Source organism: Pseudophryne corroboree, chromosome 7 (assembly GCF_028390025.1).
Source record: "Pseudophryne corroboree isolate aPseCor3 chromosome 7, aPseCor3.hap2, whole genome shotgun sequence".
Taxonomy (NCBI): domain Eukaryota; kingdom Metazoa; phylum Chordata; class Amphibia; order Anura; family Myobatrachidae; genus Pseudophryne; species Pseudophryne corroboree.
Genome location: NC_086450.1, coordinates 352,615,036 through 352,687,124, shown reverse-complemented (window position 1 = coordinate 352,687,124; position 72,089 = coordinate 352,615,036). Strand labels below are relative to the sequence as shown.

The 72,089-nt window shown below is 44.4% G+C and overlaps 1 long non-coding RNA gene across 1 annotated transcript; it reads right to left on the bottom strand.

The window, feature by feature from the left end:
- Window positions 1-42,999: 42,999 nt before the first annotated feature.
- Window positions 43,000-57,540, bottom strand: LOC134943686 (uncharacterized). Its single transcript, XR_010181677.1, has 3 exons — window positions 57,464-57,540; window positions 44,218-44,313; window positions 43,000-43,289 (listed from the first exon to the last, which is right to left on the bottom strand). It is a non-coding gene; the product is annotated as an uncharacterized LOC134943686 (long non-coding RNA).
- Window positions 57,541-72,089: the final 14,549 nt, after the last annotated feature.

Genomic DNA, 72,089 nt, shown 5'->3' with positions numbered 1-72,089 from the left:
TCTATCTCCGCTGGACATTTCCTTCCCATAGTAATGGAAAAGTGCCAAGAGAGGTTCGGGCAAAAGTACCACTCCCAGTATGTGGGAAATAAGTAGAAACACTTCCCTCCATAGCGCCCGAATTACTGGACACAACCAAAATATATGTAGGATATCCCCCACCATCCCACAGTTTCTCCAGCAACTAGCGGAGACATCGGGCCAAATTTTGTGCAGGCGATCTGGCGTTAGATATACCCTATGGACCAATTTGTAATACATTTCACAATGATTTACGCATTTAGAAATTCTAAAACAAGATTTAAAGATATCTCTCCAAATATCTTCAGTGAAGGCTGCAGGGAGATCTTTTTCCCATTTGGTCTGTGCAGGGAAAACTCCATGATGGGCCTCAGACACAAGATGCTGGTACCATCGGGATATGCCTCCCCTGTTGCCGCTGGGTGTAAGGAGTGACATCAGTAATTTAGGGAAATCAGTATGTGGGACTCGATTTGGCGAGCAGCTTTGAAGCCAATGTCGCAATTGTAGATATTTATGAAAGTCCTGCTTGGGAATCTGAAACTGTTCTTGGAGCAGGGAGAAGGAAACTAAGGTGCCGTCCCGGAGGACATCCTTTAAAGTAGTGAGACCTAAGTCCTGCCAATGGTATAATTGCATATCTGGTATCAGTAGGGCTATAGTGTGGAGGGACAACTGGGGGGAGGGGATAGCACCAGGAGGGAGAGATTTAATTACTTCTTTCCATGCCATCAGGGTTGTGTGTACTGCGGGGCATTCAGCAACTCTGGTTGGAACTGAGTTGGTGGGCAACCACAACAAATCCGATAATGTGAAGGGGGATATCGCGTCCCGCTCCAGGGATACCCATGGTTTAAAATTGCTCTGAGTGAACCAGTCTCTAGCCTGTGTAAGTAAACAAGCGATATGGTATCTCTCTAGATCTGGATACGCGACACCCCCGACCCATTTAGGTGCCGTCAATGTGGATTTCGCTATTCTCGGCTTCGAGCCCCCCCATATATATTTAGTCAAAAGACGATTGAATCTGTTACAAACATCTTTGGGGAAAGCCCTTGGGATGGTGCGAAACAGGTACATCAACTTTGGCAAAAGGACCATCTTCGCCGCCGCCACCCGTCCGACCCAGGAGACCTCTTGCATCATCCAATCTTTAATCATCAATTCAAATGTACGATAAAGAGGGTCATAGTTGCATCCTGTTAAGTCCCGCCCCCTAGATATATGAACACCCAGATATTTAAGTGATCTAAGTTGCCACGCATACTTATAATCATTCTTTAGACGACTAAGAGCGCTGTCGGAGATATTCAAAGGGAGGGCCTCGGTCTTAGTAGTGTTCAGTTTGTAGTAAGAAACCGCTGCATATGAGTCTAATAGAGAATGTAGATGGGGTAAAGACGCTTCAGGCTCTCTAAGACACACCAGAATATCATCCGCAAAAAGACAGATTTTATGCGGCATCCCCCCCACTTCCGGGCCTATAATTGAACCTGACATCCTAATTTGCTCCGCCAGAGGCTCCACCGCTAGTACAAAAATAAGGGGTGATAATGGGCAACCCTGCCGGGTCCCATTAGTAATATTAAATATGGAGGAGTTGTACCCATTGATGAAAACCGAAGCCGAGGGTGAGGAGTACAAAGCTAATATAGAATCGAGTATTCTACCCGCAAATCCAAAATGGCCCAGGGTAACCCTTAGGTAGTCCCAATGGATCCTATCGAATGCTTTTTCTGCATCCAGAGAGAGAAGCAAAAGAGGCTCGTTCCGGGCCTGGCAGCGGTCAATTAAGTTAATAACTCTACGTGTGTTATCCGACGCTTGCCTGCCCAGAACAAAACCTACCTGGTCCGGGTTAATCAAACTTGGCAGGAGAGGGGCGATCCTATTTGCAACCATCTTGGCGAACAATTTAAGGTCAGTGTTCAGCAATGCTATAGGGCGGTAGTTCTGAACCACTGTAGGGGATTTTCCTGGTTTAGGGATGGTGACTATTCGGGCCTCCAACATCTCTCTCGGGAAGCATGTGGAATCAGAGGCTTCATTGTATACTGACAATAAGAGTGGAGCAAGGGTTAGTTAAAATGTTTTGTAGAAGTTGGAGGGATACCCATCTGGGCCAGGGGCCTTATTTATTGGACAGGAATCTATAGCTGCTATGACTTCGTCAAGTAACCAGGGGGCGCTAAGGGATTCACGGGTCTGGGCATCTATAGTGGGGAGTGATAGCCCGTCTAAAAAACCATTGATGTCTGCTAAAGTGGGCTGAGGGGTGTCAGGGTCATCCTTGAGGTTATACAGCTGTGAGTAGTATTCAGCAAACGCATTCGCTATCTCGACCGGGTCAGTTACTTTGACTCCTGAAGATGTATGGACAGGTATGCGTTCCTTGGCTCTGCGTCCTCTTAATTTGCGCGCCAATAACCTTCCTGCTCTATTACCAAGCCTATAATAATTTTGATTTAGCCGCTTCAGGTTGCGATGTACTTCGGTTAAGGCAAAGGCGTTTATCTTGTCTCGGGCAGTAAGGAGTTGCTTAAAAAGAGATTTATTGTCGGGGCTTATTTTATGGGCCGCTTCCAACCGCGCAGCCTCTCTGTTGGCTGATTCGTGTCTCTTCCTGTATTCGCGCTTAAGTCTAGCTGCGATTTGAATTGCAGAGCCTCTAATCACGGCCTTCAGGGAACACCAATGGGTAAAAACAAATGTGTCTCCGGGGCAATTAGTGGTCAAATATAAGTCCAGAGATTGCTGAATGGCCTGGTGAGCCTCAGGATGAGCCAACAGGTGTTGGCCCATTCTCCAGGGGCCGTGGGGAACCACCCTCTTACTAATATCCCAAACAACAATAATCGGAGAGTGATCAGACCAAGACATAGGTAATATGTCTATCTTGCTAATAGTCGCTAATGTCCATCTATCCGCTAATGCTAAGTCTATACGAGAGTACGAACTATGGACATGGGAATAAAAAGTGTAATCTCGTTCTCGTGGGTGTTTAGCCCTCCAGACATCATACAGCGCGTACTCAGCCAGCAGTTGGCTAAATTTGCCTGAGGGGTCCTGAGGCGGGCTGCTACGGAGGGCCCGGGTCGGACGGGAGCGGTCAACAACGGGGTCCAGTACCATATTGAAGTCCCCTAAGATCAAAAGGGCTCCCTTCATACGATCCTTGAGAGTTCTACAGAAGGTTCTAAGGAATGGGATTTGTTTGGCGTTGGGAGCATAACAGGAGACCAAGATAGTCTCTACATTATCCAATTTACCCACTAAGATTAGATATCTCCCGTCTGGGTCTTCATATTTATCAGACAGAACAAACGAGCAATGTTGTGCTATAAGGAGAGCCACACCAGCTTTCTTGGCGGGCCCATTTGCCATGTAACAGAGGGGGTAACGTGTGTTAGTAAATGAGGGGGGATTTTGGCTCTGGAAGTGTGTCTCCTGCACTGCCACCACATGTGCTTTAAGTTTATAAAAAAAATTTAAGGCAATTCTTCGTTTGTGAGGGGAATTGAGCCCTTTGGCAATGATAGAAACTATGTTAACCATAATCCTTTGCAAAAAGAGCTAATAGTTCCGATGACCGATTTCCGTGCTTAAGCTGATATACCTGATAGGGGAAGGGAAACATTTCCGGGGGTGGGAAGGCAGACAGAAAAAAAACTAAAAAAACAAAACTGAATTGATCTCCCTTGAGATCATAACCAGTCGCCATGATAAGGCGGCTGTGTAGGCTAAGTGGGGGGTTAGTGGCGTAGCGCCTACCCGTTGCCATACTTTATACTACCTTCTATACTAAACACATAAACATAAACATCCTGGTAATATTAAGGCATATAGAGATGAGCGCCTGAAATTTTTCGGGTTTTGTGTTTTGGTTTTGGGTTCGGTTCCGCGGCCGTGTTTTGGGTTCGAACGCGTTTTGGCAAAACCTCACCGAATTATTTTTGTCGGATTCGGGTGTGTTTTGGATTCGGGTGTTTTTTTCAAAAAACACTAAAAAACAGCTTAAATCATAGAATTTGGGGGTCATTTTGATCCCAAAGTATTATTAACCTCAAAAACCATAAATTACACTCATTTTCAGTCTATTCTGAATACCTCACACCTCACAATATTATTTTTAGTCCTAAAATTTGCACCGAGGTCGCTGTGTGAGTAAGATAAGCGACCCTAGTGGCCGACACAAACACCGGGCCCATCTAGGAGTGGCACTGCAGTGTCACGCAGGATGTCCCTTCCAAAAAACCCTCCCCAAACAGCACATGACGCAAAGAAAAAAAGAGGCGCAATGAGGTAGCTGTGTGAGTAAGATTAGCGACCCTAGTGGCCGACACAAACACCGGGCCCATCTAGGAGTGGCACTGCAGTGTCACGCAGGATGGCCCTTCCAAAAAACCCTCCCCAAACAGCACATGACGCAAAGAAAAAAAGAGGCGCAATGAGGTAGCTGTGTGAGTAAGATTAGCGACCCTAGTGGCCGACACAAACACCGGGCCCATCTAGGAGTGGCACTGCAGTGTCACGCAGGATGGCCCTTCCAAAAAACCCTCCCCAAACAGCACATGACGCAAAGAAAAAAAGAGGCGCAATGAGGTAGCTGACTGTGTGAGTAAGATTAGTGACCCTAGTGGCCGACACAAACACCGGGCCCATCTAGGAGTGGCACTGCAGTGTCACGCAGGATGTCCCTTCCAAAAAACCCTCCCCAAACAGCACATGACGCAAAGAAAAAAAGAGGCGCAATGAGGTAGCTGTGTGAGTAAGATTAGCGACCCTAGTGGCCGACACAAACACCGGGCCCATCTAGGAGTGGCACTGCAGTGTCACGCAGGATGTCCCTTCCAAAAAACCCTCCCCAAACAGCACATGACGCAAAGAAAAAAAGAGGCGCAATGAGGTAGCTGTGTGAGTAAGATTAGCGACCCTAGTGGCCGACACAAACACCGGGCCCATCTAGGAGTGGCACTGCAGTGTCACGCAGGATGTCCCTTCCAAAAAACCCTCCCCAAACAGCACATGACGCAAAGAAAAAAAGAGGCGCAATGAGGTAGCTGTGTGAGTAAGATTAGCGACCCTAGTGGCCGACACAAACACCGGGCACATCTAGGAGTGGCACTGCAGTGTCACGCAGGATGTCCCTTCCAAAAAAACCTCCCCAAACAGCACATGACGCAAAGAAAAAAAGAGGCGCAATGAGGTAGCTGTGTGAGTAAGATTAGCGACCCTAGTGGCCGACACAAACACCGGGCCCATCTAGGAGTGGCACTGCAGTGTCACGCAGGATGTCCCTTCCAAAAAACCCTCCCCAATCAGCACATGATGCAAAGAAAAAGAAAAGAAAAAAGAGGTGCAAGATGGAATTGTCCTTGGGCCCTCCCACCCACCCTTATGTTGTATAAACAAAACAGGACATGCACACTTTAACCAACCCATCATTTCAGTGACAGGGTCTGCCACACGACTGTGACTGATATGACGGGTTGGTTTGGACCCCCCCCAAAAAAAGAAGCAATTAATCTCTCCTTGCACAAACTGGCTCTACAGAGGCAAGATGTCCACCTCATCTTCACCCTCCGATATATCACCGTGTACATCCCCCTCCTCACAGATTATCAATTCGTCCCCACTGGAATCCACCATCTCAGCTCCCTGTGTACTTTGTGGAGGCAATTGCTGCTGGTCAATGTCTCCGCGGAGGAATTGATTATAATTCATTTTAATGAACATCATCTTCTCCACATTTTCTGGATGTAACCTCGTACGCCGATTGCTGACAAGGTGAGCGGCGGCACTAAACACTCTTTCGGAGTACACACTTGTGGGAGGGCAACTTAGGTAGAATAAAGCCAGTTTGTGCAAGGGCCTCCAAATTGCCTCTTTTTCCTGCCAGTATAAGTACGGACTGTGTGACGTGCCTACTTGGATGCGGTCACTCATATAATCCTCCACCATTCTATCAATGTTGAGAGAATCATATGCAGTGACAGTAGACGACATGTCCGTAATCGTTGTCAGGTCCTTCAGTCCGGACCAGATGTCAGCATCAGCAGTCGCTCCAGACTGCCCTGCATCACCGCCAGCGGGTGGGCTCGGAATTCTGAGCCTTTTCCTCGCACCCCCAGTTGCGGGAGAATGTGAAGGAGGAGATGTTGACAGGTCGCGTTCCGCTTGACTTGACAATTTTGTCACCAGCAGGTCTTTCAACCCCAGCAGACCTGTGTCTGCCGGAAAGAGAGATCCAAGGTAGGCTTTAAATCTAGGATCGAGCACGGTGGCCAAAATGTAGTGCTCTGATTTCAACAGATTGACCACCCGTGAATCCTTGTTAAGCGAATTAAGGGCTGCATCCACAAGTCCCACATGCCTAGCGGAATCGCTCCCTTTTAGCTCCTTCTTCAATGCCTCCAGCTTCTTCTGCAAAAGCCTGATGAGGGGAATGACCTGACTCAGGCTGGCAGTGTCTGAACTGACTTCACGTGTGGCAAGTTCAAAGGGCATCAGAACCTTGCACAACGTTGAAATCATTCTCCACTGCACTTGAGACAGGTGCATTCCATCTCCTATATCGTGCTCAATTGTATAGGCTTGAATGGCCTTTTGCTGCTCCTCCAACCTCTGAAGCATATAGAGGGTTGAATTCCACCTCGTTACCACTTCTTGCTTCAGATGATGGCAGGGCAGGTTCAGTAGTTTTTGGTGGTGCTCCAGTCTTCTGTACGTGGTGCCTGTACGCCGAAAGTGTCCCGCAATTTTTCTGGCCACCGACAGCATCTCTTGCACGCCCCTGTCGTTTTTAAAAAAATTCTGCACCACCAAATTCAAGGTTTGTGCAAAACATGGGACGTGCTGGAATTTGCCCATATTTAATGCACACACAATATTGCTGGCGTTGTCCGATGCCACAAATCCACAGGAGAGTCCAATTGGGGTAAGCCATTCCGCGATGATCTTCCTCAGTTGCCGTAAGAGGTTTTCAGCTGTGTGCGTATTCTGGAAAGCGGTGATACAAAGCGTAGCCTGCCTAGGAAAGAGTTGGCGTTTGCGAGATGCTGCTACTGGTGCCGCCGCTGCTGTTCTTGCGGCGGGAGTCCATACATCTACCCAGTGGGCTGTCACAGTCATATAGTCCTGACCCTGCCCTGCTCCACTTGTCCACATGTCCGTGGTTAAGTGGACATTGGGTACAACTGCATTTTTTAGGAGACTTTGTGAGTCTTTTTCTGACGTCCGTGTACATTCTCGGTATCGCCTGCCTAGAGAAGTGGAACCTAGATGGTATTTGGTAACGGGGGCACACTGCCTCAATAAATTGTCTAGTTCCCTGTGAACTAACGGCGGATACCGGACGCACGTCTAACACCAACATAGTTGTCAAGGACTCAGTTATCCGCTTTGCAGTAGGATGACTGCTGTGATATTTCATCTTCCTCGCAAAGGACTGTTGAACAGTCAATTGCTTACTGGAAGTAGTACAAGTGGGCTTACGACTTCCCCTCTGGGATGACCATCGACTCCCAGCGGCAACAACAGCAGCGCCAGCAGCAGTAGGCGTTACACGCAAGGATGCATCGGAGGAATCCCAGGCAGGAGAGGACTCGTCAGACTTGCCAGTGACATGGCCTGCAGGACTATTGGCATTCCTGGGGAAGGAGGAAATTGACACTGAGGGAGTTGGTGGGGTGGTTTGCGTGAGCTTGGTTACAAGAGGAAGGGATTTACTGGTCAGTGGACTGCTTCCGCTGTCACCCAAAGTTTTTGAACTTGTCACTGACTTATTATGAATGCGCTGCAGGTGACGTATAAGGGAGGATGTTCCGAGGTGGTTAACGTCCTTACCCCTACTTATTACAGCTTGACAAAGGGAACACACGGCTTGACACCTGTTGTCCGCATTTCTGGTGAAATACCTCCACACCGAAGAGCTGATTTTTTTGGTATTTTCACCTGGCATGTCAACGGCCATATTCCTCCCACGGACAACAGGTGTCTCCCCGGGTGCCTGACTTAAACAAACCACCTCACCATCAGAATCCTCCTGGTCAATTTCCTCCCCAGCGCCAGCAACACCCATATCCTCCTCATCCTGGTGTACTTCAACACTGACATCTTCAATCTGACTATCAGGAACTGGACTGCGGGTGCTCCTTCCAGCACTTGCAGGGGGCGTGCAAATGGTGGAAGGCGCATGCTCTTCACGTCCAGTGTTGGGAAGGTCAGGCATCGCAACCGACACAATTGGACTCTCCTTGTGGATTTGGGATTTCAAAGAACGCACAGTTCTTTGCGGTGCTTTTGCCAGCTTGAGTCTTTTCAGTTTTCTAGCGAGAGGCTGAGTGCTTCCATCCTCATGTGAAGCTGAACCACTAGCCATGAACATAGGCCAGGGCCTCAGCCGTTCCTTGCCACTCCGTGTGGTAAATGGCATATTGGCAAGTTTACGCTTCTCCTCCGACAATTTTATTTTAGGTTTTGGAGTCCTTTTTTTACTGATATTTGGTGTTTTGGTTTTGACATGCTCTGTACTATGCCATTGGGCATCGGCCTTGGCAGACGACGTTGCTGGCATTTCATCGTCTCGGCCATGACTAGTGGCAGCAGCTTCAGCACGAGGTGGAAGTGGATCTTGATCTTTCCCTAATTTTGGAACCTCAACATTTTTGTTCTCCATATTTTAATAGGCACAACTAAAAGGCACCTCAGGTAAACAATGGAGATGGATGGATTGGATACTAGTATACAATTATGGACGGGCTGCCGAGTGCCGACAGAGGTAGCCACAGCCGTGAACTACCGCACTGTACTGTGTCTGCTGCTAATATATAGACTGGTTGATAAAGAGATAGTATACTCGTAACTAGTATGTATGTATAAAGAAAGAAAAAAAAACCACGGTTAGGTGGTATATACAATTATGGACGGGCTGCCGAGTGCCGACACAGAGGTAGCCACAGCCGTGAACTACCGCACTGTACTGTGTCTGCTGCTAATATATAGACTGGTTGATAAAGAGATAGTATACTCGTAACTAGTATGTATGTATAAAGAAAGAAAAAAAAACCACGGTTAGGTCACTGGTATATACAATTATGGACGGGCTGCCGAGTGCCGACACAGAGGTAGCCACAGCCGTGAACTACCGCACTGTACTGTGTCTGCTGCTAATATATAGACTGGTTGATAAAGAGATAGTATACTCGTAACTAGTATGTATGTATAAAGAAAGAAAAAAAAACCACGGTTAGGTGGTATATACAATTATGGACGGGCTGCCGAGTGCCGACACAGAGGTAGCCACAGCCGTGAACTACCGCACTGTACTGTGTCTGCTGCTAATATATAGACTGGTTGATAAAGAGATAGTATACTCGTAACTAGTATGTATGTATAAAGAAAGAAAAAAAAACCACGGTTAGGTGGTATATACAATTATGGACGGGCTGCCGAGTGCCGACACAGAGGTAGCCACAGCCGTGAACTACCGCACTGTACTGTGTCTGCTGCTAATATATAGACTGGTTGATAAAGAGATAGTATACTCGTAACTAGTATGTATGTATAAAGAAAGAAAAAAAAACCACGGTTAGGTGGTATATACAATTATGGACGGGCTGCCGAGTGCCGACACAGAGGTAGCCACAGCCGTGAACTACCGCACTGTACTGTGTCTGCTGCTAATATATAGACTGGTTGATAAAGAGATAGTATACTCGTAACTAGTATGTATGTATAAAGAAAGGAAAAAAAAACCACGGTTAGGTGGTATATACAATTATGGACGGGCTGCCGAGTGCCGACACAGAGGTAGCCACAGCCGTGAACTACCGCACTGTACTGTGTCTGCTGCTAATATATAGACTGGTTGATAAAGAGATAGTATACTCGTAACTAGTATGTATGTATAAAGAAAGAAAAAAAAACCACGGTTAGGTGGTATATACAATTATGGACGGGCTGCCGAGTGCCGACACAGAGGTAGCCACAGCCGTGAACTACCGCACTGTACTGTGTCTGCTGCTAATATATAGACTGGTTGATAAAGAGATAGTATACTCGTAACTAGTATGTATGTATAAAGAAAGAAAAAAAAACCACGGTTAGGTGGTATATACAATTATGGACGGGCTGCCGAGTGCCGACACAGAGGTAGCCACAGCCGTGAACTACCGCACTGTACTGTGTCTGCTGCTAATATATAGACTGGTTGATAAAGAGATAGTATACTCGTAACTAGTATGTATGTATAAAGAAAGAAAAAAAAACCACGGTTAGGTGGTATATACAATTATGGACGGGCTGCCGAGTGCCGACACAGAGGTAGCCACAGCCGTGAACTACCGCACTGTACTGTGTCTGCTGCTAATATATAGACTGGTTGATAAAGAGATAGTATACTCGTAACTAGTATGTATGTATAAAGAAAGAAAAAAAAAACCACGGTTAGGTCACTGGTATATACAATTATGGACGGGCTGCCGAGTGCCGACACAGAGGTAGCCACAGCCGTGAACTACCGCACTGTACTGTGTCTGCTGCTAATATATAGACTGGTTGATAAAGAGATAGTATACTCGTAACTAGTATGTATGTATAAAGAAAGAAAAAAAAAACACGGTTAGGTCACTGGTATATACAATTATGGACGGGCTGCCGAGTGCCGACACAGAGGTAGCCACAGCCGTGAACTACCGCACTGTACTGTGTCTGCTGCTAATATAGACTGGTTGATAAAGAGATAGTATACTACTAATATTATATACTGGTGGTCAGGTCACTGGTCACTAGTCACACTGGCAGTGGCACTCCTGCAGCAAAAGTGTGCACTGTTTAATTTTAATATAATATTATGTACTCCTGGCTCCTGCTATAACCTATAACTGGCACTGCAGTAGTGCTCCCCAGTCTCCCCCACAATTATAAGCTGTGTGAGCTGAGCAGTCAGACAGATATATAATATATATAGATGATGCAGCACACTGGCCTGAGCCTGAGCAGTGCACACAGATATGGTATGTATGTGACTGAGTCACTGTGTGCTGTGTATCGCTTTTTTCAGGCAGAGAACGGATTATAAATAAAAGTGGTGGTCACTGGTCACTATCAGCAAAACTCTGCACTGTACACTACTGAGTACTCCTAATGCTCCCCAAAATTAGTAAATCAAGTGTCTAAACGGAGAGGACGCCAGCCACGTCCTCTCCCTATCAATCTCAATGCACGTGTGAAAATGGCGGCGACGCGCGGCTCCTTATATAGAATCCGAGTCTCGCGATAGAATCCGAGCCTCGCGAGAATCCGACAGCGTCATGATGACGTTCGGGCGCGCTCGGGTTAACCGAGCAAGGCGGGAAGATCCGAGTCGCTCGGACCCGTGAAAAAAAACATGAAGTTCTGGCGGGTTCGGATTCAGAGAAACCGAACCCGCTCATCTCTAGCATATAGGGGCATATGCATGTAAATAGAACATGAGGAACAAACATTACTTAACAAAAACTGTCCAGTCTGGACACAAGGCATAGAGACAGACACTGACGTCAGAAGCGTCGTTAGGATCTCTCCAGCGACTCATCTTATACCTCAAACTCCGATAACCATAACTGGAGAGTCACTAGAGTCATTACGTTACCGAGATAGCTTCTGCGGACGGTATCCGATCCCGAGCATGCCACCTCACTTCACCGCGGACCAGTCCTGCTGAAGTCGACGGGGTGAGGAGTCCGCTGAGGGTTCCGCAATGTTCCAGGATTTGAGCAACTTTGCCCCTTCATCTGCTGTAGAAATAGAGACAGTGGAGCCATCTCGATGGATCAGTAGCTTAGTGGGGAAGCCCCAGCGGTAAGGGATATCCGCCTTCCTGAGAGCTGCCGTAATGGGGTGAAAGGAACGCCGTTTGTAAAGAGTAGCTGCAGACAAGTCCCCGAAAAGCTGAAGTCCCTTAAGGGCTGAAGAGTTGTCCGACGTCGGTCTTGATGCTTTCAGTAATGCCTCCTTAACGTGAAAGTAGTGCATTTTCATCAGGACGTCTCTAGGCGCGTCTCCTGGGGCCGCTCTCGCCTTTGGCAATCGGTGTATTCGGTCAATAATGAAATCTGCCGAAGGGGACTGGGGTAATAGAGCTTTGAATAGGGCCACAGCATAATCGTGTAAACTGCTATGTGACACTGATTCGGGGACTCCCCGCAATTTAAGGTTGCCGCGTCGTGATCTGTCCTCCAGCTCTGTGACTTTGTCCCGCAGAAGCTTCACCTCTGCCTCCAAAGCGTCATGGGAGTCTAGTAGGCAGTTATGGGACCCCACGACCTCTTCCATATTATTTTCCAAATGGTCAGTACGTCCCCCTAGGTCATCTATGGATTGTTGACACGCTGTTAATGTGGTACGGAACTCCGCTGCCACGTCGTCTTTAAAGCGAGACAGAAGGAGTTTCATAGTGCCCACGGTCAGAGCATCTCCATCTCCAACTTTATCCAGGCTTGTAGCAGCTGTGGAAGCGAGCGGAGGTATCTCCAGAGAGGGGGGAGTTTGCGGTACTGTCTCTGTAACAGAGGACCCAGTGGGTTTAGGGCCCGGCAACTTAGGGGATGACTTGAAAAATTAAAGCTGCTGCGCGGGCTTAGACGGCTTGCTGCGTCTGGAAGGTATGCTAAGGCCAGGGTAAGAGAGCTCGGCAGTTCTGATCACGTAAGATATGGAAAGTTAAAGGCTCTGCTGTCTCTGGTATTACCAGGATGTCATGTAGATATTGGCAAGGGTAGGGGATACTGCTCGCTTTACATTGGCATGAGCAAGGCTTGCAAGGCTATGTAACTAGCCATCCTCTTCTTTGTGCCTATGTATCGTTGAGGGGAACTTCTGTCCCGCACCCCAGGCCGCCCAGGTACACTAAGGGTCGGGCCGCAATTTGCAGAGGGTCGGGATAAAGCCCAAGGCCACCCGGAAGGATAATACTACCTTGCCGAGGGAAGGTTCTTGGTGGCACCAGGTGTAGGGCCAGGAGTGTGGCACTGCTGCAAAAGAGAGGTCCAGTCAGATGGAGGATTCGTCTGCTACTACTGAGTGATGCGTCCCGAGGTCAACAGGGTCAGTCAAAAGGGTCAGTGGTGGGCTTCTGCTAAATACTGCGGTCTGCTCCGCTCTTCTGTTCCGTCTCACGGGCCACCCACATCCGCGGGCGGACCCGCAGAGGGCCGAGGCACACCGGGTCCACCACCAAGTGCAGGTTTTCAGCAGGTCAGAACGTGACCGCAGGGGGGCATCCACCTCCACTCCAGGGGAATCTGACCCTCCGGGTGTACACCTGCTATCTCCGGTACAGCAGTAACTGAGGGGGGTACTCCTTTTAATTGGCCAAGTACTATCAGCCTAATAGGCAGGGGGGGAGCTCCGGCCGGGCCTGTGGTCTTTCTGGGTGGTGTCACTGCCTGGGGGGGATATGTTCTGCCACCTCCGTATAGCAGCCGCAGTAAGACTCTCACCTCTGAGGGCCGCCGGGCTCTTCCTCCGGTCCACCGCTGCTTTGTCTCCCCTCTCCTCTCTTTTCAAGATGGCCGCCGTTCGCGCTCCGAGGTGCGCTGTCCCGCAGCCGTCCGGACCCCCGTCTCCCCTAACCAGCCGGTCAGGGTCCTGGTGCAGCGAGCAGTGATGTCCCCGCGGGTATCAGGGTCACGGCGGGTCTGTCTAGCGCCCCGAGCAGGCCGTCCACCCGGCCGGGGGACAGCGTGTAATTTAGGTCCCGGCTTCTGGGCGACGAGTAGGCCGCAATCCGCGGGAGCCAGGAAACCGGCTCCCCGATTCCGCAGCTCGTCCTCGCCACCTGCTCCAACACTCCAGGAGGGTATACCAGATGTTTTGGGCCGATATCTCTCGTATATTCTGTGTTTTTATGGCACAAACTCTCAGATCCCTGAGAGCTCTCACAAAACACAGCCTGCTCCACCAGCCTCCAGGCCACGCCCCCTGTTTAACGTTTTTTAAAGTTTTGTATTTATCCTGCTTCTATGTTGTTTTCGTCCCTTCCTGGTGCAGACTTAAGTTGGGTACACACTAGACAATATGTCACCCTTTCCAGCGGATCAGGCCGACATATCGGGCACACTGTCTAGTGTGTACCTGCTATGTTACTGGCGATGTATGCTCCCGTGTGTCATCAGCAAATCCTCTGTTGGGGTCATACATGCAGGACCGGTGGAAGACATCACTAGCAAGGGTCATCGTTAAGTGTGTACCCAGCTTTACAGTAGTCTAGATGGTATAAAATTAGCAACAGCTAGTTTATCACGTCATTGTTCTCTTCGCTCCATTGTTTATGCATATTAGGCCCAGCCCTCACTGGTATACACTGCAGAGATGGTCACAATATACCTTTTATTTGTAGCATATGGGTGTATATGTGTTTACTTAATGTTATAAGTGAGGTGCATCTGAAATTATATTAACTTTGCACCTATGTCTAAAGTCTGATATGACTTTTCCATTACAATTGGATCATTGTGTCACGCTTCAATAAAAACAGTTTTGAAAAACAAATATTGAATGTTTATTTTACACAAAATTTCACACACACTCATGGTGAAAATCCCATGTGGATTTACTTTCAGATCACAGTATATTTAATATTATCTGTATGGAGGCTCTTAATATTATTAATTATCACATTAGTGGTGTGATTCAAGTATTGCCCATGTTTTTCTGTTATTTCAGATTCTTGGATATCATTGGTGGGACAGAAAAGAGCAGAGGGATGGAGCGGGCTGATCCCATATCCATAATGTGAGGTGACAACTGGAAGAAGGGAGCTGTCTTCCAGCTTACATTAGGTGGTTGCACGTTATAGTTAGTGAGGTTGAAAAGAGGCAAAATGCCCATCGTGTTCAACCTGTATTCTGTTTAAGCTGTTCATATTATAATGCACCTGCTGAAGTAATGGTTTAGTACCAATTGACAACTATGATTCTTTCCACTCCCAGATACATTACATTAAATGCTATAACCCTGGATACTTTTTCCAGTTAAAAATGTGTCCAATCCATTTTTAAATGCATTTATAGAGTCTGTCGTTATTACCTTTTCCGGCAGGGAGTTCCAAATCTTTATTGCCCTTACCGTGAAAAACCCTTTCCTACGTTGTGTACAGAATTTTCTCTCCTCTAGCCTCAGCGAGTGCCCACGTGTCCTATACAGAGTTCTTTTATTAAACAAATCCCCTGCTAACTCCTTGTAATGTCCCCTTTACATATTTGAAGATATTAATAATGTCTCCTATTAGACGCCTCTTTTCTAGTGTATACATATTTAACCTGTAAAGCCTTTCCTCGTACTCCAGTGTCTCTAACCCTTTAATTAATTTAGTAGCTCGTCTTCGAACTCTTTCTAGTTCCCCAATATCTTTTTTTATAATATGGTGCCCAAAATTGAACACAATATTCAAGAAGTGGACGTACCAATGATTTGTACAATGGCAGGATTACAGCCTCGTCCCTTGTCTCAAAGCCCCGTTTTATGCACGCAAACACTTTACTTGCCTTTTTTAATGCATTTTGACATTATTTACTGTTATTAAGCCTATTATCTATGAGAACCCCCAAATCTTTTTCCACCACAGTTACCCCTATATTTTCCCCATTTAGAGTATAGGATGCATGTGTGTATTTGTCCCAAAATGCATAACTTTGCATTTTTCTATATTGAACCTCATTCTCCATTTAGACGCCCAGGTTTCAAGTTTAAATAAGTCATTCTGTAGAGACTCCACATTGCTATCTGACTTAATTACCTTACACAGTTTAGTATCATCTGCAAAGATTGACACTGTGCTTTCCAGGCCTATTCCTAGATCATTGAGAAATATATTGAACAGTAGTAGGCCAAGTATGTACCCTTTTGGTATTCCGCTGACTACTGGTGCCCAGCTGTAGAACATCCCGTTGACCACTACTCATTGTACTCTGTACATGGATAGGTAATTGGCTGGATAACAAATAGTATATCCTAGGCTAAGTTCCCTTAATTTGATGATCAGTCTCCTGTGAGGCACTGTACCGAAGGCTTTTGCAAAATCTAAATACACCACATTCACTGCTTTTCCCTGGTCCATATTCTCACTCACTTCCTCGTAGAAGCTAATTAAGTTAGTTTGACATGATCTACCCCTTACAAACCCATGCTGACTTTTGGTAATAATCTTATTAACCTGGAGATAATTCTTTATGCTATCCCTCAAAATACCTTCCAATATTTTACCCACTATAGAGGTTAAACTGACTGGTCTATAGTTACTAGCGTTATTTTTAGTTACCTTTTTAAATAAAGGCACTACCTCAGCTATGCGCCAATCCTTTGGTACCATGCCTGATGTAATTGAACTATGGAAAATCAAGTATAGGGGTTTTGATAGCTGCGACCTAAGCTCCATAAAAATCCTCGGATGAAAACCATCTGGGCCTGGTGATTTATTAATCTTTATGTTGCTTAGTCTCTCCAGGACTACTTCCTCACATAAATAAGCAAGCCAAGAGTCACTACCTTCACTATTGTTATGCACTACTCTCACTGTTTGATCCTCCCTGGTGAATACTGAGGGAAAAAATTGTTCAGTATCTCAGCTTTTATTTTATAATCATTTATCAAAGCTCCCAATTCATCTTTTAATGGGCCTACATTCTCCTTCTTTAACTTTTTACTGTTTATGTATTTATAAAACTTTTTAGGATGGGTTTTACTCTTTATAGCGATTTGCTTTCCGTTTACAATATTAGCTGCCCTTATTACTTTTTTGCATTTTTTATTGCATTCCTTATAATGCTGGAATGACTCCTTCCCTTCATTAGATTTAAATGTTTTGAAAGCATGCCTATTTTTAGCCATTGCTTCTTTGACCTTCTTATTAAGTCACATTGGCTTATGTTTAGTACTCCTGCGTTTACTGCTCATGGGAATGAATTTGTGAATATTGCTATCAAGCAACCTTTTTAAAGCTACCCACATTTCCGTTGTGTCCTTCCATGAAACAAAACTTCCCAGTCAATGTCGTTTAGTGCCTGTCTCAGCATATTAAAGTTAGCTTTTCTAAATTTAATTGTTTTATTTGATCCCTTATAACTATGCTTCTTGAAACTGATGTTGAATGTGATCATATAGTGATCACTGTTTTCCAAGGTCTCCCCAACTTTAGTGTTTGATATAATGATCACATTATTGGTAACAACTAGGTCCAGAATAGTTTTACCTCTAGTTGGGTCCTCGACTAATTGAGTCAAGTATTGATCCTTTAATGCATTTAAGAACCTGCTGCTCCTTGTTTTTACACATGAATCGTTACTCCAATTTATATCTGGATAGTTAAAATCCCCTAACACTAGGATGTCCCCCATTCCCGCAGCTTTTTCAATTTGCAGTAAGAGTTGTTCCTTGTCATGTACGCTAATATCTGGTTGCTTGTAGCACGTGCCAATGATTAGTTTCTTTGCTTCTGTGCCCCCAGTGATCTCAACCCATAGTGATTCCACGTTATCTCCAGTCCCGTTGTAAATACCATCATTAAGTTTGGTTTTAGAGATGGTTTAACAAATAGACATACCCCTCCTCCCATTTTGGTAGCCCTATCCCTCCAAAAAAGAGACTAACCCTTCAAATTCGCAACCCAGTCGCAAGAGTCATCCCACCATGTTTCCGTAATACCTATGATATCATACTGAGATTCTGATACAAGCCATTCCAATTCCCCCATTTTACCTGATAGGCTTCTGGCGTTCACATACATTTTAGCTTAGCATCTCCTTTGCCCGTTTATTTTAATGGTATCGTATCTATATTTACAAGTGCCTTACTAGATTTACCCTTACCATCTGTTATTCTCTTCCCTCCCTTTCCACCCCAACATACTTAATACAGCCTTCCCCACTACTATCTCTGTTTGACCCATTAAGACTTTCTAACTCCCCCCAGATGTTAGTATCTTCCCTCATACTATGGACATCATTTGCTATAAACCGTATTGTTGCGCCGTATTCGTCATTAGGTGATAAATTGGGAATATCTTGGGCAATACCTGTGTCAGTATTTCTAGTGTCAATACCCATGCAAATACCCTTGCCCTTTCTGGCTGATCTTTCGCTCCCCCTTCTCCACCCCCAAATTGATCACTACCCCCATTCTTACTGTTCTCACTGTTTGACCCGTAGCTTCTAGCTAAACCCTCCCCGCAGACTTCTAGTTTAAAAGCTCCTCCAACCCTATAACCATCCTGCCCCCCAGCACCACAGCCTCCTCCTCATTTAGGTGCAATCCATCGCAACAAAAAAGATGGTGCCTGACTGAGAAATCTGCCCAGTGTTCCAAGAACACAAACCCTTCCTTCCTACACCAGTCTCTAAGCCACACATTTACCTCCCTAATCTCCCTCTGCCTCCCTGGGCTAGCGCATGGCACTGGTAATATTTCGGAGAATATTACCCTAGATGTCCTTGCGTTAAGTTTCTTGCATAATTCCCTATAGTCTTTCTTAAGGACATCCCACCTACCACTAACTTTGTCATTGGTGCCAACATGCACCAAGACCGCCGGGTCTTTACCAGCACCTCCCAACAATCTATCTATCTGGTCCGCGATGTGCCTTCCCCGAGAATCCAGAAGACAACAGACTGTACGGCGATCACGGTCCTGGTAGCAGATTGCCCTGTCTGTCCTCCTGATAATAGAATCCCCTACCACCACAATCTGACTAGGTACCACACTAACTTTTTTCCCATCTGTACTGGGGGGACGTCTTTACTTAATGTTTTGTTTTAGACTTTCTTTGGGGAAATGATTTTTTGAGCCATTTGATAATTTACTCTAGATAAGCGGTATTTATTTTTATATTTGGTATGGTACGATTCCACTACTTACTTTAATTTTTATCACTTTTGTTGTACTGACTGTAGTATTGCACTAGGAAGCACCATTGTTCTCCTGGTTTTTTTGAGCAATTTCAGATATCAGTGTGGTCTATACAAGATAAAGAGAAAAAGTGAACTCTGGCGCAACGGGACCAGTCAGCCCAATCACACCCCTAAACCTGCCCACAACACAGGTAGAGATACAATGAGAAAAGGAGTGAGGGAGTGTGATCAAAGGCGCCTAATAATTTAGGAGGAAAGTTTAGAAGTGATATACATAATAAAATATTAAATGAATAAAAAGTTGCAATTATACTTGGGGTTCTTTTAGATGCTCTCAATCAGTTATCCGTCTGTGGTATAAATCCTCAGAGAGTCCTCAATTGATATGTAGAAACAAAAAAATTTGAGAAAAAACAATGTGTAGTACAATTAATGAGTAAATGTCTTATAAAAATGGTGTCCAGAAAATGAGGCCCTGGTGAATGAGGGACTTGATAGTAGGAAGGATAGAATCTCGCCACCAAATTTTCCTAGAGTTCAAGACGTACCGAAACTCACATAGTATATAGTAGGAGCAAACATATAACGGTATCTTTATGCGATCACGTAATTTTAGGTACAGCGTACCTCACTCACATGTCCAGTAGATGTTCTCCACATATAAAGGTATCTTTCAAGGTCTTTAGAAAAAGTGGTCTAACGATGTAGATTTAAAATAAAAAGTTTTTATTTGACATGAGTCAAAATTAAAATTACAATTGATTACACTTGGACCTTATTCATCAGGTAAGAAATAGGGGTATAGGGAGATGTGATTGAAAACACTCCAATACAAGAGGGTAGTCCGGAATCCCCTCTGTAAAGCCAATACCTCCAGAAAATACCTTTAGATGGTCAAAAACTAATTTAAAAGTGTAAAATCCACTCTCAGCATGCACCAACGCCGTTTCAACCGTGTCGGTCTTTTTCACACCTTGAGACTCGGATTCTATATAAGGAGCCGCGCGTCGCCGCCATTTTTCACACGTGCATTGAGATTCATAGGGAGAGGACGTGGCTGGCGTCCTCTCCGTTTATAGAGATTCGAGAAGAGAGTGAGACAGAGAGAGACACAGTAGTAATTTTGGGGAGCATTAGGAGGAGTACTACTACTACTAGTACTTGCTGAAGTGATAGAGAGAGATAGTGTGACTGTATTATCTGACTTGTGGGGGAGACACTGACAGTGGGGAGCAGTTAGAGTCTGAGAGCAGGACTCAGGACTCAGGAGTACATATAACGTACAGTGCACACTTTTGCTGCCAGAGTGCCAGCCACACTGCCATTGTTTGTGACCACACTGACCACCAGTATAATATATATTGTGATTGTCTGCTTAGGACTCAGGAGTACTACTTGCAAGTTGCTGATAGTGTGACCAGTGACCTGACCACCAGTTTAATAATCACCACCAGTTTATGAGTTTAATATATATATATATATAATTGTATATAATATATATATAATATTGTATACCACCTAGCACCTACCCGTGTTTTTTTTTTTCTTTCTTCTTTATACATACTACTATAGTAGCTTACTGTAGCAGTCTGCGGTGCTGCTGAGCTGACAGTGTCCAGCAGGTCCGTCATCAGTCATTACATAATAAATATATAATATATACCTGTCCGGCTGCAGTACTAGTGATATTATATATACATATATATTGATTTCATCTCATTATCATCCAGTCTATATTATCAGCAGACACAGTACGTTAGTCCACGGCTGTAGCTACCTCTGTGTCGGCACTCGGCAGTCCATCCATAATTGTATACCACCTACCTGTGGTTGTTTTTTTTTTTTTTCTTCTTTATACATACTACTATAGTAGCTTACTGTAGCAGTCTGCGGTGCTGCTGAGCTGACAGTGTCCAGCAGGTCCGTCATCAGTCATTACATAATAAATATATAAAATATACCTGTCCGGCTGCAGTACTAGTGATATTATATATACATATATATTGATTTCATCTCATTATCATCCAGTCTATATTATCAGCAGACACAGTACGTTAGTCCACGGCTGTAGCTACCTCTGTGTCGGCACTCGGCAGTCCATCCATAATTGTATACCACCTACCCGTGGTTTTTTTTTTTTCTTTCTTCTTTATACATACTACTATAGTAGCTTACTGTAGCAGTCTGCGGTGCTGCTGAGCTGACAGTGTCCAGCAGGTCCGTAATCAGTCATTACATAATAAATATATAATATATACCTGTCCGGCTGCAGTACTAGTGATATTATATATACATATATATTGATTTCATCTCATTATCATCCAGTCTATATTATCAGCAGACACAGTACGTTAGTCCACGGCTGTAGCTACCTCTGTGTCGGCACTCGGCAGTCCATCCATAATTGTATACCACCTACCCGTGGTTGTTTTTTTTTCTTTCTTCTTTATACATACTACTATAGTAGCTTACTGTAGCAGTCTGCGGTGCTGCTGAGCTGACAGTGTCCAGCAGGTCCGTCATCAGTCATTACATAATAAATATATAATATATACCTGTCCGGCTGCAGTACTAGTGATATTATATATACATATATATTGATTTCATCTCATTATCATACAGTCTATATTAGCAGCAGACACAGTACGGTAGTCCACGGCTGTAGCTACCTCTGTGTCGGCACTCGGCAGTCCATCCATAAGTATACTAGTATCCATCCATCTCCATTGTTTACCTGAGGTGCCTTTTAGTTGTGCCTATTAAAATATGGAGAACAAAAATGTTGAGGTTCCAAAATTAGGGAAAGATCAAGATCCACTTCCACCTCGTGCTGAAGCTGCTGCCACTAGTCATGGCCGAGACGATGAAATGCCAGCAACGTCGTCTGCCAAGGCCGATGCCCAATGTCATAGTACAGAGCATGTAAAATCCAAAACACCAAATATCAGTAAAAAAAGGACTCCAAAACCTAAAATAAAATTGTCGGAGGAGAAGCGTAAACTTGTCAATATGCCATTTACCACACGGAGTGGCAAGGAACGGCTGAGGCCCTGGCCTATGTTCATGGCTAGTGGTTCAGCTTCACATGAGGATGGAAGCACTCAGCCTCTCGCTAGAAAAATGAAAAGACTCAAGCTGGCAAAAGCACCGCAAAGAACTGTGCGTTCTTCGAAATCCCAAATCCACAAGGAGAGTCCAATTGTGTCGGTTGCGATACCTGACCTTCCCAACACTGGACGTGAAGAGCATGCGCCTTCCACCATTTGCACGCCCCCTGCAAGTGCTGGAAGGAGCACCCGCAGTCCAGTTCCTGATAGTCAGATTGAAGATGTCAGTGTTGAAGTACACCAGGATGAGGAGGATATGGGTGTTGCTGGCGCTGGGGAGGAAATTGACCAGGAGGATTCTGATGGTGAGGTGGTTTGTTTAAGTCAGGCACCCGGGGAGACACCTGTTGTCCGTGGGAGGAATATGGCCATTGACATGCCTGGTGAAAATACCAAAAAAATCAGCTCTTCGGTGTGGAAGTATTTCAACTGAAATGCGGACAACAGGTGTCAAGCCGTGTGTTGCCTTTGTCAAGCTGTAATAAGTAGTGGTAAGGACGTTAACCACCTCGGAACATCCTCCCTTATACATCACCTGCAGCGCATTCATAATAAGTCAGTGACAAGTTCAAAAACTTTGGGTGACAGCAGAAGCAGTCCACTGACCAGTAAATCTCTTCTTCTTGTAACCAAGCTCACGCAAACCAACCCACCAACTCCCTCAGTGTCAATTTCCTCCTTACCCAGGAATGCCAATAGTCCTGCAGGCCATGTCACTGGCAATTCTGACGAGTCCTCTCCTGCCTGGGATTCCTCCGATGCATCCTTGAGTGTAATGCCTACTGCTGCTGGCGCTGCTGTTGTTGCTGCTGGGAGTCGATCGTCATCCCAGAGGGGAAGTCGTAAGCCCACTTGTACTACTTCCAGTAAGCAATTGACTGTCCAACAGTCCTTTGCGAGGAAGATGAAATATCACAGCAGTCATCCTGCTGCAAAGCGGATAACTGAGGCCTTGACAACTATGTTGGTGTTAGACGTGCATCCGGTATCTGCCGTTAGTTCACAGGGAACTAGACAATTTCTTGAGGTAGTGTGCCCCCGTTACCAAATACCATCTAGGTTCCACTTCTCTAGGCAGGCGATACCGAGAATGTACACGGACGTCAGAAAAAGACTCACCAGTGTCCTAAAAAATGCAGTTGTACCCAATGTCCACTTAACCACGGACATGTGGACAAGTGGAGCAGGGCAGGGTCAGGACTATATGACTGTGACAGCCCACTGGGTAGATGTATGGACTCCCGCCGCAAGAACAGAAGCGGCGGCACCAGTAGCAGCATCTCGCAAACGCCAACTCTTTCCTAGGCAGGCTACGCTTTGTATCACCGCTTTCCAGAATACGCACACAGCTGAAAACCTCTTACGGCAACTGAGGAAGATCATCGCGGAATGGCTTACCCCAATTGGACTCTCCTGTGGATTTGTGGCATCGGACAACGCCAGCAATATTGTGTGTGCATTAAATATGGGCAAATTCCAGCACGTCCCATGTTTTGCACATACCTTGAATTTGGTGGTGCAGAATTTTTTAAAAAACGACAGGGGTGTGCAAGAGATGCTGTCGGTGGCCAGAAGAATTGCGGGACACTTTCGGCGTACAGGCACCACGTACAGAAGACTGGAGCACCACCAAAAACAACTGAACCTGCCCTGCCATCATCTGAAGCAAGAAGTGGTAACGAGGTGGAATTCAACCCTCTATATGCTTCAGAGGTTGGAGGAGCAGCAAAAGGCCATTCAAGCCTATACAATTCAGCACGATATAGCAGGTGGAATGCACCTGTCTCAAGCGCAGTGGAGAATGATTTCAACATTGTGCAAGGTTCTGATGCCCTTTGAACTTGCCACACGTGAAGTCAGTTCAGACACTGCCAGCCTGAGTCAGGTCATTCCCCTCATCAGGCTTTTGCAGAAGAAGCTGGAGACATTGAAGGAGGAGCTAACACAGAGCGATTCCGCTAGGCATGTGGGACTTGTGGATGGAGCCCTTAATTCGCTTAACAAGGATTCACGGGTGGTCAATCTGTTGAAATCAGAGCAATACATTTTGGCCACCATGCTCGATCCTAGATTTAAAGCCTACCTTGGATCTCTCTTTCCGGCAGACACAAGTCTGCTGGGGTTCAAAGACCTGCTGGTGAGAAAATTGTCAAGTCAAGCGGAACGCGACCTGTCAACATCTCCACCTTCACATTCTCCCGCAACTGGGGGTGCGAGGAAAAGGCTCAGAATTCCGAGCCCACCCGCTGGCGGTGATGCAGGGCAGTCTGGAGCGACTGCTGATGCTGACATCTGGTCCGGACTGAAGGACCTGACAACGATTACGGACATGTCGTCTACTGTCACTGCATATGATTCTCTCACCATTGAAAGAATGGTGGAGGATTATATGAGTGACCGCATCCAAGTAGGCACGTCACACAGTCCGTACTTATACTGGCAGGAAAAAGAGGCAATTTGGAGGCCCTTGCACAAACTGGCTTTATTCTACCTAAGTTGCCCTCCCACAAGTGTGTACTCCGAAAGAGTGTTTAGTGCCGCCGCTCACCTTGTCAGCAATCGGCGTACGAGGTTACATCCAGAAAATGTGGAGAAGATGATGTTCATTAAAATGAATTATAATCAATTCCTCCGTGGAGACATTGACCAGCAGCAATTGCCTCCACAAAGTACACAGGGAGCTGAGATGGTGGATTCCAGTGGGGACGAATTGATAATCTGTGAGGAGGGGGATGTACACGGTGATATATCGGAGGATGATGATGAGGTGGACATCTTGCCTCTGTAGAGCCAGTTTGTGCAAGGAGAGATTAATTGCTTCTTTTTTGGTGGGGGTCCAAACCAACCCGTCATTTCAGTCACAGTCGTGTGGCAGACCCTGTCACTGAAATGATGGGTTGGTTAAAGTGTGCATGTCCTGTTTATACAACATAAGGGTGGGTGGGAGGGCCCAAGGACAATTCCATCTTGCACCTCTTTTTTCTTTAATTTTTCTTTGCGTCATGTGCTGTTTGGGGAGGGTTTTTTGGAAGGGCCATCCTGCGTGACACTGCAGTGCCACTCCTAGATGGGCCCGGTGTTTGTGTCGGCCACTAGGGTCGCTTATCTTACTCACACAGCTACCTCATTGCGCCTCTTTTTTTCTTTGCGTCATGTGCTGTTTGGGGAGGGTTTTTTGGAAGGGACATCCTGCGTGACTCTGCAGTGCCACTCCTAGATGGGCCCGGTGTTTGTGTCGGCCACTAGGGTCGCTTATCTTACTCACACAGCTACCTCATTGCGCCTCTTTTTTTCTTTGCGTCATGTGCTGTTTGGGGAGGGTTTTTTGGAAGGGACATCCTGCGTGACACTGCAGTGCCACTCCTAGATGGGCCCGGTGTTTGTGTCGGCCACTAGGGTCGCTTATCTTACTCACACAGCTACCTCATTGCGCCTCTTTTTTTCTTTGCGTCATGTGCTGTTTGGGGAGGGTTTTTTGGAAGGGACATCCTGCGTGACACTGCAGTGCCACTCCTAGATGGGCCCGGTGTTTGTGTCGGCCACTAGGGTCGCTTATCTTACTCACACAGCTACCTCATTGCGCCTCTTTTTTTCTTTGCGTCATGTGCTGTTTGGGGAGGGTTTTTTGGAAGGGACATCCTGCGTGACACTGCAGTGCCACTCCTAGATGGGCCCGGTGTTTGTGTCGGCCACTAGGGTCGCTTATCTTACTCACACAGCTACCTCATTGCGCCTCTTTTTTTCTTTGCGTCATGTGCTGTTTGGGGAGGGTTTTTTGGAAGGGCCATCCTGCGTGACACTGCAGTGCCACTCCTAGATGGGCCAGGTGTTTGTGTCGGCCACTAGGGTCGCTTATCTTACTCACACAGCTACCTCATTGCGCCTCTTTTTTTCTCTGCGTCATGTGCTGTTTGGGGAGGGTTTTTTGGAAGGGCCATCCTGCGTGACACTGCAGTGCCACTCCTAGATGGGCCAGGTGTTTGTGTCGGCCACTAGGGTCGCTTAGCTTAGTCATCCAGCGACCTCGGTGCAAATTTTAGGACTAAAAATAATATTGTGAGGTGTGAGGTATTCAGAATAGACTGAAAATGAGTGGAAATTATGGTTTTTGAGGTTAATAATACTTTGGGATCAAAATGACCCCCAAATTCTATGATTTAAGCTGTTTTTTAGGGTTTTTTGAAAAAAACACCCGAATCCAAAACACACCCGAATCCGACAAAAAAAATTCGGTGAGGTTTTGCCAAAACGCGGTCGAACCCAAAACACGGCCGCGGAACCGAACCCAAAACCAAAACACAAAACCCGAAAAATTTCAAGTGCACATCTCTAGGCAAAACGTCATAATCCCATTGTCGGAATCTCAAAGGGTTTGGAAACCATATAAGGAGCCGCACGTCCCTGCCATTTTCACTCCAGCATTGGAGAGTGTAGAGAGAGGACATGTCTCCGTCTTCTCAGTGTCCTCAGTGTCCATGTCATATGCTGCATCTGTGCAGTCACAGTGGTTGTGTCCTCTGCTGCCATATGTCCAGTGCTGCTGTATAAGTCTCTTACAGTGTTGCTGTGTTGTGCTGCATCAGTTCAGTGGTGGTGTATGGTGCTGCATCAGTCCAGTAACAGTGGTGGTGTCCTCTGCTGCCATATGTCCAGTGCTGCTCTTTAAGTCCAGTCCAGTGGTGCTGTGTTGTGCTGCATTAGTCCAGTGGGGAGGGGGGGGGGGGGGGTTGTGCTGCATCAGTCCAGTCACAGTGGTGGTGTCCTCTGCTGCCATATGTCCAGTGCTGCTGTATAAGTCCAGTCCATTGCAGAGGTGCTGTGTTGTCCTGCATCAGTCCAGTATTGGTGTCCCTGTGCTGCCGCATATGTCCAGTGATCCTGCGTATATGTCCAGTGATCCTGCCGTATATGTCCATTGATACTGCCGTATATGTCCAGCGGTACTGCCGTATAAGTCCAGTGATCCTGCCGTATATGTCCAGTGGTACTGCCATATATGTCCAGCGGTACTGCCGTATAAATCCAGTGATCCTGCCGTATAATTCCAGTGGTACTGGTGTATAAGTCCAGTCCAGTGATGCTGCCGTATCTGTCCAGGCATACTGCCGTATAGGTCCATTGATACTGCTGTATATGTCCAGAGGTACTGCCGTATATGTACAGCGGTACTGCCATATAAATCCAGTGATCCTGTCGTATAATTGCAGTGATTCTGCCGTATAAATACAGTGATCCTGCCGTATAATTCCAGTGATCCTGCCGTATAATTACAGTGGTACTGGCGTATAAGTCCAATAACCCGGCCATATAATTACAGTGGTACTGGCGTATAAGTCCAGCCCAGTGATACTGCCGTATATGTCCAGTGATACTGCCGTATATGTCCAGCGGTACTGCCGTATAAATCCAGTGATCCTGCCATATCATTCCAGTGTTACTGGTGTATAAGTCCAGTGATCCTGCCGTATATGTCCATCGGTACTGCCGAATAGTTATCCTGCCGTATAATTCCAGTGATCCTGCTGTATAATTGCAGTGATCCTGCCGTAAAATTCTGTGGTACTGGCGTATAATCCAGTGATCCTGCCGTATAATTACAGTGGTACTGGAGTTTAAGTCCAGTCCAGTGATACTGCCGTATATGTCCAGTGACCCTGCTGTATATGTCCATTGATACTGCCGTATATGTCCATCGGTACTGCCGTATAAATCCAGTGATTCTGCCGTATAAGTCCAGTGATCCTGCCGTATAAGTCCAGTGATCCTGCCGTATAAGTCCAGTGATCCTGCCGTATAAATCCAGTGATCCTGCCATATAATTGCAGTGATCCTGCTGTATACAGTAAGTCCAGTGATCCTGCCGTATAATTCCAGTGATCTTGCCGTATAATTCCAGTGGTACTGGCATATAAATCCAGCGATCCTGCCGTATAATTACAGTGGTACTGGCATATAAGTCCAGTCCAGTAATACTGCCGTATATGTCCAGTGATACTGCCTTATATGTCCATTGCTACTGCTGTATATGTCCGGCGGTACTGCCGCATATGTCCAGCGATACTGCCGTAACATTTCAATGATCCTGCCGTATAATTCCAGTGATCCTGCCATATAATTCCAGTGATCCTGCTGTATAAATACATTTAATTCCATATAAATCCAGTCCAGTGGTGCTGTCCTGTGCTGTATATTATTTACTCCAAATAAAGGGGTTATTAATATTTAATCCAAATAATTTTCACAGGGTTTGCCCTGTGTGGTGTAGAGGTACACTCTCCTGTACCGCATATTGGCCCTCATTCCGAGTTGTACGCTCGCTAGCTGCTTTTATCAGCATTGCACATGCTAGGCCGCTGCCCTCTGGGAGTGTATCTTAGCTTAGCAGAATAGCGAATGAAAGATTTGCAGAACTGCTAATAAATAATTCTTTGCAGTTTCTGAGTAGCTCCAGAACTACTCACAGATTGCGATCAGCTCAGTCCGTTTAGTTCCTGGTTTGACGTCACAAACATGCCCTGCGTTTGGCCAGCCACTCCCCCGTTTCTCCAGACACTCCCGCATTTTTCCCTGACACATCTGCATTTTTTAGGCCACTCCTGGAAAATGCTCAGTTATCACCCAGAAACGCCCCTTTCCTGTCAATCATTCACCGATCAGCAGTGCGACTGAAAAGCGCTGCAGAATCCACAGCAAATCTACTAAGTTTTTAGTTAAATAACTAAGCGCATGCGCCCTGCGTGCCTTGCGCATGCGCATTTTGCAACAAATCGCAGCATAGCAAAAATCGTCAACGAGCTAACAACTCGGAATGACCCCCCTTGTTATATAATGGAGAACAAAAATTTGGAGTATGCAATAGGGAAAGATCAAGAACCACTTCCTCCTAGTGCTGAAGCTGCTGCCACTAGTCATGACATAGACAATTAAATCCCATCAACGTCGTCTGCCAAGACCAATGCCCAATGTGATAGTAGAGGGCGTGTAAAATCCAAAGAGCCAAAGTTTAGTAAAAAGACCCCAAAAAATGTTTTTAATGGTCTGAGGAGAAACGTAAACTTGCCAATATGCCATTTACGACACGGAGTGGCAAGGAACGGCTAAGGCCCTGGCCTATGTTCATGACTAGTGGTTCAGCCTCATCCTCCCGCAAGACAAATGATAAGAGTTAAGCTGGGAAAAGCACAGAAAAGAACTGTGCGTTCTTAGATGGTATCCCAAATCCCCAAGGAGAGTCCAAGTGTGTCGGTGGTTGCGATGCCTGAACTTCCCAACACTGGATGGGAAGAGGTGGCTCCTTCCACCATTTGCACGCCCCCTGCAAGTGCTGGAAGGAGCACCCGCAGTCCTGTTTCTGATATTCAAATTGAAGATGCCACTGTTGAAGTACACCAGGATGAGGATATGGGTGTTGCTGGCGCTGAGGAGGAAGTTGACGATGAGGATTCTGATGGTGATGTGGTTTAAATCAGGCACCAGGGGAGACAGCTGTTGTCCATGGGATGAAGAAGCCCATTGTGACAACAGGTGTCAAGCCGTGTGTGGCCTCTATCAATCTGTAATAAGTAGGGATAACAATGTTGGAATAACAATGTTAACCACCTAGGAACATCCTCCCTTAAACATCACCTGCAGCGCATTCATCAGAAGTCAGTGTTAAGTTGTGAAACTCTGGGTAAGAGCGTAAGCAGTCCACTGACACCTAAATCCCTTCTTCCTCTTGTACCCAAGCTCCTGCAAGCCACACCACCAACTCCATCAATGTCAACTTCCTCCTCAGTCAGGAACATCAGTAGTCCTGCAGGCCATGTCACTGTCAAGACTGAGGAGTCCTCTCCTAACCAGGAATCCTCTGGAGGACCCTTGAGTGGTACACCTGCTGTTGCTGCCGCTGCTGTTGTTGCTGCTGGGAGTCGATCGTCATCCCAGAGGGGAAGTCGGAAGACCACTTGTACTACTTCCAGTAAGCAATTGACTGTCCAACAGTCCTTTGTGAGGAAGATGAAATATGACAGCAATCATCCTTTTACAAGCGGATAACTGACACCTTGACAGCTATGTTGGTGTTAGACGTGCGTCCGGTATCCGCCATTAGTTCAGTGGGACATAGAGAATTGTTTGAGGTACTGTGTCCCCGGTATCAAATCCCATCTAGGTTCCACTTCACTAGACAGGCGATACCGAGAATGTACAGAGACGTCAGAAAAAGTGTCCTCAGTGCAGAGGCGTACACGGAGCCATGGATCCCAGAGCAAGCTCACATCACGGAGCCCCCCTCTCTGGGCAAAAATAGGTGGGGCAGATGCTGAGAAGAGGGGAGGCAGATGCTGGGCAGAGAGAGAGAGGAGGGGAGGCAGATACTGGGCAGAGAGAGGGGGAAACAGATGATGGGCAAAGAGAGGGGGACAGATGCTGGGGTGAGAGGGGAGACAGATGCTGGGGGGGGGAGAGAGAGCAGATGTTGGGCAGAGAGAGGATGGGGCAGATGCTGGGCAGAGAGAGTATTGGGGACAGATGCTGGGGAGAGAAGAGCGCAGATGCTGGAGAGAGAGAGGGGGAGCAGATGCTGGGGAAAGAGGTGGCAGATGCAGGGCAGAGAGAGGAGGGAGGGTGATTCTAAGCAGAGAGGAAGGGGGTAGATGCTGTGGAGAGAGAATAGGCAGGCAGATTCTTGGCAGAGAGGGGGGCAGATGCTGGGGAGAGAGGGGCAGATGATGCGCAGAGAGATGCCGGGGAGAAGGCAGATGCTGGGTAGAGAGAGTGGGAACAGATGCTGGCCAGAGAGAGTAAGGAGAGGGGGGGGGTAGATGCTGGCCAGAGAGAGGAGGGGCATCAGATTCTGGGGAAAGAGAGCAAGGGGGGGCAGATGTTGGGGAGAGAGGGGGCAGATGATTGGCAGTGAGGGGGGCCAGATACTGTGCACAGACTTTACATAGAATGAAACATGTACAGTAACAGTGAGAGAGAGAGAGGCTGCTTAGAGAGGTGGCAGAGTTAGGCAGGTGCTATGGAGACAGGAGCAGTTACTGTGGAGACAGAGGAGGCTGGCTTAATACTCACAGACAGGGGCCATGCTGTGAGATACTCCGTGTTCCAGCAGGGGTCTGAGGCGCATGTGGCAGCTCCTCCAATCAGGGGCTCTTCTAATCAGCATGTGCCGAGCTCCTCCAATCACAGCTCGGCACATGATCTTCTGACCCCATTGCTGAGATCAGGGAGGATGAGTCTTAGGCTTGGCACCGCTGTGAATTGCAGGGACTTCCCCTGCTGCTGCTCTCTCACAGTGAGTCATATACACTCTAATTCCCCCTCCCATCCTTGTGCTGCAGACTAAGGACTATATGACTGTGACAGCCTACTGGGTAGATTTATTGCCTCCCGCAGCAACAACAGCAGCGGCACCAGTAGCAGCATCTCGCAAATGCCAACTCGTTTCTAGGCAGGCTACGCTATGTATCACCGATTTCCTCAAGAGGCACATCGCTGACAACCTCTTATGGAAACTGAGGGACATCATTGCACAATGGCTTACCTCAATTAGACTCTCCTGGAGATTTGTGATATCGGACAACGCCACCAATATTGTGCGTGCATTACATCTGGGCAAATTCCAACACATCCCATGTTTTGCACATACAGTTAATTTGATGGTGCAGAATTTTTTGAAAAATGACAGGGGCGTGCAGGAGATTCTGTCAGTGGACTGAAAAATTGCGAGCCACTTTCAGCATTCAGCCACCGCGTGCCGAAGACTGGAGCGCAATCAAACACTCCTGAACCTGCCCTGCCATCACCAGAAGCAAGAGATGGTAACGAGGTGGAATTCAACAGTCTATATGCTTCAGAGGATGGAGGAGCAGCAAAAAGCCATTCAAGCCTATACATCCCAGTGGCGCATGCAGGGGGGGTTTCTGAGCACCCAGAAACCCCCCCTGATGGACCAAATTATTTTTTTCAGAGACGGAGACATCATAGTCTCCGTTTCTGGAACAACCGCAGTCAGAGCTGCCTGGCCACTGCCCACCTGTTCAGCTGTCAGCGCTTCCGCATCAATCCACAGAAGCGCTGACAGCTGTATTACCAGTTTGCCGGGCAGTGCGCCGCAATCACAGGCAGCTCTCCCAGAGGAAAAGGAGACAGAGAGAACTGCACTACCCAGTGGCCCAGCACCTAGTGTCATGGAGGATGACCACAGCTTCACATATTAAAGAACAAGCTGCGATGTATACAGTATGTAAGTATGTGGGAGGGGGGAGATGTATGCTCACTGTATATTTGCAAGGAGGATATCGGCTGGCAAAAACTGATTAATATTGCCTGGGTGCATTTCACTGAACCTCCTCACGGCAGTAAATCAAGGCAGCACTTATATATATATATATATATATATATACTTTTATATATATATATATATATATATATATATATATAAACCTTCAAAAATCCTGCGTTTGCCCCTGCATCCACCTACGATATAGGTAAAGGAGGGGGAATGCACCTGACTCAAGCACAGTGGAGAATGATTTCCATCTTGTGCAAGGTTCTCCGACCCTTCGAACTCGCCACACGTGAAGTCCGTTCAGACACTGCCAGCTTGAGTCAGGTCATTTCCCTCATCAGGCTTTTGCAGAAGCAGCTGGAGAAATTGAAGGAGGAGCTAAGATGGAGCAATTCCGCAAAGTATATCAGAGCACTACATTTTGGTCACCGTGCTCGATCCTAGGTTTAAAGCCTGTGTTGTAACTCTCTTTCTGGCAGACACAAGTCTGCAGAGGTTCAAAGACCTGCTGGTGAGAAAATGGTCAACTGAAGCGGAACGTGACCCATCAACAGCTCCTCCTTCATTTTCTCCCAAAACTGGGGCTGCAAGGAAAAGGATAAGATTTCCTAGCCCACCCACTGGTGGTGATACAGGGCAGTCTGAAACGAGTACTGACATCTGGTCCGGACTGAAGGACCTGCCAACGATTACTGACATGTCTTTTGTCACTGCATATGATTCTGTCACCATTGAAAGAATGGTGGACGAGTACATGAGTGACAGCATCCAAGTAGGCATGTCAGACAGTCCGTACGTATACTGGCAGGAAAAAGAGGCAATTTGGATGCCCTTGCACAAACTGGCTTTATTTTTCCTAAGTTGCCCCCCCCCCCCCCCCGCCTCCAGTGTGTGCTCCGAAAGAGTGTTTAGTGCAGCCGGTAACCTTGTCAGCGATCAGCGTAGGAGGTTACTTCCACAAAATGTGGAGAAGGTGATGTTCATCAAAATTAATGATAAATTCCTCCGGGAAGACCTTGACCGCCAATTACCTCCATAAAGTACACAGGGACCTATGATGGTGGATTCCAGTGGGGATGAATTGTTACACAGTGAAAGGGGTGAGGAATCAGAGGATGAGGATGAGGTTGACATATTGCCTCTGTAGAGCCAGTTTGTGCAAGGAGAGATAGATTGCTTATTTTTTGGTGGGGGCCCCAACAAACCAGTCATTTCAGCCACAGTCGTGCGGCAGACTCTGTCACTGAAATGATTGGTTTGTTTAAGTGTGCATGTCTTGTTTATTCAACATAAGGGTGGGTGGGAGGGCCCAAGGACAATTCCATCTTGCACCTCTTTTTCTTCTTTGCATCATGTGCTGTTTGGGGACTAGTTTTTTTAAGTGCCATCCTGTCTGCCACTGCAGTGCCACTCCTAGATGGGCTAGGTGTTTGTGCCGCCCACTTGTGTAATTTAGTTTAGTCATCCAGCTACCTCGGTGCAACCTTTTGGCCTAAAATCAATATTGTGAGGTGTGAGGTGTTCAGAATAGACTGGAAATGAGTGGTAATGAATATTATTGAGGTGAATAATACCGTAGGATCAAAATGACCCCCAAATTCTGTGATTTTTGCTGTTATTTTTTTTCCAAAAATCATCCAGATCCAAAACCAAAACCCGAAAGGGTGGTTTTGGCAAAACCAACCCAAAACCAAAACACAAGCGGGGAATTAGAATCAAGACCAAAACACAAAAAGTGCCTGCCGCACATCTCTAGTATATATATATATATATATATATATATATATATATGCGTCCAGCCCCGGATACAGTAATAAGGATTACTTATCAGTGCAATTCAATGCAATAAGAAGTCCTTATTCACCTAAATATAGGCTCTGATATGAGTCCATCCCTACAATAATTACACGTAAGGTTATTGCAACCGCGATCACTTCACTTTCTATTTTGTCCATCTGTGCATGTGCTGAGGCAGGTAGGCGCATGTGCAAGTGAGCAGCAGAGGGGAGGGATCTTACAGATCCTTTTTCCAAAAACATCTGCAGCATGTAGGCTACAACGGACTAACACCATCTAAAGATGGTAGTAAAAACCTATGGGGACTGCAGCTGCTGTCAGAAATGAAGGGACTGCGGCAGATACGGAGTTATCTGCTGCAGTCTTCCATGGTACATTGGGCAAATACTGAATATTGCGGTTACCCATCCCCTTAATATGAGTGTTTTGGGAGGATATCACACATATATTATTGGATAAATAGATCCCTAAGAAGACTATCACAATTTTTTTATGACATTGGACACTGTTTTTGAATGTTTAATCAGTGGATAACTAACAATAATTTGACATTTTTTACAGTATATACATATGTTGAGAAAAGTGAATATTATGGGGGGGCTGTTTATAACACAATGTCATTGATTTTGGGGTGCTGTGAATAAGAGTGAGTGAGTGTTATTGGGACTTTTTATCATTCTCATATACTGTATACATGCATTCTAAAATATATGCATTTAAAAAAATAAAAACAAGAGGAATTGATCAGTGTCATTTGTCAGGAAAGCATTGTGTCTAAATTTGTATAAATTTTATAGTCACATCATGTCCAAGTCTATAATCTTTTTATCGCTGTAAGGAAAGAAATTGAGCATTATTGTTGAACCTTTCTGCTTTGTTCTGGCTCATCAGAAAGTCATCTTCTTATTGCTATGTTTTATTCAATGATATGAGGGTTTGTTTGGCTTTTACCAAAGATCCAGGTGTAGTCAGGGACAGAATGGGGCGGTAAAATAGCCATGGCAATGTAGATGCCCCTCGCGCTGCAGACCCTTGGTGTAGGTCTTGCCTGGGTGGTGTCCCCTTTTTGTCTTTCTGGTGTAGTATGGGAAACTTGTGGTATTCAAAAGACTAGAAAGGTCAATTAGACATTTCTCAATGTTCATCTGGCCTTCATTTCTACTGCAGTAATGTGGAGACTTGTCACTATGGCCAAAGAATTTGCAGATGACTGTTGATCAATTGTGTAGATCATTCGTAATACAGTAGGTGTGCATTCATCAACTCTTGGTTTGTGATCATTTTGTGATTCTGTGATAGCCTTGCATGCCAGCCTTTGTTAAATGATCAACTGCATCTGAAATGTCTGGTTAATCTACTCCAATGGGTCGCAAGTATTCAATCCGTAGCTCTGATTGACTGAATATTGATAGGATTGTCCTGTTGATTATTTAGAAGTGACATAATTATTGGTGGAGAACTATATCTGCAAAGTTAGACCATACTATTAAATTTCAAAAGTATTGCATTAAAAAATTTAATTTGTATATTCTCCATAAGGCAAAGATAATTATTATACATTAGTTTACTGATGAACAAAAAACTAAGAAAACCCATTAGATATGCTCGAATGTTAAATAAAAAGTAAATAAAACTTTATTGCCAATATTACTAATTAAAACTATCAATTTCTTTATAAATAAAATTAAATATATTTATAAAAACTTTATTGGTTCTTCTTTATTGGTTTTTGTGCAGACCCTGAATTACACACTATTGGGGGGTATCCAATCTATCTGTGCAAAACGTGTTTTTCTTGATTTTTATTTTATTTACATTACTGCTGGGGAAAAAAATGTTCTCCCTATCCAATTATACCCAAAAAGGTCATGGACCTATGTATTTTTGCGTCCATTATTGGGGAAAAATGCATGCTTACCAGGGATTCGAACTAAATCCTCGATATACGTAGTAAGTTCCGACATAAGGGCTAGTTGGGTAGCCCTGTGTGTGGTAATTAGCAGCAGTAAATTTCCAAAGCTAATGGGATACCGGCCAATATGTGATAATCTTCATTTCAGATATAGATTGGGATAAACCAAATTACACTTAAATTGTGATCATTGTCCTTCTAAAACATGTAATTTTGTTGCATTATGTTTTTGTAATATTATTGATCACTCTGATACCAAAACAGGTTGCACACTTCCCAGAATTGAACACAGATGTCATTTTTAAAGTTCTATCTACTTCTATTTAATTGCTATCATCAGCCATATATTTATTTACAGAGCGCATATATATACACTGAGTAACAGGCCCGGAATATAGGCTGGGCAGTTGTCCAGGGGCCCCCACACTGCGCCACATATTCCCCCAGTCCAGCCCACTCTACCCTACCTGGCCAGCTCCTGGCAGCAGGGCACTGCAGTGCGACATTCACAGATGAGGAGGGGGTGGGGCCTAATGCAGTGAAATGCCTGCCTCCATCAGAGACCTGTGCTGAAGCCTAGCCAGGCTGTAAAAGTAGTGTCTCTGCCACTTGCTCCCCCTCCCTCTCTCCGTCTCTCTCTCTCTATTGCACCCCTCTCTCTCCCCTCTCTTTGTCTCACCCTTTTTCTCTCCCTGACACGCTCTCTCTTTCACTCTCTCCCCGACGCGCTCTCTCTACCTGATGTACTTTTTCTCTTCTACTGACTCCCTCCCTCTCTCTCCTTGACACTGTCTATCTCTCTCTTTTGCTCCCCTCTCTCTCTCGCCCTCTTTGTCTCCCCCTTGTTTTCTCCCTGACACCCTCACTCTCTCTCCCTTTCTCTCACCCTCTCTCTCACTCATCTCTCTCTTCCCTCTTTCCTTCTCTCTCTCCATGACACCCTCTCTCTTGCTCCCCCCATTCTATCCGACACCCCCTCTCTCTCTCGTTCTAGTCTCTTTCTCTCATTCCCTCTCTTTCCCTGACACCCTCTCTCTCTTCAACATCCTTTCTTCCTGACCCCAGCGCTCTTATTTTTGCTCCTCTCTATCGCCCTTACACCCTTTCTCTCTCTCTGACATACACTAATTTTGCCCGGGAGTCAACTCCCTACAAAACAAAGAGGGGCGCTGTCTGCACCAATCAAAAGAAACAACTTAAAATAATTGTTAAGATTCCATATAGTTTATTTTATCAAATTCTAATATATATATGCTGCAGCATAAAAATGTTTAATCAATAAAAACCATGATTAAATTAACACTATATCAATTCATGTATTATATATTCCTCTAATTCATAATACATAATTAGCATATGCCATAAAAGGTCAATGAGGACTTATATATATATATATATATATATATAGGTAGTGGAGAAAATAAGCGCTAATGAGTGTAGTGACAATTAAAACGGAAATACTCAGGTGGGTTAAAAAATTAATATGGCCTTGGGCACTTATCTGGTAAACAAGAACTTCCAGCCGATGTTCATCATTTTAGGATTAACATGTAAAAAGAAGAAACAGCAAACATAGTGTGTATCGTTCATGGATTAAAGTAATGCCTTTTGCAATATAGGGCACGAACTTAGGGAACTAGCTTATTCCCAATAAAATGTAATCTGTAACTTCACAACATAAAATACAGATTTAATGAACAATCATATAAAAAAACGGCTAGACAATACACGTACAAGATTTAAAATCATAAAAGCTTATCTGTCCATTATGGGGATAGGGAGGTCAGCAACAAACTGTCCCAGGGACACAAGATAGCCAAAGGTTATGCGTACAGGATAAAAAAGTTCAAACGCTTATCTGTCCATCAAGGGGAGTTTCAGCAGCAAACAGTCCCAACGCGTTTCGTCCGTCAAGGTGTGGACTTCTTCAAGGGGATCAAGAAAGTGAGCTCAAACAGCTCTATTTATACCGTCCAGCAGGAAGCTGCACATGTCAGTTCTTAGTGACATCACTTCCTGTATTGTTTCTGATGTCAATTTTAAAACAAAGAAAAGACTACTAGAATACCTAATTAGTTTAGAGAAATGAAGTGGGATGACTGGCCTATAGTGATAAGGACGTGAAAGTGACTATAAATGATGTTAAGTGATGTGGACGGCGGTGGAACACTGTGTGGAACGCACCGCCGTCTAATGGAACGCACCGCCATCTTGCGGACGTCACTTCCGCCTATCAAGTGATTGGGTGATGTGGAGTGATAAGAGGTGTAGATGGCGGCGGAGCGCTGCGTGGAACGCACCGCCGTCTAGATTAGGAGTGGGACGCACCGCCATCTTGCGGACGTCTCTTATGCTGATGTAGATCCAAGAGCGAGAAAATGGAAAACTACTCCATATTATCAAAAGAGGAACACTGGCCAGAATCAATTTCAACAACAGAGACAACAAACTAGAGAAAAGATCAACTCTCCATATCCCATCTATGTGCATACTAATAACAGATTCTCTGCACTTCAAAGATGCGATTCAAATAGCAACTCCGATTTTTTATCTCCAGACCCTACCGCAGAAAATCAATTCTCCACAAGGAAAACCTTTTTCAGAGAGAGGTTCAAGGGAAAAAGAGGCCTACAAGAAGAAGAGGTACTCGGGGCGGACGCAGAAAGACTGAACAAAAGACGCCACCTTTAACGAAAGATCCAGTCAAGCAAGGCATCTTCAATTTATCCAGTCATGTACTAAAGAATGATGAAATTGCTATTCTAAGTAAGGGACTAAAATTTGCCCCATCCAAAAAGATGAATAAATTTGACACTTACATTGACATCAATAAATTTGCGAGATCACTGACCCTCAAAAGACATTTTGCCAAGAAAGAGCAGGATGCGGTACATACAGAACCATCTAAATCAGGCCTCAAACGAAAATCAAAATTTTATCCCTTGGAGTCTAAAGGTAATTACATCAACGCCTTTCAGGAACTGGTGAAAAAGGATATATGTGACATGGATTTGACATCGCATCCCTATTCAAATTTAAAAAACAAGGAAAAATAAGCACTTAAAGCTCTACAGGATAATAAAAATATTGTGATAAAGCAGGCAGATAAGGGAGGTGGTATAGTCCTCTTGGACAGAGAAGCGTATGAACAAGAAGCGTATCGACTACTGAATGATACTACATCATACAAAAAACTTTTACAAGACCCCACAAATCTCTTTATTGAAGAATTGCGACCAATACTACTCCATTATTTCCACAACAACACATTGGATAAGAATGAATTCCAGTTCCTAATGATGACAACCCCGGTGATACCTACATTTTACTATTTACCTAAGATACATAAGTCATTAACAAATCCACCAGGGAGACCTATAATCTCTGGCATCGACTCTCTGACAAGTCATCTATCAGAATATATCGATATCTTTTTACAAAAATACGTTACGTCCCTACCATCTTATCTGAAAGATACAGGCAATGTGATTAATTTTCTATCTGAAATCGAATGGAAAGAAAATTACATCTGGATTACCATTGATGTACAAAGTCTATACACTTGCATCAAACACGAAAAAGGTATAGAATCCTGTAGAAAATTCATGGATAGAGACCTGGAGATCACAACAACTCACAAAAACGCAATCTGTGATTTTATGAGATTCACTCTTAGCCACAACTATTTAATATTCCAGAAAACATTTTTTCTACAAACCTGCGGAACTGCAATGGGCACTACCTTCGCGCCCAGTTTTGCCAATCTGCTGATGGGAGCATGGGAGGAAGAATGCATCTATAACAACAATCCATACCTTGATAATTTGATTATCTACAAGAGATACATAGATGATATCTTGATCATTTGGAAAGGAGACCTTGACCTGTTTAAAGCCTTTTTAGGCACATTGGAATCCAACAACTATAACCTAAAATTCACACATGAAATCAATAAAAAACAAATTAATTTTCTGGATCTAACCCTGTCAAATAGTGGAACACAGATCGTCACCAGCAATCACATTAAAAATGTTGACACTAATAGTTACCTCCACTTTAAAAGTTGTCATGCAAAAAACTGGAAAACAAACATCCCCTATTCCCAATTTTACCGCATCAAGCGTAACTGCAGCGACAAACAAGACTGTGAGAATCAACTAACTACATATGCTAACAGATTCAAGGAGAGAAATTATCCTGATACCGTAATCACTAAAGCATTAGAGAAAACAGCCAGCACATCTAGACAAGACTTGTTCAGCAAGAATATCATGAAAAGGATAAAAATGTCACCCCTTTTATCACCACTTTCAGCAATCAAGAACATCGAATCAGGCAATCCATCAAAAAACACTGGGATCTCCTTTTGCTAGATCCCATCCTTAAGGAAATACTCCCTTCCAAACCAGACATAGTCTTTCGAAAAACGAGTAATCTAAAGGACATTTTGGCTCCCAGCCATTTGCCAACCAAAACTATCAACACAAGAAACACCACTGGAACCTGCAAGGGCTGCTACAAATGCGGCAACTGTAATATTTGCAAATTTCTTCACCCCAATAGAAAAAAAATCTTCAACTATAATAACACAAAGGAATATTTTATTAAAGATTTCCTTAACTGCAATTCCACAATGATCATATACCTACTGGAGTGTACTTGTGGACTAAAATAATGTGGGCAAAACAAAGAGAATTTTAAAACTTCGGATACAGGAACACATTAGAAATATCAAAAATAAAGTTGATAATCATACAAACATTTCAAACAATCCAAACATTTTATAGATAAACACAGATTGAATCCAGAAGAGATCACATTTAAAGCCATTGAATGTGTAAAACTCGGAGACAGAGGTGGAGATATATTAAACAAACTCTCCAAACGTGAAATGTTTTGGATTTACGAGCTCCAAACATTATCACCACAAGGACTAAATGAAGCCTTCGAAATTGCCCCCTTCCTTCAATAGCGATCTGTATTTTACACTCATTCCTTCACGTATAGTACTGTTTTATATGACTTTTTTATGCTATGATTATGAAAGTTCCTTTTCGCCCATTTTTTGTTCTTGTCTGTTCCCATTTCAGCTTCTTTCTCCCTTCAAAAATGTAAATAAGAATCATCTCTCCAAAAAAAATGGGATTCTCCAGATATACCTAAAGATCTTTTGGCTGTTTCTATGCGACAAAAAGAGCGTTCATTTTTACAGTTCAATTTCAATTTTTACTTATTTCAATTATCTCCCACACTATATCACTATTGGTGTTCATTACACTAATTGCACTGCCTCACACAATATTTGTTGGATCTATATATATGTATATTTATTTTAGGTTAGCTAATTTCCATATTTAAGCACTAACCACAGCTGTCACTCAAAACAATGGAGGTGCGTTCCACAGCCCGTTTTTCTCAAATGGCGGTGTGCTTCACAGTACTATGATGTCACTTGCACTTTAATTAAACACCAACCTCAATCCCCTCACTAATCATTATGTTTATAAGTTGTTTTCTGTTAATATTAATATAATCCCCCCTTCAGATATGGCACCCAAAATGGCGGTGCGCTCCATTTTTCGAACTGAGACACAGAAAATGGCGGTGCGTTTCACCTAACCATGGTACTAGTGGCGGAAGTGACGATCTTAAGATGGCGGTGCGTTCCACAGTTTCCCCGATGGCGGTGCGTTCCACCGCCGTCTACATCAGCATAAGAGACGTCCGCAAGATGGCGGTGCATCCCACTCCTAATCTAGACGGCGGTGCATTCCACGCAGCGCTCCGCCGCCGTCTACACCCCTTATCACTCCACATCACCCAATCACTTGATAGGCGGAAGTGACGTCCGCAAGATGGCGGTGCGTTCCATTAGACGGCGGTGCGTTCCACACAGTGTTCCACCGCCGTCCACATCACTTAACATCATTTATAGTCACTTTCACGTCCTTATCACTATAGTCCAGTCATCCCACTTCATTTCTCTATAATTAGGTATTCTAGTAGTCTTTTCTTTGTTTTAAAATTGACATCAGTAACAATACAGGAAGTGATGTCACTAAGAACTGACATGTGCAGCTTCCTGCTGGACGGTATAAATAGAGCTGTTTGAGCTCACTTTCTTGATCCCCTTGAAGAAGTCCACACCTTGACGGACGAAACGCGTTGGGACTGTTTGCTGCTGAAACTCCCCTTGATGGACAGATAAGCGTTTGAACTTTTTTATCCTGTACGCATAACCTTTGGCTATCTTGTGTCCCTGGGACAGTTTGTTGCTGACCTCCCTATCCCCATAATGGACAGATAAGCTTTTATGATTTTAAATCTTGTACGTGTGTTGTCTAGCCGTTTTTTTATATGATTGTTCATTAAATCTGTATTTTATGTTGTGAAGTTACAGATTACATTTTATTGGGAATAAGCTAGTTCCCTAAATTCGTGCCCTATATTGCAAAAGGCATTACTTTAATCCATGAACGATACACACTATGTTTGCTGTTTCTTCTTTTTACATGTTAATCCTAAAATGATGAACATCGGCTGGAAGTTCTTGTTTACCAGATAAGTGCCCAAGGCCATATTAATTTTTTAACCCACCTGAGTATTTCCGTTTTAATTGTCACTACACCCATTAGCGCTTATTTTCTCCACTACCTATTTTTATTTATGTGTATACCATACACTAATCTTGTATTATGAGCTGCTACTCTTAAAAGGGTTAAAAGAGTGTTTTTTATTACTGTTTCCACCGCACGTCTGTACTATAGCGCCTAGGTCTCTATTTCTTTATATATATATATATATATATATATATATATCAACAGCTATTCCTTAATAATGTCCACTGGACTACATATATATGAAATGGTATGGGCTGTTCTTCAAACACTAAGTGTTCATATGTCCCAAAACTGAATCAAGTTCTCTTTGAAGAATGTGTGCACACACTGATTATATGGTTAAGATATTGCCATGCATATTTGCCATTTATATCACCTCCAGCTTATTTTATGATGATCCGTAATTCCACTCCCTCTGCTGGTTCTTATCTGTTTGTTGCAGACTATCTGGAGTTGAAGATCTTTCACAGGCATTCACAGTGCTCAGGCTCCCTCTGCTGGTGGTTAGCCGCAATTGCAGATACACTGATAATTGTGCCGTGGATGTAAGCTGGTTTTGAATAGAAATTCATTGAGGTGATACAACCTGGCTCAGTCACCTCGAAAATGCGTTTCTCCGCCTTCTACCACATCAGTGGCTTCCTCAGTTCGAACTGAGTTAAAATCATCCCTCTAAAATGAAAAACATACATAGGTATTTCTTGAAACCGGGGTAAGTTTTTAAGAATCACTTTCAGGTTTTATAAAGCAGCAACTTCTGGGATATTTCTTTCAGACCTTATGGTATAACACCCAACACTTTGGGGGCATATCCAATTAGCAGTGGGGTTTAACGCCTGGAGCTATTTAACTGTTATGCATTTTCAAAATATGGTAGCCCATAGACTCCACATTAAATGCTGGAATATAGGGATTTCCTCACGCTTTAATATATGGGTTTCTCCACCCCAGAAGCTGCATTTAATGTGCAGCTTCTGAGGATGTGAGGAAAAATCACGTTACACATGGGGATGCAGTTCTTCATTTATAAACCCCACAGCTAATTGGATATGCCCCTTTGTATGTGATCCTCCCATTTTGAATTGATGTGTCTTTATCCCTGTTTCTACCTGTCCCACTTAGTCTATATTTGTACATATCATGAATTGATTTAATATTCAGCATAATAGACATACTAGTTACTTTGCTAAAATAATTGAACTGCTCACACAGTCGCTTTAAATTATATTATTCTTAGGGTGTTTCTTTAAGACACCTTAGATTACACTGCCTTTGTATTGTTTATACTACTGTATATGGCTCTTTTGCATCTTAAAAAGTTTGATACTACTGTATTTGTACAATGACAACATTTGATTGTTCTTTTTTATGTAAGTAATTTTGAACTGCGTCAATAATGAAGAAAAATAAAAATTATTATTTCTAATCAATATTAGGAGAAATTAAAAAATTGCTTAACTAAAGCTTCATTAGTACTGCTCTGCATTGGTGAAAAGGCTAATGATATGATGTCTATATTTTCAGAATCTAGGCACAAGCAAAATTGTAATATTACTCTATAAAATATATAAATACATATAGCATATTAGTCATTACTAACCATTTCCCTCCATATGAGGTTGGCAAATGAATCTCTATTCCTTTAACGCTTCTTGAGAAACTTAATCTGATTTCACATCAAGACTGTTGTGTGTTGCTGAAAACAAAAAATTTACTTCAGTATTTTATTATAATATAGACATTGTAAATACATTTTTTTGTATGTTTAAATCTGATGGTGATGTGTCAGAAAACTCAATTGGTAATTTAAAGGATATTTGACACCGGAAGCCCACCCCGGTGGAAAGCCAGACAGTCGGCATGCCGACTGACAGAGACTATTCCCACTCGTGGGAGTGGGAATAGAACCTGTGGCCAGCTGCACTCAACCCCCTCCATCCCACCCCACCCCGACGGCAAACTAAACCACCGGTCACCCATATCCATATATGGCACTAATTTCATATCCACCAATCAATCTCATTTTATTTCTTTTTATCAATAGTCTAATGTTTCCAACTTTTTGTACTATACTAAAGATTCAACTATTATTTTAAAATCATTAAACAGTCAAGGTACAGGAAAGGTATTTCTCGCCATCAATATACATATCTATTCCTCATCATTTTAGGATATGTGCTGTTGAGAGGTTTTTGAATCTAGGCACGGTCTGAGTGTAAATAAAGGGAATTTTTTGCTAAATGGCATACAATAAATTGGAAACAATATAGATTATTGGGCGCAACCAATACAGAGCCCATAATTATTTTAATTTTGAAGCTCAGTGCAGCCTGCAACTCCCGCCGCTACAGAATGTCATCGGAAAGCTCTGATTATTCAGGCATGCATTGATTAATCCTATTCTGAAACATACAAAATTCTTACCTTAATCCTTTCCTATGGCCCCCATACACTTGTGCGATATGGCATACAATCATACGATTTCAATCGCATCTGTGCGATCAGTCGCATGATTGTATGCATATATTGTGCACCTTGCGACGCGATGCGCAGGCACGCCGGTCGAATGTCGCGTCTTAAGATATTAAGTGCTGCATTTAATATTTATTGCATCGCATCGCAATGTGATTGCATTGCATGTGTTTTTAAAAACACATGCGATATATCGCACTGCCATGTGCGATGGGAAATCTGCCGGGAGCAGCCAGAGGCTGCTCCCACTCGGCGGTGATGTGCCCATCACATGATTACCATGCGGTCTATTGCATGATCGCATGGTAATCACTTTGGCAGTTCAGGTGCAATTTCATCGCACCTGAACTGCCGGTGCAATGCCCCGCGATGTCGCGTCGCGGGGCATCGCACAAGTGTATGGGGTACATCAATCTACCATCCCATCTCTCAGCTCACTTCCCCCTCCAAGCTATTTGAGAAACTTGCCTACACCCACCTCACACGCTTTCTTGACTCACACAACTTATTGGACCCACATCAGTGAGGCTTTTGTTCCCAACACTCTACAGGGTCTGCAATTACTAAGGTGGTGAATGATCTGATCACTGCTAAGTCTCAAGGCCATTACTAATTTTCTGGATCTCTTTGCTCTACTTGACACAATGGATCACTCTCTTCTCAATAAAAATGCTACAATCCCTAGTTCAGGACACTGTTCTATCCTGGTTCCTATCCTACTTGTCAACTTGCTCTTTCAGGATTCACTTTTCTGGATCCATCTCCTCTCTGTGTTCTTTATGCAAGGCTCAGTTCAAGGTACTATGCCTTTCTCTATCTACTGTATAACAGGTCTCTTGGAAAATTAATAATATCATCTCCCAGTTCAACCTCTTCGCTGTACCCAAGGTCTGCTTCTCTCATCCACACCTGCTCCCATTAATGGTTGTAAGACATTTTCCTGGCTGCACCCACTCTATGAAATGCCACAAATCACAAGGACAGACATCCAGGACCAGAGATGTAGAACAAAGACAATTGCTAGTCCCATGGTAAGTTATAGGACATCTGGATGAAGTCAAAAGTTCATGGTTAGTCTGTGCTTTCAAAGCCATAAAATGTAACAAACTGCAATGAAGCATTACAAAAAAGCATATATCCTTTTAGAACCCTACGTACAGTATGCCATCAAACAATTTCACAAGGCGTTTAATTAAGATGTAGAAATGTACCATAAGCACATTATTTGTTTGATAAAAAGGAAATGCAATAAACACATAGAGATCCCTTAATGCAACTAAACACTTCAATAAAAAAAAAATGTCACAGTAGCAGGGGTGTAACCAGAACTTTTTGGGACCCTCTCCCAATGCTTTTTGAGAGACACCTCTCCGTTGCAGTTATTCATTTTATGCCTCATAATAGTGCCCTAGTTCATTTTCTGAACCATATTAGTGCCTTAGTTAATATTAAACCCCATAGTTGTGCCCTAGTTAATATTATGCTGCATAGTAGTTAGTTTTTGCAGGGCTGCCAGCACACATTATGCCACACATTATCCCCAATTCACATTATGACATACAGTGTCCCTGGTTCATAATATGCCACATTACAGCACCCCCTGTCATACTGTGCCACATTAGAGTGACATCCAGTTCAAATGATGCCACGTTACAGTGCCCCAGTTCATATTATGCCACACTATAGTACCTCCATTTCATATTTTGCCTCAGTTCTTATGTATTATAGTGCTCTCCACCGTACAATGAGCAGATCAGACTATGACACATTACAGTGGCCTTCTATTCATATTGTGCCACATTAGACTGCCCCCTTACCATTATAACATCTACAACACACACCTCTCATTGAAAATGTTATGTCACACAATTCAGGCTGGGCAATGGTTTGACACAATTGCTTAGCGAACAAACTGGGAAATTGGTATGCAACTTTATAACCTTGGTTCTGGCCTACCTAAGCCTCTGGGCCTTACAGCAATGGGACTCCTAGCACCCATTATAGTTACGCCCATGAGCATAAGCAACTTCAAACAAGGACATCCACTACTTAAACACGCATTTGTACCTCAAACATTGGTTTCTGATACAAGCAGCACAAGATTTGAAGTAAAAATGGCTGCATGTACTGTAAAGGGAAAAAAAAGTCTTTAAACTGATCAAATACAATTCCCTTTTGGGTTTGTTAAAGCTGTGTTCTACTCAAGCCCAGGGGCCACGTTCAGTTCTTTTACCCTGTTCTACCTTTAGACCAGAGGCTCACACAAGTAACAATTGTGGGTTGTAGTAGCTGTGTGCACCTGAATGCCTGCTTGCTACTACTCCTCTCAATGTCAGAGGTTCCACTATAAATACGTAAGAGCACTGAAGGGAAATCAATGCTGCATAAATAGGTTTCAAACAACATTTTTAACTATGATAATGCTCATAAGAGTGCCAGCTGAGAGTTGGAGCAGACAAGTGCCACATAGGGACAGGGGTCTATTTTGGCACCTATCCTGTATGAATGCTGGCTACTACTACAGTACCCAGTTGCAGTAAGCTGCGGAATCTTTTTTTTTTTTTTTTCTTGACTAGATTAAACCCTCCCTTGCAGGCACCTGTGGTGGGCCAATAAACAGATTTGAACAACGTCCATTCTGTGTATAGCTACTACTACCCCCAATTAACACTGGTTGCAATTTAAAACTTGAGAACTAAAACTGTTAACCAAATAAATATAAACTCCATCCAGTCTTAGTACTACTTCAAATCTGGAGTTTAAATTACTGTCTATGGGCTTCTTAACGCTTAAGTTGGGTACACGCTGGCTTCAAGGGAACAGTCAACACATCGTGAGCTCATTGGCTGGTGTGTATCTCTGATATGTTTGTGAACAATGTCAGTCCCAGACATACTGTATTGCATTGGCTGTGCATCACAGCTGAGGACCGAAATATGTGCAGATACAGTACATCAGGCCATCTGGCTGTGTGTACAGGTGGTCCACCAACTGCCCATACACTTGCTGTGGGGGGCTGACGTCACAACTGGGCAGGCAAATGCCCGCCCAGCTGGGGATCCTGACTGAGATGACGAGTGTCCGATCAGTAAGTGTGTACACTTACCTCGATGGGCCGCTTGGTCGGCGCAATGGCGGGTCCACCAACGTGTCAGTCAGGTGTGTTCCCAGCCTTACCCTGCCAGCTACTACAACTTCCACCTGCCACTAGCTCAAATTTAGGTATAAAATAGGTATGTTTTCATTTAATTTATTACATTTTAAACTCACCGCCCATACTTACAATGCTTAATTTGAGTGGTATAGTCAGGATTCAAAGTGAGGGCGAGCAAAGGGTAAACATAGCTAATGGGGACATTGACATTGCATGCTGGGGTGTGATCATGTTACCTTCACCCACTGTGTGCATCAGGAGAAAATCTCCCAACCACACCGCAAATTGGGACAAACTTATGTTTTGCAGCTGTGCCATCCGGTCTGAACAGCACATGCGCAGGTGCGTCGCTGGCCGGCGACGGGCAGCGCCAAAAACAACAAGGAGAGCGTTCACAGCGGCAAACGCAAGAAGACTGACAGGAAGAGGCCATCCGGGGGTGTCAACTCACCGTTTACTGGGAGTGTCGAGGAAAACGCAGGTGTGCTCAGCCGTTTCCAGGAAGGAATCCTGACGTCAAGCCCGGGTGACACCGGAACCCAACCTGGGTAGCTTGCAGGGTTGGTCCCAGGAAAGACCTGGGTTAAGGGGCAGTGTAAATGGGTTACCCTTGTCGTTCGACCTGGGTCACGTTTACAGCAAAGGGAGATCCAGATTTCCTGGTGCTTGGGGATTATGTTATCTTCAAGCGCTGACAGAAGAATTCCACTGCATATAGGTGAAGGGCTTTGTCCTGGGCCTGACCTGGTTCGGAATCGTGTTTCAAATCCCGGGTCAGATCAGGACTTCGGTGTAAAAGAAGTATTATATATGTACACTAAATAATAGAACAGACACAGAGTGGGTTAAGTACACAGGTAGAAGATGGAGCAAACATGGGATGGATGGAGTCAGGAGTGAGCAGAGGAGGAGTGGGGTGACCAAACTAAGGGGCAGATTTAACGAGTGACATTCTTGTTATCACTCATTACTAGAGATGAGCGAGTTCGGTTCTCAGAGAACCGAACCCCCCCGGACTTCACGTCATGAGCCCGGATCCGAGTCAGGCTTGGGTTTTCCCGCCTGACTAGGAACCAGAACGAGGCAAAACGTCATCATCCCGATGTCGGATTCTCGCGGGGTTTGGATTCCATATAAACCACCGCGCGTCACCGCCATTTTCACTCCGGCATTGCAGAGTATAGAGAGAGGACGTGTCTCTGTCCTCAGTGTCCATGTCTTGTGCTGCATCTGTCCAGTCACAGTGGTTGTGTCCTCTGCTGCCATATGTCCAATGCTGCTGTATAAGTCCAGTCCAGTGGTGCTGTGTTGTGCTGCATCAGTTCAGTGGTGTATTATGCTGCATCAGTCCAGCCACAGTGGTGGTGTCCTCTGCTGCCATATGTCCAGTGCTGCTGTATAAGTCCAGTCCAGTGGTGCTGTGTTGTCCTGCATCAGTCCAGTGGTGGTGTCCCTGTGCTGCTGTATATGTCCAGTGGAACTGCCGTATACAGATGGAGCCACGATCATCTTGGCTTCTGTGCTACGCTAAATCACACCATGGTTTATTAGCATAAGCCTTTTATCTATTGTTCTCAGCTGCAATACAATAAGAGAGAACAATACAGCAGGTAATTAAGTCCGACTGCCCTGGCTCAGTTAATCCTAGTAAAGGCCAAGATAAAGATGGCTCTATCTGTATGTCCAATGATCCTGCCGTATATGTCCAGCTGTACTGCCATGTAAATCCAGTGATCCTGCCGTATAATTCCAGTGATCCTGCCGTATAAGTCCAGTGATCCTGACGTATAATTACAGTGGTACTGGCGTATAAGTCCAGCCCAGTGATAATGAGGTATATATGTCCAGTGATACTGCCGTATATGTCCATTGATACTGCCATATATGTCCAGCTGTACTGCTGTATATGTTCAGCGGTACTGCTGTATAAATCCAGTGATCCTGCCGTATAATTACAGTGATCCTGCCGTATAATTACAGTGATCCTGCCGTATAAGTCCAGTGAACCTGCCGTATAATTACAGTGGTACTGGGGTATAAGTCCAGTCCAGTGATACTGCCGTATATATCCAGCGGTACTGCCATATACAGTATGTCCAGCGGTACTGCCATATAAATCCAGTGATCCTGCCGTATAAGTCCAGTGATACTGTCGTATATGTCCAGCGGTTCTGCCGTATATGTCCTGCGGTATTGCCGTATAAATCCAGTGATCCTGCCGTATAAGTCCAGTGATCCTGCTGTATAATTACAGTGGAACTGGCGTATAAATCCAGTCAAGTGATACTGCCGTATATGTCCAGCGGTACTGCTGTATAAATCCAGTGATTCTGCCGTATAAGTCCAGTAATCCTGCCGTATAATTACAGTGGTACTGGCGTATAAGTCCAGTCCCGTGATACTGCCGTATATGCCATATACAGTATGTCCAGCGGTACTGCCATATAAATCCAGTGATCCTGCCGTATAAGTCCAGTGATACTGTCGTATATGTCCAGCGGTTCTGCCGTATATGTCCTGCGGTACTGCCGTATAAATCCAGTGATCCTGCCGTATAAGTCCAGTGATCCTGCTGTATAATTACAGTGGTACTGGCGTATAAATCCAGTCAAGTGATACTGCCGTATATGTCCAGCGGTACTGCTGTATAAATCCAGTGATTCTGCCGTATAAGTCCAGTGATCCTGTCGTATAAGTCCAGTGATCCTGCCATATAATTACAGTGGTACTGGCGTATAAATCCAGTCCAGTAATACTGCCATATATGTCCAGTGATACTGCCGTATATGTCCATTGATACTGCCATATATGTCCAGCGGTACTGCCGTATATGTCCAGCGGTACTGCTGTATAAATCCAGTGATTCTGCCGTATAAGTCCAGTGATCCTGTCGTATAAGTCCAGTGATCCTGCCATATAATTACAGTGGTACTGGCGTATAAGTCCAGTCCAGTGTAACCCTATTCTCAGGGGTAGTAATTCTTAGTATATGATACCCTTAATTTTGTGCCTCCACCCAAGTCATTTAAATATTCACTATATATGAATTAGATTAAGGGTGGACTTGGGACACCCTGTAAATAGTTATATATATATATATATATATATATATAGTAATTAAATTAAATATCCTTTACAGTATATTATACTTTTACTTTACAGTTTTACCTTGGGACCTCTGAAAGCTTCCTCCCGACATGCAGGAATCGAACATACAGGTAAGTAACATTTTAGGCCAAAGTCATTTTATATTTTTACTTATAAGCATTAATGAAATATCATTTAGACATATCTTGTTCTAAAGTTATCTATTTCATAACCAATTCATACAGGTAATTACATTAAATGCATTAATACATATAATATAACATCAATGGTAATATACATCATATAACTCTAATTATCTCTATCAAGACCTTGCTCGTTATAATAAATGTATAGAGTATATATATATATATATATATATATATATAGGTCCCACTCCTGAATAGAGTCTGAATGTATAGCTGACTATATACAACTGATAACCTTGAAAATTCTTGACACGCAGTCTGGTAGACCTGTAGTATGCAATTACTTCCTGAATACTATTTTATTCCTGCTGGATATTTATGAGCTCATTAATAATCAGTTTCCAAGGGTACAAGAATATCACAGCTAAGGCTCTTGAATAGCAATTTCCAGTAGAACTTTGTAGCAGTGTAAAGTGAGTGACTAAGGCTGTCGGTGAGATCTGTTTAAATGACTTCCATATAAACTACATTGTATCTTTTCTGTACTTTGTATCCTTTAAACACTACACTTGATGGAATACTGCTACATTAAATATAAAGAGTATCCTTTCTTTCTAGCCTGAGTTGTTGAAGCTAGTGAGCTAGTGATCCTGTGCAAATCTCCTGCTAAATTCTTCCTATGTCGAATGGTAGGTCTATAGTACACTCCCACTGTGGTGAGGTAGTTCAGTATATTATTTGAGGGAGTAATGGGAACCTTGCTTTTAATAGAATCATTTTAGAATGGTAATAAATGGTTCCAGGAGCTTTAAATATGTAGTAGCATTCAGTCCCGGATATCATAAAATAGTGGATGCACCCCTGTTGTGTCTATAAATTGTTTCTACAGTGAAAAGGTGCACAGTATAAATCACTACAGACCTCAGATGTCTTCTATGAATGCCTCCTGACATTCACTCTTTCATGCCTGGTAGCTCCGCCCACACAGCATTTCATTGGTGGGCAGTGGATCGGCGTTAGGGTTAACCAGGAGTATCGGTTGTCTTGAAGGTAGATAGTGGTGACGGCTTCTTCACATCTCACCTCTTCCACTGTCGGCCGCTCACCACCTGAAGCGCTGGTGACAGCTTTCCGGCTCTCTCGCTGATCCCCTCTCGATGCACCGGTAACAGCTCCCCCGGCTCTAGGCGGCTCCTGTCTTCAGACGATCATCTTGTGATGCACCGGTAACCGCTCCCCCGGCTCGCTGCTCTTGGCGGCTCTTGTCTTCAGTCGCTCACCTCTCCTGGCGCCGGTAACAGCTCCCCCGGCTCTTGGCGGCACCTTTCTGCAGCCGCTCACCTCGCGATGCGCCGGTAACAGCTCCCCAGGCTCGCTGCTCTCAGCGGCTCCTGTCTTCAGCCGCACACCTCACGATGCGCCGGTCACCGCTCCCCCGGCTCGCTGCTCTCGGCGGCTATTGTCTTCAGCCGCTCACCTCTCCTGGCGCCGGTAACAGCTTCCCCGGCTATTGGCGGCTCCTTTCTTCAGCCGCTCACCTTGCGATGCGCCGGTAACAGCTCCCCCGGCTCGCTGCTCTCAGCGGCTCCTGTCTTCAGCCGCTTATCTTTGGTGCTTCGGTGTGCTATCGCTCGCTAGAGCCCTCACACCATCTCCGCTGCGCCGCCAATGCTTACAGCACAGCTCTATGAGGCGGGCAGGGAGAGGCATAAGTTACTCCCTCGGAGGTGCACACACCAGTCCCGTTCAGCGCTACAGATCCTCCTTTTATACAGGAGCCCCAGAGGCCACGAGAGCGGTATCGTCCTCGTGAGTACTGACTCTTTTCCCGCCGACAGCACGAGCCCTGTACATTGTTCCTCGTGCCCTATTAAGGGCTGTGGTAGTACCTTACAATAGGTATTTTATAGAGTGGCTATTCAGTCCATGAACAACGAACCATTAAATATATATATATAGACAGATATATACATAGGTACACTATCCACTGACCAAGATCAATGAAAGACTTATTATTTAGCAATTAATAAGTACAATATCCCCCACAATAACTCAAGACTTATTCCTATTTTACCTCATCCCTATGCACAGCTCTATGGAGATTAACATAAGGAACACCACTATACCCACGGACAAGTAGATATATACACGTAATGCTAGACAACAGGCACTATGGATATACCCAGGTATACCTTGGGTTCTTTATTTTTCTTAGTTTTATCCCTGTTGGGGAGGTATGATTATTAACATGGCTACACCAGTAATACTGCCGTATATGTCCAGTGATACTGCCGTATATGTCCATTGATACTGCCATATATGTCCAGCGGTACTGCCGTATATGTCCAGCGGTACTGACATTTAAATCCAGTGATTCTGCTGTATAAATCCAGTGATCCTGCCGTATAATTAAAGTGGTACTGACGTATAAATCCAGTCCAGTGATACTGCTGTATATGTCCAGTGATCCTGCCGTATATGTCCAGCGGTACTGCCGCATATATCCAGCGGTACTGCCGTATAAGTCCAGTGATCCTGCCGTATAATTACAGTGGTACAGGCGTATAAGTCCAGTCCAGTGATACTGCCGTATATGTCCAGTGATACTGCCGTATATGTCCATTGATACTGCCATATATGTCCAGCGGTACTGCCGTATATGTCCATCGGTACTGCCGTAAAAATCCAGTGATCCTGCCGTATAAATCCAGTGATCCTGCCGTATAATTACAGTGGTACTGGCGTATAAGTCAAGTCCAGTGATACTGCCGTATATGTCCATTGATACTGCCGTGTATGTCCAGCGGTACTGCTGTATATGTCCAGTGGTACTGCCGTATAAATCCAGTGATAGTGCCGTATAAGTCCGTTGATCCTGTCATATAATTACAGTGGTACTGGCGTATAAATCCAGTCCAGTGATACTGCCGTATATGTCCAGTGGTACTGCCGTATATATGTCCAGTGATACTGCCGTATAAATCCAGTGATCCTGCCATATAATTCCAGTGGTACTGGCGTATAAGTCCAGTGATCCTGCCGTATAATTCGTGTGATCCTGCTGTATAATTCCAGTGATCTTGCCATATAATTCCAGTGGTACTGGCGTATATGTCCAGTCCAGTGATACTGCCGTATATGTCCAGTGGTACTGGCATATAAATCCAGTGATCCTGCCATATATGTCCAGTGGTACTGCCATATAATTCCAGTGATACTGCCATTAGTGCAGTGGGACTGCAGTGCCAACCCTAGATGGCCAGGTGTTTGTGCAGCACACTTGTGTCGCTTAGCCTAGTCATACAGCTACCTCATTTCCCTCTTTTACTTCTTGGCATGATGTGCTGTTTGGGTACTATTTTTTTTAAGTGTCATCCTGTCTGTCACTGCAGTGCCACTCCTAGATGGGCCAGGTGTTTGTGCCGCACACTTGTGTCGCTTAGCTTAGTCATACAGCAACCTTGGTGCACCTCTTTTTCATCTTTGCATCATTTGATGGTTTTTTAAAGTGCCATCCTGTCTGACACTGCCGTATAAGTCCAGGGGTACTGCTGTATTAGTCCAGGGGTACTGCCGTATAAGTCCACCAATTGCAGAATTTTTTTAAAATGACAGGGGCGTGCAGGAGATGCTGTCAGTGGACTGAAAAATTGCGGGCCACTTTCGACATTCAGCCATTGCATGCCACCACTAGATGGGCCAGGTGGTTGTGTCGCTTAGCTTAGACATACAGCAACCTCAGTGCACTTCTTTTTCTTCTTTGCATCATGTGCTATTTGAGGACTAGTTTTTTAAAGTGCCATCCTGTCTGACACTGCAGTGCCACTCCTAGATGGTCCAATTGTTTGTGTTGTATAGCTTAGTCATAAAGCTACCTCATTGCACCTCTTTTACATCTTTGCATGATGTACTGTTTGGGGCCTTTTTTTATATCTGCCATCCTGTCTGCCACTGCAGTGCCACTCCTAGATGGGCCAGGTGTTTGTGCTGCACACTTGTGTCGCTTAGCATAGTCATACAGCAATCTCATTGCACCTCTTTTTCTCTTTGCATGATGTGCTGTTTGGGGCCTAGTTTTTTTTAAGTGCCATCCTGTTTGCCACTGCAGTGCCACTACTAGATGGGCCAGGTGTTTGTGCTGCACACTTGTGTCACTTAGCTTAGTCATACAGCCACCTCAGTGCAACCTTTTGTCCTAAAAACAATATTGTGAGGTGTGAGGTGGTCAGAATAGATTGGAAATGAGTGGAAATGAATGTTATTGAGGTTAATAATACCATAGGATCAAAATTACCCTCAAATTCTGTGGATTTTAGCCGTTTATGTTTTTTTCAAAAAACATCCAGATCCAAAATCAAAACACTAAAGGGTGGTTTTGGCAAAACCAACCCAAAACTAAGGGGTACATTTACTAAGCAGTTATACGAGCGGAGAAGTGAGCCAGTGGAGAAGTTTCCCCATCAACCAATCAGCAGCTCTGTATCATTTTATAGTATGCAAATTATAGATGTTACTTCAGTGCTGATTGGTTGCCATGGGCAACTTCTCCACTGGCTCACTTCTCTGCTCTTATCACTGCTTAGTAAATGTACCCCTGAAACGCGAACGGGGAATTTAGTACCAAAACACAAAACACGAAAAGTGCCCGCCGCACATCTCTACAGTCATTACGAATGATAAATGTACTCCAGCCATTCAGCTGTTAACTGTCACACATGACAGTTAGGAGGTGATTGGCTGGAGCACCATTTTTTATTCGTAATGAGTAATAACAAGAATATCACTTGTTAAATCTGCCCCTTACTTTGAATTTCTGCTGAGATCAAGGACTTCCTGCTAAGGGGGAAATGAATGATAGGGGAAGTGGAGGGAGAGGCTGGGTTACACAGCAGTACCTACTGTCTAACTTACTATGTGCAGCCTCTATAAGGCAACAGGCAGCGCATGGGTGACACATCAAAGATTCCAGAAAAAAAAAATATTTGATTTACGAACAGACAACCAGAAGCACTTCAGAATGCATTGCGGTGTTCCAGAGTGCAGTGCCGGACTACCAAATAGGCAGAGTAGGCACCGGCCTATGGATCAAAATAATATTGATTTGGGGCCAAATGTACTAAGGGGTCTTTTCAATGCCTGTCGGATCCTCTCTGACGAAGAGGATCCGACAGGTCAGTATTCAATTAGCTTGCATTTCCGACAGGTTTTGCCCGTTTTCAACAATGCTGATCAAACTTTTTTTGAATTCGGACTAGTATTGTCCAAAACGGCCAAAAACCTGTCGGAATTGGCCGCTAATTTGGATAAAACAGGTGAATCCACAGCTAATCCGCCGATCCACGTGTTTTCCAACAAGTCGGAATTGCAGACAAGTCGGAAAAACAGCAACTCCATTGAATAGGTCGATTCCTGATTCGACCTAAAAAGTCAGAAACTGACGTCTTTCCGACTTGATGGCAATTCCGACAGGCATTGAATAGACCCCTAAGCCTTGAAAAGTGCTAAAGTGGAGAGTGATAAAGTACCAGCCAATCAGCTCCTAACTACCAAGTTACAGACTGTGTTTGAAAAATGTCAGTTAAGAGCTGATTGGTTGGTAGTTTATCACTCTCCACTTTATCACTTTGTCGGGCTTAGTACATATGGCCCTTGATCTTGAAAGAAAATTACAATCAAGCTTTCTTAAATTGTTTCCAAAAGATAGAAAAATGCTGAAACTCAAAGAAACGAAAGCTTTATATTAAAGACTCTATAGAGAAATACTGTATTAATGTAATGTACCCATTAACAACTTAAAGTACATAAACCATAGACATCAGATTCACATTACAGTTTTCAGATCGTAGACTGTTAGTTGGTGGAATTAAAAACGTATTAGGAAATAACTTGAGGGGGTGAGTGGCGAGATTTCAACTGCCTAGGGGCCTCCACAGGATTTGCAATAAGAACATTTACATACTGTAATTCAAAGAAGTAAAACTTTTTACCTTGGTCAACAAAAGTTTAGGAATCCAGGGTGTGAACAGACCCGTCTACACATTCCTTAAGAGTGCGAGTCATGATGTCACAACAGATCCTAGTTCCACACTGCCACATGTGCCCTTTGCATGTTCTTATCCTTTGCAATCTACCCAGGTGCAAGAAGAAGATGGCAACCCTTCAGATGTAAAAGAGGACAGCAGCACTTCAAGAGCCCACGCAGTTGTCTATGTACTAAATTAAATTGTGTCAATCTAGAAAAGCAGTGCTGTAGCGATAGACTCATTGTTGATCGACCCAGTTGCCGGATGCAGTCTGTTTCGATATGACTTTGGTGGCACTTTACAGGAACCTCTGCTTTTTTCTTTTTTGCATGCTTGTCAAATTGCGATGGTGCCCACTCCTCTCCACTGCTGGTTTATGGATGTGGGACTTCTTCTTGGGGAACCTGTGGAAACACTCCCCCCCCCCCCCCCCTACACTCAGTAGCCAATGCTACTTCATAATTATAAAAATAAATATATTTTTCATAACTACACTACTATGTAATTTAAAAATATACAAAAGAACAACTAAAACAGATGATGCTACATTTTTACAAAACTATATATTTGATATATACAGTGTGTACAGGGGCGTATCTACCTATTGGCCAGGATGGCACTCGCCAGGGCCGCCAGGAAAGGATGTGGTGCCACCCGTGGCCAAACGGTAGAAAAGTAGTACTGTCAGACTGTACCTGGGGAGAGTCTGTTACTGCTTGAGCGGCGCCGGTGTCCGGCAGCACCGCACTTGTAATCAGACTCAAAATAAACTAAAGCTCCCAGTAGCACTTGTTGCTGGGAGCTCCCGGCAGCATGGGTTGCTGGGAACTGTTGTTTATTTTGAGTCTGATTACAAGTGCGGTGCTGCCGGACACTAGTCTGATCACTAGTGCAGTGCGGTGCTGATGGACACATAGAGACTCTCACCAGGTACACAGCAATTGTTATATAGCACAGTGCTATAGATCTATTTGTTGTTGACGATATTAAAATAGTGGCAGCGTTTGGGAAAAGGGACTGTAGTACCTGGAAAACTACACAATTTTCATGCATGTTAGATGTAAGTAAGTAGTAAGTGAGCGAAAACTTTAACTTGTTGAGTGTAATACAGAAAATACAAATCTTACCTATTTCAAGGCCAGGTTCAAGGAAATGTATCAGTTAATTGTATAATTGATCATTTTATCTTGGAAGTGATGGCACCCTGATGTTTTTTCTAACAGGAATCACTTCTACCATCCACGTAATGGTGTTTGGTTAATGGCTGGGTCCATTTGAGGCTCATCTCACAGCATCTCATTAGCATTCCATTCGGGATGCAGTCAAGATGCCGGCGTTTGTCATCCCGGCGGTCGGAAAGCTGATGCCAGCATACCGAAACTGCTGGGAATGCTGATGCTGGCATCCCAACATAGATAGCGATGCAGAATGCCAAAATTCGGATCGAGTTGGTGCCAAAGTCTCCACTGACAAGCCGCGTGGGAGGGTTAGGGTTAGGCTGCGAGGGTGGGAGGGTTAGGCTGCAGGGAGGGAGGTTAGAAGAGTGGGGTAGGGTTAGGCACCACTGAAGAGGCTGGGGGGGGGGGGGTTAGGGTTAGGCTGTGGGAAAGGTGGGTTAGGGTTAGGGGGGAGGGATGGTGTGACATGAATACGAGAAACTACTGTGCGGTGTAATGTGAATAAGGGACACTAATGTGTGGCATAATCTGAATTGGAAGTACTATTGTGTGCACACCCTTCCCCGACAAGACCATGTCCCATTTCCAATACTCACACCTTATTTCAAATGTGTGTAGGGGGGGGGGGCGCCAGACCCTTACTTTGCCATGGGCGCTCGGACCCTTAGATACACCCCTGAGTGTGTGTATATAGAGAGAGAGAGGTGTTTGTGTCTGTATAATTAATATCAAGTCACAATACAAAACATTAACGTCCTTGAATTAGATGAAATGTATTGATTCAGTACTTCTATTGTATTGAATTCTCCTCTGATCAGTGTGAACCTCTCCCTCTTTATACATCCGTATCAGATGGTAGTGGTGCTCACTCCTATCCACTGCTGGCTTGGGGCTGTGGGACTTTTTGTCTTGGGAACCTGTGGAAACACTGGTACCTACGCTACTCTAATGTTATAATTTATATATATATATATATATATATATATACGTAAATATAAAATGTATTTTTTTTTTAGAATACGTATTTATTTTAATAAGCTATAAAAAAGAGCAGCATATTTAAAATATAACACATTTATACAAAGCTAATTATATATATATATATATATATATATATATATATAAAAATAGTATTTGTATTCGCCACTCATGAAGTAAAAAACACAGTCGTCAGCTTGCCTGGTGCCCTCTAAATCAACTTTGCAGGTTGAAGATATAAGCACAATGAAGCAGCACTCCAGGACTTAATTCAAATAAACGGTTCCAGTCTCCCGATTTTGATGTGCAACGTTTCGGTTTCAATCACAAACCTTCGTCAGGCATATACATACAACAGAACAAGTCTTACCTATATAACAAATGAAATCACCAGGTGCAGTGCAGTCCAGGAAGCCCCAGAGTTAGACTTCCGCTGATGTCATGCAGCATGGACAAATTACGTAACAAGAGAGTGTTTACCCTTCACCACATTACAGACATGGAAATGAATGAAAGACGTTTAATATTCAAACGATACTTTGTAAATACAATGATCATCCACAGGATAAAATGCAACAAGTTATATCAAAGATTATATATGAATATAGCAATCAGGGGGATTATACAATATGATTGGAGAGGAATTTAAAATTGAATTACGCATAAAGAACATTCCGGGATATTCTGACACGATGAGAGCGTAGACGAACACGTGATATTGAATGAGATGTTGTGAATGCAACATCAGACGTATAGTATCAGCACACAGTTAGCATAGCATATTATTAACATTATTACTATTATTATTATTATTATCTTTTTTTATATGGTATCACGAACGTTGCGTCGTACATATTAAATAGGAATGTGATTGTATTTGTAATAAGAAGGTATAAGGTAATTGAAAATAAAGAGTGTGAATCACCATTATAAATGCTCAGTAGAAGGAATATTTCTTTTTGATTGAATAGCAATGTCTGGTGGGAATATGCCACTTATCCATTACCTAAAAACATCACTAAAGGGAGCACCTTCCTTACTGAAATCCCCAAATGCAATAGGATTAAAATAGATACAGAAATAATATTGAGAATAAAATCTCATTGCACTTTACTGCAATCATAGTCATATACGTGTAACAATCTTTGATGTAATAGAGTGCAATTATTATACAATCCAGTATTATACTGTACTGTAGGTATGATTTGAGGGTGTAAGATACTGTAGCAGGATTCAGTATAATTTACTGACAGCGGCATCTCGGCTGCCAGTATCGCCACAGGTTCTATTCCCACTCTATGGGTGTAGGGGACACACATGAGTGGGAATAGTCCTGTAGCGCCGGTATTCCAGCTGGTGGCATTGCCGGCTGTCGGGATTCTGACGTTGGCATCCTGACCGCCGGGATCCCGACAGCCGGCAAATTAAACGTATCCCCTGTAGCAGACAGTTTGTAATATCTAATAAACATTTCTAAGAAGGATGATCAATAAATATAGAATTTTTAAATAATACTTGTTGAGTCTGGAATGCACCATACTATTGAAATCATCGTTACTGTGTTTCTTAGCTACTAATTTTTTGGGGGGAAAACTACAGTACTGTCAGCAGATATATAAAACCCACCCGCTCCATTATACGGGTGTGACATGAAATGCCAGTGGTCACATGACCGACTGCAGCATCCCAATTTTTCAAATGGTGACAAGGGACGGGGTAATAAATTTACTCCTCCCCTGCCACCAACACTAACCCACCTAGGGTGGCGGCTAGGGCTAAGTTAGTGAGGGGTGACGGCTAAACACATGGGGTGGTGGCTAAGGCTAAGACTTGGGGGGGGGGGTATGCGTCTACGTCTAACCCCCTCTGTAATGCCTAACCCTAAACCTCCCCCTGGGCTCTATCCCTAACCCTGACCCCAATACTTACCTACGGGATACTGGTGGTCAGGGTTCCAGTGCAGGGATTCCAAGCAGTGTCGGGATTCTGGTGTCAATCACCTGACCGCTGGCATCTACACCGTCAATGCGGACCGCATTCCCATTATACATAGTGTTTGCGCTGTGCATGTTTCCTGCTGAGAAAATAGTGCTGGTGGCTTCACTATGGAAGTGCAGGCCACAGGTGGGGGTGACACCAAATTGCCGGCTACTCCACAGTAACAGGAGCAGAGTGCAGTGTGACATTCTCCTGCAGCACTCAACTCAATTCACAGAGTAGGAGCCGACAGTACAGGCATAAGTCACTGGGTGCAGATCAGCATCTCCAGGAATGATGATCATGCTCCCAGAGTGATGCAATCGTGATCTCCCGTGAACAGAGGCATAACTAGTGCAGGGCGAGTGGGGCATGTGCCCTGGGCGCTGTGGAGACTCGGCAGAGGGGGCGCCGCCGTCCAGGCAGTGTATGCGCAGTACTACCCGGCGGCGGTGGTACGCCATCCCTGCTTCAGGGGACTGGGACAGGAACGCAGACTCTCTGAAGGAGGCGGTAATTAAAGCCCCCCAGCCAATAGCAGCAGGAATGGGTGGGGTTTCATCCAAGGCAGCGTCATTGGGTGGGCGGGGTGTGGGGAGGCCATCACAGGCGCGTCTCAGGCTCTGGCTCACCCCCCACCCCCACCCCCGGTGTCAAGCTCCGGCTCCCCCCCCCCCCCGTTCTCAAGCTCCGGCTCTCCCCCCAGTCTCAGGCTCCGGCTCTCCCCCGGGTCTCAGGCTCCGGCTCTCCCCCCGGTCTCAAGCTCCGGCTCTCCCCCCCGGTCTCAAGCTCCTGCTCTTCCCCCCGGTCTCAGGCTCCGCTCGCCCCTCAGCAGTCAGGCTCACGGGGTTGCCTAGGCCACAGTGACGGTGCTGCTATGACAACCCGCTGCTGACGGAGAACGTTTCGCCTCCGGAACCGGAGCGTCCTTTCCCCGCCGCCATGTTGAATGTCCCGGCTTCACCTCACAGGTGTGGTATGTGCCGGGAACTACATACAGGATGGCGCTATGTAGTATAACTGTATGTTACCACCCAGGGGTCGGTCAGTGTGAGGTAGGTGCAGGAGGGTATGTAGCCGCCGAGTTGTCGGTCAGTGTGAGGTAGGTGGAAGAAGGTGTGTTGCTGCACAGTGGTCAGTCAGTGTGGGGGGTCACGGTGCTGCTGCTGTGGTGACCAGTGGAACTGGTAAGAGGACTTTGTTTATTAGACGGTTCCGGCCTGCTGTATCCCCTGCCCCAACATCTCCATCCTCCCCACACATTACACCCCCCTGCCTCCCTCCCCACATATTACACCCCCCTGCCTCTCTCCCCACACATTACACCCCCTGCCTCCCTCCCCACACATTACACCCCCTGCCTCCCTCCCCACACATTACACCCCCCTGCGTCTCTCCCCACACATGTGATTCATAATGTGAATTTCGGCTCATTCAGTGTGCTACAATGTGAATTTAGGCTCATTCAGTGTGCTATAATGTGAATTTTGGCTCATTCAGTGTGCTACAATGTGAATTTCGGCTCATTCTTTGTGCTATAATGTGAATTTCGGCTCATTCTATGTGCTTTAATGTGAATTTTGGCTCATTCTGTGTGGTATAATGTGAATTTCGGCTCATTCTGTGTGCTATAATGTGAATTTTGGCTCATTCTGTGTGCTATAATGTACATTTCGGATCATTCTGTGCTATAATGTGAATTTTCGGCTCATTCTGTGTGCTATAATGTGAAATTATAGCACTGAAGGACACACACCCTTTGAGTGGCCACGCCCCCTTTTCCATACCCCCACTTCAAAAATTCCACTTCAACCACTGCACCTACATCTATACGTACACACCCTGACATCTTCATACACAGTGACACCTATTTGTGCAGAAGATGATGATGCTAACGTGCATGTGGAATTGAAAAGAATGTTCCCAGTATGACATGAAACAGCTGGCGTGTTATGTTGGCACATCCCATTTTCAGTGTCCACGCCCCCTTCTGATGTGTGGCCATGGCCATTTTTTTCAGTATGCGCTGGTGGTGCGTGCGCATACTTTCCTTTGTAGGTTTTTTTTTTTGTGTGGGGCGGGGGAGGGTGCCATTATTAATCTTGCCCTGGGCTCCAAAAACCCTGGTTACGCCTCTGCCCGTGAAGCCACGTCCCGTTTATGATAGGACACATCCCCTTTGTGTTATTGCAGGGGGGGGGGGGGTATGAAGTGCACACCGGATGCAGTGATGCCTCTGCTGGAAGAGCTCAGGTGTAAAGCATACAGGGACTGATCAAGAGGTGGACGGATTTGCAGTAGTATCTCAGACAAAGTCGCAGTCATTACAAAATGTTTTATGCTAAGGCCACGGCCCATGGGCATCCTACTGAGTTGGCCACCGGTCGCAACTTAATTTAAATGTGCGCACAAAGACAAACCATCAATCAGACATCAACCACACCTTCAGACATTAGGGCAACTCTATGGTTGCTCAGAATGTCCATCGGATCATGGACGCCGGTGCCAGTGGAAATGCATCTTTCAGTGCAGTCCATGCGTCACTGACAAAAGCGCAGCAGCCACCTCTAAAACAGGCCCACCATCCTTTAGTCTAAATCAGTGGTTCCCAAACTGAGTACCGTGGCACTGCACCCTGGCAGGGCACTAGTAGGAGTGTCATAGGTTGGTGATCAAGGACCAATCAAATTATTTATGTGATAGGGAAAACCAGAGCTGGTGGCTGCCAATCATAACATTTGTGAACAAGCAGAAGCACAACCCTGTCCACCAAACACATAACTGACCCTAAGGATGACAGGTAAGACCAATTTACTTCATTTAATAATTTGTCCAGAATTTTCCATGATTCAAAAAAGTTTGGGAACCAATGAGTTACTACCATCACTGACACTGGTGAAAGGGGACAGAGTTCCGGACCACCTGGTGGAAGGGGTCAGAGTCCAGTCAGTAACTGTAATGTGCAGTAGCTGTTAGTAAAGTTGTTGTTTTTGAAGGAATACTGTAGTTGTTTCTTATAAGCACCAACCTACAGATTAGAGAATAAATGTATTCTGCGCTGTGAGGTTTATGAAGCTGCTCAGTAAGGTTGAAATCCATAATAATTGAAAATAAGGGGTAAAAAAATGGTGTATAAATTTATATAGGCACTAAAAAATACTTTTATTCAACAAACAGAAAAAGAAATGGCAAAAAAAAGGGGGATTTAGAACCAGCACATACCTATATATATCTATATGGGATGCATTTGGCATCCAGATGCCGGTATCTTGACACCTCTCAGGAGACTGGCGCCGGGACACCAACAGCTGACATTCCCAAGGTGAGTATCGGAGTAGGGGTTACAGTTAAGGCTTAGGGGGGGAGGGCTAGGATTAGGCACAGGAGGGGTCAGGGTTAGGCACTAGGGGGGCTTAGCCATAACCAACACTCCCGGTGGGCAGCCATAGCCGACACCCCCTGAGGGTTAGCCCTAGCCGACACTCCGATACTCACCTTAGGGATGTCGGCATCCTGTCGCCAGTCTCCTGGGGGGTGTCGGAATTCTATCATCGGGATGCCAAACGCATCCCATATAGATATATACTGTATATGTGTTTGTTCTAGATCCCCTTTTTTTTCAGCTGTTTCTTTGCTGATTGTTGAATAAATAGTATTTTTTACTGCCTATATGCATTTATACACCATTTTATTAGCCCTCATTTTCAATTATTATAGATTTTAACCTTACCGAGCAGCTTCATATACCTCACAGCGCAGAATACATTAGGTTGGGATAGGGAGAGGGGTCTGGTGTTGGCATTCTCACTATCGGGATGCTGCAGTTGGTCATAGGACCGCTGGCATACCCAACACCGACATTTCATACCCAACCTATCTTATATATATATATATATATATATATATATACAGGTTGAGTCTCCCTTATCCAAAATGCTTGGGACCAGAGGTATTTTGGATAACGGATTTTTCCGTATTTTGGAATAATTAGATACCATAATGAGATATCATGGTAATGGGACCTAAATCTAAGCACAGAATGCATTTATGTTACATATACACCTTATACACACAGCCTGATGGTAATTTTTGCCAATATTTTTTATAACTTTGTGCATTAAACAAAGTGTGTGTACATACACACAATTCATTTATGTTTCATATACACCTTGTATACACAGCCTGAAGGTCATTTAATACAATATTATTAATAACTTTGTGTATTAAACAAAGTTTGTGTACACTGAGCCATCAAAAAACAAAGATTTCACTATCTCACTCTCACTCAAAAAAGTCCGTATTTCGGAATATTCCGTATTTCTGAATATATGGATATGGGATACTCAACCTGTATATATATATATATATATATATATATACGAGCTGAGTGTTAATAATTTGGTAAATCAATAGAGATGTAAATCTGAGACGTGTTAATGTACAATAAGTAAATATTAATCCATGGTTCTTGGCATTACCTGACGAGCACCTGTAGCAGATACGGTAAAAAGTGACAGGACCATTTTGGGATTTTATTAAATTCTACACACTGGAAGTGCAATCCAAATTTTGATCCAGTTGTCAGTTTAGGCATTATCATTCACCACGTTCAAACCACGCATCGGTAATGACATCATTATATCAACCCCCTTTTCATCCCCCTAGGGGAGGTTTATAAAAAATTAAATTATATAGTTTTCCTACAGTATTTCCCACCTGAAGAATACCTATATTAAATTTCAGCTTTCTAACATATTGGGAAGTAAGAGAACTAGTCAGGGGCATATTCATCATGAAAATATTGTGCAATGAGAATTTTTAGTTTTCAATTCTCATTAAATTCTCTCATAATGTTTTCAGTATTCAATATGCTCCAATGAGAAAATTATCACTTCCGAAAAACTGTGCTTTTGGAGAAGACAGTTTTTAGAAAAAGTGAAAATTTTCCCCTCTGGCTGCCCTGTGTTCTTCATGCTGTGCATGCGCAGCACTCGAACAAGGGAGTGAATATTTTATATATATATATATATATATATTTCTTATATGATGTGAATGCAAGCACTTCTAATAAACAGTATTGCCAACACTGTTAATCCGATACATAGAAGCTGAAAAAGAATGAAGGCGCACTCAGTGAGTCAAAGTATCAAGTAATTTTACTCAAAGTAGCAAGCTCACGTACATCAGAGGTTTAAAATCACCAGCCTGTGGATGGAATCCCCACTGCCTCTGGAGCAGCTTGCAGCGTCTTGTCTCTCACGCTATTGGCAGCACGTTAGATTCAGCATCTTAGCTCACAGATAAGGTGTTCATAGAAGGTAGTGAACACGTCCTCTTTAGGGCCACGCCCAACACGTTTCGTCACTGTATGACTTAGTCAGGGGAGAGACGAGCCGCTGCAAGCTGCTCCGGAGGCAGCGGGGATTCCATCCAAATGCTGGTGATTTTAAACCTCTGATGTACGTGAGCTTGTTACTTTGAGTAAAATTACTTGATACTTTGACTCACTGAGTGCGCCTTCATTCTTTTTCAGCATATATATATATATATATATATACTGTATATATATATAAATATTCACCATGCAGCGCCGCTCCTCGTCCACCCCCAGCCACAGACTCCTGCATACTAGGAGTGCCCGGCGGCTGATAACATGCTGCGGCCGCGGCCCCTGCTCACCTCCCCCCTCCATCACCGGCTCCGCATAAGGGGTGCCCGGCTGCAGGGAATATGCTGCTGCCGTGGCCCCCACTCCCTCCCCCATTTTTATAGTTTATTAAATTCTACGCACTGGAGGTTTGGGCGTTATCATTCACGCAATGCAAGCCACGCATCGGTGATGATGTCATTATGTCACCCCCTTTTCATCCCCTTAAGGGAGGTTTATGAAAGATCTGGTTACGTAATTTTTCTATTTCCCACCTGAAGAATACCTATGTTACATTTCAGCTTTCTAACATATCGGGAAGTAAGAGAATTAGTGATGAGTCAGTCAGTGACCCCAGTCAGCCGGCCTGTTTTCGCTGGTTTTGCTTCTAATTTATCGGAGGGTTTTGGTTTTGCATAAACAGCCTCACTGATTTTGGTTTTGGTTCAGAGGCCACATTCCTTTTCAGGGGTTCCATTTTGTGCACAGAGTGACAACACACCCACTGACGCCTCTGTGTATATTCGTGATATGAGGAAGAATTAAATGTTGAAATTGAAGAGAACATATAAAAAAAACTCAAGTTCTTTTTACCCTATATCTGTTCTTTTAACATTGGGACTTCCATATATCCTTTGCTGAATTATAGAAACTAATAAGGAATTATTTATACAGTATATGCATCACAGTAAACACCATCTCCTGGCCACATCTTTCCTGCATTTACATGATTGTTTAGGCTCTGAGTTGAATGCATGCTATAGACTTAGAACTAAAATCTTCTAAATCAAGAAACAGAAAAATCATACAATATAAGACAAGCATACGTATTCTACTATGTTTATAGTATGTAATAAAAGCGATCTTTGGGTGGCGATCTGTAAGTTTGTCATCCTGACATATTTGTGTATATGGAATTTACTGAACAGAGCTTGTCAAATATTTCATTTTTAATTGGTAGCCTGTTATATTATATTCCAGCATAAAGTACTCACCTGTGCAGTAGACTAAATAACAAGTTGGTGTTCCACTCAGCTTATACACATAGTATCCATCAGGACAAGCTTTAATCTGGACAGCTGATGACCACAAACAGCAGTTGTTATTCCAGTTGGCACAAGCAGTGCGGCTGATTATACCATCACTAAGCATCGGATGAGATCCATTCAACCACATTGGGGCATCTGTACCACAACTGTGTATTGGCACACAGGTTTCTGGCATGCGAACACCTCCGCTGCCAATAAAGCGATACCATCCGTACTTGTCACTGTCACAATTCAATGCATATCCAGAAATATTGGATGCCCTTCTCCAGGTCTCATTGAGAACAGTATAATTTGAGCATGGATCTGAACAGGTGAAGCCATCTCCTATGAACCCGTTCTTGCAGAAACATTGGATGGAACCTAAAGATTCTTCACAGGTAGCATTTGGATGACATTCTGAACAGGGATCTGCAGCTGGGGAAGAAAATGAAGTGCTCCAAATAATTTGGAAAATAATCAACCAATCCGTGTGTTTAGTACATTCATCTAACTGTCCTATTTCTTAAAAAAAAAATTTTAAAAATGGTACAAAGCATTGTGCTGAAAATGATGTAGGATACATCGAATTGTCACACTTGATCAGTGATATGCGGTCAAGGGAGACAGAGCTTCACCTGTCATCCTCTAGTTTACACATACATCTGCGCAGATATATGTAACCAAGATCTCTGAATTCTAAGATATTGTATGGGATTTAAATCCAGTTACTGCTATCATTCAGGGTGCTGGGGGAAACAAAATGTGTTTTTTTTTTCATCCTCTAGTTTACTCCAGACTTTTGATTATAACAATCAATAGAATAATACAAAGTTGATATTTAGAACTTATAATATCATCTTTGTGTTATTCTATATAATACAGTCTTCATATTATTTAATCATTTTTATATTTGCAAGTCTAGCTGTGATACTAGCCACTGCCTCCCCAGTTATTGACCTCGCTGCACTTCACTGCTCTTGATTGACATTTCAGTGACCAGAAAATAATGAAAAAGAACATTTATGAGTGCTTAACCTGATGATATTCATCTCTCTCTTGCTTACAATGTAGGCTCCTCTCATCTTAGGAGCTGCCTGGTCAATTGGTATCTGATCTGACACTATACATCCCGACTGTCACTGACAACAAGAGTAGGCTATAAATGACAGCAGATGCTTTAGGGCTCAGTATATACACTATATATATCCTATATAATAAAAGGCTAACTCTGCTCCTCATCTCTACTGGGGGAATTCAAATGTTGTGTATCGGGAGGGCACTAGATGGCACCTGACAGAGCAATTTAAGTCTTGCTCCGCTCGGGTGTGCACAGCCGCCAATGCTGACATTACTGCTATGTTGGACTGTCATTTTGACGGGCTGGTGACTAATATATATATATATATAGAAAAGAAAACAATGGAGGGCGCAGTGGTGAGTGTAAAATCACAAGTAATTTACTGACAAAATATTCACTCACATACATTCAAAGTAAAGGGTAACCAGCGCAATGTCGCCAATCAGTGGAGCCTCCGGATAGCCCACACCGATGAACACCGTTGCTCCCTGGATACCAACAGCCGCTGTGATCTTTCAGCCGCACGGACTCCAAAACGGACCTCACACGCCGGCACTCCGGACACTGGATCCACGTCACAAGTCCTGCTGGCCACGCCCAATGTGTTTCGTCACGGGACTTCGTCAGACGAAGTCACGTGACGAAACGCATTGGGCGTGGCCAGCAGGACTTGTGACGTCTATGTAAACAAATATTAACAATATACACATGGTGTGTGTGTGTGTGTATATATATATATATATATATATATATATATATATGCACAAATAAATCCTTCACTTGCCCATAAAACTTGTCACAAAGTGGAGATAATTATTGAATTTATAAGAATAAGGGTCATAAACTCTTCCGCACAAACATAATGACAGTATTTTTGGTATAAGAGGCATTATATTATAGATTGCTGTGCCCTATATTGTACCTCATTTTTGCCATTATTTCCCCTGCACACACTCCCAGTAGCCCTGAACCGTCTCCTGCAGAGGTGTAACTCTGGGAGGCAACAGAGGCATCTGCCGCCGGGCTCCTGCTCTGAAGGGGGGCACCTCTCTCCCTATTCTGTGAAACCATTCCATTAAGTTAATTAATAGCTGCCGCTATCTCTTCAGTGGCTGACATTCTCACTGGTCCCTGCACCTCACAAGTCACACCCTCTTTATTATAGATACACATTTTACAAGTGCCATACCCTGTATTAGAAGCCATGACCTATTACACTGGAAGCAGAAACCTTACTGATGAAGCTGTTTGCTCCTGTATAGGAAATATGAGAATTCTAACTATATGAAGTTACTTCTCTGACAATTACACGTAACTTCATAAAGTTAGAATTCTCATACTTTCTCTATCGTCCTAAGTGGATGCTGGGGTTCCTGAAAGGACCATGGGGAATAGCGGCTCCGCAGGAGACAGGGCACAAAAAAGTAAAGCTTTACTAGGTCAGGTGGTGTGCACTGGCTCCTCCCCCTATGACCCTCCTCCAGACTCCAGTTAGATTTTGTGCCCGAACGAGAAGGGTGCAATCTAGGTGGCTCTCCTAAAGAGCTGCTTAGAGAAAGTTTAGTTTAGGTTTTTTTCTTTACAGTGAGTCCTGCTGGCAACAGGATCACTGCAACGTGGGACTTAGGGGGAAAGTAGTAAACTCACCTGCATGCAGAGTGGATTTGCTGCTTGGCTACTGGACACCATTAGCTCCAGAGGGATCGAACACAGGCCCAGCCGTGGAGTCCGGTCCCGGAGCCGCGCCGCCGACCCCCTTGCAGATGCTGAAGCGTGAAGAGGTCCGGAAACCGGCGGCTGAAGACTCCTCAGTCTTCATAAGGTAGCGCACAGCACTGCAGCTGTGCGCCATTTTCCTCTCAGCACACTTCACTGGGCAGTCACTGAGGGTGCAGAGCGCTGGGGGGGGGCGCTCTGAGAGGCAAATATAAACCTTATACAAGGCTAAAAATACCTCACATATAGCCCATAGGGGCTATATGGAGATATTTAACCCCTGCCTGACTGGAAAAATAGCGGGAGAAGAACCCGCCGAAAAAGGGGCGGGGCCTATCTCCTCAGCACACGGCGCCATTTTCTGTCACAGCTCCGCTGGTCAGAACGGCTCCCAGGTCTCTCCCCTGCACTGCACTACAGAAACAGGGTAAAACAGAGAGGGGGGGCACATTAATGGCTATATATATATATATATTAAAGCAGCTATAAGGGAGCACTTAATATAAGGATATCCCTTGTATATATAGCGCTTTGTGGTGTGTGCTGGCAGACTCTCCCTCTGTCTCCCCAAAAGGGCTAGTGGGTCCTGTCTTCATTAGAGCATTCCCTGTGAGTTTGCGGTGTGTGTCGGTACGTGGTGTCGACATGTATGAGGACGATATTGGTGTGGAGGCGGAGCAATTGCCAAATATGCAGATGTCACCCCCCAGGGGGTCGACACCAGAATGGATGCCTTTATTTGTGGAATTACGTGATGGTTTATCTTCCCTTAAACAGTCAGTTGAGGACATGAGGCGGCCGGACAATCAATTAATGCCTGTCCAGGCGCCTCAAACACCGTCAGGGGCTGTAAAACGCCCTTTGCCTCAGTCGGTCGACACAGACCCAGACACGGGCACTGATTCCAGTGACGACGGTAGAAATTCAAACGTATTTTCCAGTAGGGCCACACGTTATATGATTTTGGCAATGAAGGAGACGTTACATT